A 72,089-nucleotide genomic window follows, 5' to 3' on the forward strand; every position below is an offset into this window, starting at 1 on the left:
CTTTACCAAATGGATAGAGGCCACCCCTTCTAGAGTTGCCACTGATGCTGTCATTATTAAATTCCTTGAGACTAATATCCTCTCCAGATTTGGTTGTCCTAGAAAACTCATCACTGATAATGTTGCAGCCTTCAAATCTAAGAAGATGGTTGAATTCTGCCATAAATACCACATTACTTTGGGACATTCAACAACTTATTACCCTCAGGGTAATGGGTTGGCTGAATCCTCAAATAAAAGTTTGGTGAACATCATCAAAAAGATGTTAGAAGACAACAAAAAATCTTGGCATAACAAGTTGGTCAATGCACTTTGGGCTGATAGACTTACTACTAAAAATCAATTGGCATGTCACCATACCAATTGGTCTATGGAATGGATGCAGTTTTTCCATCATCTTTAGGAGTTCCAGTCATGAAGATCATTCAAGAAGTGCAAGTTGAACCCAATGATGTACAGAGAAGGATCAATCAAACTATCCAGCTACAACAATCCAGGGAGGAAGTATACAACAGGACCCAAGTTATTCAGGAAAATATTAAAAAGATCTTTGACAGAAGAACCAAAGTTGATGACTTTAACATTGGGGACAAAGTTTTGAGGTGGGATTCCAGGAGAAAGGATAAAGGCAAACATGGAAAGTTTGATAATCTTTGGAAAGTTCCATATATTGTTTATGATTTCAGGGGAAATAATGCATTCTTCCTTAAAGAACTAGATGGAGCAGAGATACCTGGAGGTCCTGTCAATGGCAAGATGCTGAAGCACTACTTTTCTTAGCCTACATATTTTTCTTACATCATTGTAAATATCATAGTATTTATGGTTTTGATTGGGTAACTTATTAATAAAGGTTGAAGCCTGCAGTGAATGCCCTAAGCCCGGATTGATGAGCTACCAAAAGTATCTTAAAACAACAAATAAATCAGATGAAGACATTACATAGTACTCAAGGCTACTGATCATATGTTCTTGACACTTCACTTGGAGAAGTGCCATCTCCAGATGGAGCCACTGTTAGGGTCATATATATTATAGGATCTCAAGGTGATTGAGTATTTTGTATTTGTAATTAAATATTGTACATAAATTTCAATTTTCAAATGATTTCCAAAAATATATGAAAAAAGAAAATGAAAAGAGGGTATGTTAAAAAAAAATAATAATAAGAAAAAAGGAAATAAGAACCCCACAAAGAAAAAATAGAAAATAATACGGAAAGTGCTGCAAGTCTAAATGCCACTACTGATAAGTTAGTTCTTTTAGTTCATTATCAAATAAGGTTGTGTGCAAATTGTTTTTGAATGCCACAATGAATAAAGTTGTTCAAATCATACAGTTTAATCATGATTGAACACATTTCAATTTCTGTTGAATAGGTTAGTGAATAAAGATTTACCAAACAGTTTAATCTTGGTAAATCAGTAGCTAGGTAGAAATAAAATTGATTCAACAGTTTAATTTGAATCAATGGTGAGATAAGTGATATGATAAGGTAGATTCTCATTAAAAAAAGAAAAAGAAGTGATCTGGGTCTGCTAGTTTAAATGCAACCTGCAAAGCAAGAAGAGGAAAAATGTTAGCTTAGAAAAAGAATTGGAATGAGAGGGTAGGTAGAAGCACAACGATGATTTCAGGAAAAGCATGAAAATTTTATCCTAAGTCAAATGTTAAAGACTATTTTCATGCGCAGAAGAAAGGAAAGGGATAAAAGTTTTACTCTAAGGTTCGATATATCAAATGATATTTGGTACATTATTCCACTATTCCTAAGTTTCATCACCCCAAATTCATTCCTCCGCTTATATATTTTGTTCATTTCCCTACCCCACCATACGTCCATCACATCACGATAAAATACCGCCAAATTTCGCCTAATCCAAACTCCTTTTTCATATTCGACGACCAATATTATGTCCCACCCCCCCCCCCTCACCATCCAAACTTTACCGTCGGGGGAGGGGGGAGGGGGTCTAAAATGGGCAGTATTGAAGCCCGAACCCACCATGACATGGCGACATTCTGTGTTTCTGCACCCCCCTTTGCCAAAACCATTAACCACCTCCGCCCCCCTTCGAAAACTATTTTCTCCACCACACGAAACCACTACCCTATCCGTTACACTCCCGCTAATCCCCTCTCACCACCTCATCTATCCATTGCTCCCGCCAATCACATCCACTCCCTCCAAAATCAATATGTTAAGTAATTTAATTACTTAACCGTTAATGTAACAGACCTGCGCCATCATCAACGGGAAGTCGGAAAACTATAAAGTCCCTCTTTTCGCCCATTCACAGGTTACTAATTTCACACTCTGCTAATACCATTTTTCTTTGTGATAGGTTTTCCAATTCAAATTGCAACTGTTTCACCCGACCGAGGATCACACAAGCTAACTGCTTTTCAAACTAGTGCCTTTGCTTTCCCTTCTTCTCAAATCCGAGTCCATTTCTGCACCCTGTAAACCTCCACAATCCAAATTTCACCAGTGTCTCAGCCTAATCCAATCATTCCTCCTAAAGGTAAGGCACAGGAAGAACCCGTGAGTCCTTTGATTCACCCTCCGATTGATTTTCATCATATTCCTTTGGCAAACAGAGATTACAAAATCCATGAAACCTGGTGTGAGTTGGATTTATTTGAAATGTACTGCTGCCTTTAAGACAAATTCATTGAGAAGTCTGGCGATATTGGATTGTGGGAATCCAATTTACCCCATTTCATCTTTCCCCATAACCACAGTACCACTGAATTCATAAGGAAATGTCATGCTTGTTATTTACCCAGTCAAAGAGCAGTTATTGCTTCTATAGGAGAAATTTTATTCACCATAACTGCCCAATCAATAGATCAAATGATGCAAGCTCCTATTACAGAGAATGCCACTCCTTTTTCTCATGAAGCACCCATTGAATTGTATTAGAAACTAGAATTTGAAAAAAGAGTCAAAACCCTTGAGCTTTTCTTGACTGAAGATTCCCCATTACCCAAGAAAAATCCTCCCTATCCATCCTCCATTTTCCCTGAGAGAGCCAAGTAGATTATTACATTCCTCTCTTGCCTCCTTGGTTATTACTTAGATCAGTGGGTAGATGAAGCCATTATAGGATTTGTTTCCATTTTCTCCACAGATTCCAAGCCTTCCATCTTATTCAACTTCAGTTAATTCCTTGCAGATTCCATCCATGAACAATTTGTCAAATTCCAAACCGAGGAAGTATTTAAATATGCTTCTGTGTTAGTATATATGTTTTTGTATTTTCAGGGAGACAACCTCAAGCTTGCATTACAAAAGTTAGATGACGAAGGAAATTAACAATCAATCATCTTCTGGACTACACTAGTAATGAAGGAGAAAAAGGAATATTCATACAAACAATTCATATAAATGTTTGTAAATCCAACACTCAGTGTCCTAAGCAACAAGTCAGAGACAAGAATCAGTGAAGAAATCAAGAAGATTTTGCAGTTATCAGACCAAGTCTAGACAGGAGATTGGTATCTTTACCAAAATTACATAGAGCTAAGGATATATGGGTGTGAACTTGCTCCTTACAAACTGCCAAAATTCCTCCCAATGAGGATTTTTACCTTGGAATACATCAGGAAAATGCTCAATGTCGATGAGATTCATTTTGTATTTGCCAAGAAGAAATCTGAATTCAAGATCAACAGGGAAGCAGGAGAAGAAGCATACAAATTGATGAATAAAATGCAATTCAACCTCAGTTTTACATGGTCATATGATCCATCAGGGGTTATCTCCAAGTTAAGGGTAGAGAATAAATCTAAAACTTATTTTCATACATCCAGACTAGATATTGAGAGATACAAGAACCAGTTAGAATGGATTGAAAACACTCTACAAGAGGTAGAGGAGCAATTGGTGTCAACTTCAACATTACAAACTCCTGTCACATAGGAGAAAGCAACAAAAAAGATCAGAGAAGAAGAGTCACCTCCAGTGACTGATACTCATAGTGAAGACTTCAAAATCATATATGGGAAGAAGATTAAGCTCAATCCCAAAGTTAACCAAAGTAAGGATTCAACTCAAGAAGATATTATTACCACAAGAGACACACCTCCTTCCTCACAAGAATGTGATCAAGATACACTTTCTCCTACCACCTCGACAGCTTCATAGGATCAACAACAAGTTATGAAAACCAGTACATCTACCACCGGGGAGAAAGAACAGAGCATATTTGATATATTCAAGGAGATTAAAGTGAGAAATGAAGCTTTGAAGATCAATACATATAATCAGTTCTGGAAGTAGACTTCCAGTTCTCAAAGTAGACTGTTGTCAGCCTTTGACTCTGAGAAAGGAAAAATGCAGATGGCTTTTCTCCAAGCACAGATCCCACAACCCAAGGCAACATCAGATTACAAAAGGACTTCATTTGAATTTGATATAAAAGACATACATATGATTGATAAAATGGAGATGCATAAACAAACTGGTCAAATGATTTCATCTACACTCACTAATACTGCTATGATTTTTTCCAAATTGCAGGTTACTTTAGCTAATGTTTAGTCACAATTAAAGATGGAGAAAGTATCTTCACTTGCTAAAGACATAAGAATAAAAAATTTGGAGGAATTGGTAATCAAGATAGGATATGATCCTTCAAACATCAATGCAACATAAGAGATCATAAGAAAGAAGAATACCGACATAGCAGCATTGAGAAAACAGTTGAAATTACCAGCCACAGAAGATCCTCTGGCCAAAGACATTGAAGAAACAAAGTCACAAAAGGTAGACATGATGAAGCTCATCATGGAGCAGAATGTATAGTTGAAACAAATGGAAATAGAGATGGAGAAAATAATCAAAGAAAACGAGCAAGCTGCCAGAATGGCTATTGTCCCTTTGGAAGTAGTACCTCCTACAACAATTCCTACTTCTACATCTTCTACAACGAACACGGGGAATACTGAAGACAAGTTGGCTAGTGTAGTGGAGAATATGTCTCTCCAAACTGAAGAATTAAAAGATTGCAGGATCAAGTTAATATTCTGCAAGACCAGAAGGCAAAGACTAAGACTTTCCATGCATCAGAGTTACAGAGAGCTTAGAAGCAGATAGAAAGATGACATAATTCTACAAGTGAATCCTCCATTGACCACACATTAGGTCAAGTTAAAGAAATTATATGGACCAATATTATTGAAGCCATGGATGAAATCTGGTCATGTATTCAGATTATATTTGAGCAGAAAGAGTTGATTGAGAAAGCTAATGAGGCCATTTCCACTATTAATAATGAGTTAGGGGATATGCCTGCCACAACCAACAACATCATCAAGTTTCTAAATTCCAAAATAGATATGAGTTATATGATTTGGGAGTATATGACAGGACAGAGACAATCTTGGAAGTGAAGAAAGTTCTTACAAAGAAAAATTTGATTGTGCAGCTCCAAGAAAAATGTCACAGTTTGGAAGTAACAGTCAACAAGTTTTTCGGCAAAATAGAGGCATTAACAAAGAGGGGCCTGCCTTCTTTATTTGTAATTAATGACAAAATGATGACCAGGGAAGATTATATGAAAAAGCTTAAATACATCGCAAAGGACACTACTTAATTTTCCCACATTAAAGGTGCTATGACAAGGAGAGCTTTTTTCGAAGTTATCAACAACGATACTTTCATTCAGCATGAGATAAAGCATATTTTCATGGTAAAACCCACATTTTCTCAATATACCTAGGTAGATGAGATCTACCACAAGGAAAAAAAATTCACCATCCCAGATGAAGAGCAGTGGGATAAACTGTGCGCATTTCAAGATTAAGGAAAAGATCAGCTACATCTAGCACAACACCCAAATCGTGGCAACTCAACAACTGTTCTCCGCTAAAATAGTGCCAGACATCCAGATCACTTCACCAAATTCACCTTTTGTGGTCACATTAGTCATTTTGTTATTTTGTAGTTAATAATAGATTGCCATGTCGATGTGGCATTCATTGTAATCCTTTTGGAAATTTAGTTTAAATACTCCATTCATTCGAAGTATTAAGGGTCAATTTCTGATCATTGTAATTCTTCTTATTGAGTACTATACTTTTCCCATGCTGCTGGAGCGTCATTAATACAAAGAATTTCACAATATTCTTCTGATGCAATTTACCGGTGATGTTTCTCTTATTGCAATTGTTTTTTTCACTGTTGTTCCCTGCATCATAATCATCTCAAAATCTAATTGTAAAACAGGAAGTGTGAAAAATAAGATTTGTTAATTGAACACCTTATTTGGATTGTTTTTACAATCTGTATGTTTTTCTTCTAAAGTCTGTTTGAAAAATTCTTAAATTCCTTTCAATCATTATTGAAAACACATCTTCCTCATTTCCTTACTCATTTTAAAGATCCAGTAAAGCAACTGTCTTTCCCTGCGATTACTCTTTTAAACATATTAATGCAATATTCAACTTTATTTGACTCCATAGCCCAATGGATAGAAAATAATTTAATGAGATCAACCAACCAAAACAACCAACCAAATTCAAACAAACCATCAAGCATAATTATAACTAGCCTAATATCATCTTAAAAACAAAGTTAAATCATAAAGAGAGATCCCTCTCTAGGGCTGGCAAGGCTAGATCCCAGCTTCAAAAGTGGTTTGATGTTGTCCACTATAGTTATTCTGCCAATCTTGAAATTATAGAATGATAACAGGGGGTATCCATGGGATTAAAGAACACCTAGCACATTGGAGAGGTGAAGTAAACTTTGAAGGAAATTTTTTGATAATATTAAAGTAGAGATGCTACGTTTGATTAAAGCCTTCCAAGCAAAAAAAGAAAAAAAATAATGACTTAAAAAATAAATAGGAAAAATTTGAAAATATGGCACTACTCTTAGTGACCATGATTTTGAAGAATGTATGCGAAATTTCCAAGATTCTTTTAGTTTTCTTGTTAGAGTTAGAGATGAACATACTTTTGGCCCTATTTTAACTAGTTTGAAGAAAGCACGTAAAGGGATTGACTCTTTTTTTGTACCTCACACCATCTCTATTTCTCAACCCATCATTAATGCTAAATGAAAGAAAATGGAGGTTAGATAATGTAATGCTAGATGGTGGTATGATGCAGACATACATTTTAATGCCACTAATTTTGCATATTATTAGCCTATGATTGATGCTATAATTTCTTGTGGAATAGGCTTAAAAGGCCCTAGATTTCGTGATATAAATGGGCCACTTCTACCAAATGAGGTCCAAAGAATAAATGAGTACCTCATAGAGTTCAAGTAATCACATGCCAAAACAGGGTGCACAATTATGTTTGGTGGATGGATTGATGGAAAATCCCACACCATTTTAAATTTCTTAATTGCTTTACCAAGAGGTATTGTGTTTCTTAAATTTATTGATTCATCTGATTAGGTGAAGGATGCACAATTATGCTATTTTGAATTTTGGATGAAGTGGTTATGAAAGTACGGATTGACAATATTGTACAAGTGATCAAATATAATGCCTCCAACTATGTTGTAGTTGGAAAAATGTTGGAAAAATACCCCACCATTTGGTGGACTCTAGCACCTCCCATTGTTTGGACCTCATGTTTGAGGATATTAGAAAAATCGAGTGGGTAAAAAAGTGTGTGGAAGAAGAAAAATATATAACTAAGTGCATCGTGGACCACTCATGGGTTTTGAACCTTATGAGAAAGCACACTGGGGTAAAGATCTTGTTCGATTAACCATTACATGATATGCAACAAGTTTTATTTCATTGCAATCCTTTGTTCAACAAAAATCTATCTTGAGGAAGATGTTTTCTTGTGATGAATGGAATGAACCTCAATGGATTAGGAAGGGTGTAGGGAAATATATGGTTTACCAAGTGTTTGACAAAACAAATTGGTCGAAATTAGAAGAGATTGTGCTATTTAGTGAGACTCTCGTGAACGTGTTGTAGATTGTGGATGGTGATAAAAGTTCCATGGGTTTTGTTTATGAGGCCATGGATCAGGCCAATGAATAAATAAAGTCAACATATGGGGATAGAAGGCATAAGTACATTCCTCTATGGAGAATCATTGATGAAAGATAGAACAAACAACTCCATAGGCCTTTACATGCAACCAACTACTACTTAAATCCAAGGTATGTAATTTTGGATTTCAATGCTTATAAGTTTTATCATTCACTAGAAAATATTTACTTACTAAACATTAGAAATCAATTGATGAATAGTTTTTTGTTTTTCAAATTTTGAAGGTATCATTACACTAAATATTTTGAGGAAAATGGGGAAGTAATAGAGGGATTGTATAGATGCAATGAGCGCACAATCCTAGATCCCAAGGTTCAAGATCAGATTCATACCAAGCTCTTGAATTTAAGTGAAAGTACCGGTACCTTTGGCATGTCTATGGCTATAAGAAATAGGGAAATGGATCCCCCATGTAAGAAATGTCAAAATTTGCAAATTATATTACTCATTGCAGTTGTTGAGTCCAAGTTTCAAAGTCATTTTCTAATACTTCTTTTCCTTCCACCCTTTTTGTAGCCTATTGGTGGCAACAATTTGGTAGCCAATGCTTCTAATTACAAAAAATTGCGATTCATATACTGAGGCTGACATGCAGTGCTTCATGGTGTGAGATGAATTGGAGAATTTTTGAGCATATACACACTAATAAGAGAAGCCATTTGGAGTGAAAATGGTTGAATGACATAGTTTATGTTCAGTACAACCTTAGCTTGAGGTGTAACCAATTGTTGAACAAAACCATTGAATAAAGCAACACAACCTTGGGTGTGTTATCACAAATTCTGACTCTGATAGGCTGCTGATCAAGTAGACTCTGAGTAACTCTTTCAAACCAATCTTTTGGTTGAGGCTTAGCCTCCTCAACCTGAGAGGGCTCTCTCAATAGGTTTATGATTTTTGATTAATGATTAGATGACTAACTCTAGGAATAAAAATGGGAAAAAATGTATAACTGGTTAACTGGTTGAATCAAAGATTAGCAAACATCTATTGGGCTATGGAGTCAAGATAGTATTCAACAAAACATCATGATCAACAAAACATGGAAGTCAAGGCACTTGGAGTTTAGGTCTATAAGTAAAACAGTAACACAGTGAATCAACACAGTTTACAAGCATGTGAAGGAAGTTAGAGCATTTTCAAATGAATTCTAAGTATCACAAGCTCATACCAGTGAAAATAAGTAATTTAAAAATGCCATAAGAACATAAAACACATAAACCCCTTATGAATCTTGAGAAGTAAAACTGATCTCTGTATTAAGTTTGAAAAACCACAGTTTCTTACAATAACACAACTTTCTTTTGCTAATAAAATTACCAACCCTGAGGAATTCGACCTCATGCTTCATATAGAGTCTTTACAACCTTGGATTATATGATATATCCTTAGGAGAATTCGAATTTCTAAAATTGACACCTATCTACTCATAAAACAAACTCTTAATTACAAGCTGACAACGAACTGTCTTTTAGGAGTCCTAATACAAATAGGAGTGAAACTCCTAAAACATGTTTCAACAACCTTATCTAAGACTTAAATACATTCTTTGACAGTTTCTAATCCATGTCTTCAACCTTTATGATGCCTCCAACATTGTTACCAACCTTGCTGATCTGTGACCTAACTGTCCAGAAATTGTCTTTGAACAACATGTGTAAAACTGGAAAATTCTGATTTATGAAAATATGGCTTCAAAAAAATCCTTGTTTCTCTTAACTGGTAATACTTTTACGGAAAGTGAGAGAGGTTATTGTAGCTAGAGATTTTATGAAGCGAAACCTCTTTCATAATTCTAAAATACTTTTTCATTTGGCCAAAAACTGATCATGAAGTGAACTACTAAAATCCGAAAACAAAGTTTTTCTCTCAATGACTTTCAGCAGTTTTGTAGCGCAAGTTGGGTCATCAATTTCTCCCACCTCATAATGAATTTAATGAAACTGAGAGAGGTTTTTGTATTTAAGTATGTTAGGAAGAAAAACCTCTTTCATTTTTCAAAAATGAGTTTTAGATTGCTCAGGAACCCCTTTGGAAGTTGAATTATAAAAAGAGAAAAAAGAGCATACACAATAGTTTCGTAGTGCAAATCACCTTTTTTGAACTAACTGCGCTACAAAATTGCGGATTCTTGTGTGATTGCAAAAATTTAACCCTAAACTTAATGGAATGACTTCTAAATGGAAAATGTGACCTATTTGACCATGAAGTGAACCTAAAGGACTTTATTTGGAAATGAAAGATGACATTTTAAGATTTCAAACCCTATCACTTACCCTTTTATCAAGACTAAAATGACCTTTAGACCTCCTTGAAATCATGACCAAAAGTAGAGTTGACACAATGATGTTTTGAGAATTTTTGGGAGATAACAAGTGACTTTGATCCAACATTATAATGGGTTATGATGAGTCTAGCACCAACATTTGACAATGAAGACCTTTTTTTATTGGACTTAGATGCACCTCTACAAGCTCCAAAGGAAGGGACATCATGAGTAACACCTTTAGGGTCAGGGGAATCAAGTTGGGATCCCACTACAGACTTAAAAGCTACTCATTTTGCACATGAGGATGAGGAGGATGATGATTATGATGATGGGAATTCACACTTGTAGTTTTCTTGTAATATCATGCTTATTTTATAATATAGATTCCACTTAGAGCCTGCTTCTTGATGTATTTTGGTTCAATGATGTTTTGCACTAAGTGCTCTTTTAGTTATATTCACTCTTGGTATATAAATGAGAACTTTTGCGTATATGTGTATAAGTAGTTTGGATTCATATGGATGCACATGAATAGATGTGTTTTTATTTAAAATTTTAATATTTTGTGTTTTTGGTTGACTAATTTTTTGGTTCAATTTTTTTACTGGTTCCAATGAGTTCCTAGTCCACAAGGTTTTCCAATTTGATAACCAATTTGGTTCCGATAACATTGGGAAAAACCACTTCCACCACATGGATGAAGTGGAAATGAGTGAAGTCTATGGCAATTTTAATAGATGTCCTAGAGCTCCATAATGCTGACAAAACCATTTCATTCCAATTGTATTTGCGCTTGTTCACTATCCATTGTAGCATGGTTTTGATAATTTTGGTAATAGCCTTAACCTAGCCATTAAACAATGCATACTAATAGGATGTGAATTCATGTATAAAGCCTAACAACAAAGGAAATTCTTGGAAGACCTCATTCTCAGAATGCTTGCCATGGTACAAGACCAAATGCTTGAGGACACCAAAGCTAGTGATGAAGTGGTTGAAGAAAAAGTGAGCGGAGGTGTTTTGGGTTGCTATAAGTTGGGATTACTTTGGTCCATTTGGTGATAGTCAACAACCATAATGATTGCTAGGCATTCTAGTCCTTAGCCTTGGAATATGTATTTTAGTCCTTAGCCTTAGAATATGCATTTCTCCTTACTATTTTGATAATATTTTATTAATTAGTTTCATGTGAAAAATCCTTTTGATTTCATATTCTCATGAAGTAGTTGACATATTATCTCTATTATTGTCCTTAGTTGTTAATTTTGAGGATCTAGATGAACATTTATGATGTAGGAGCATCCCTGGCCTCTGGCAATCCTCATCAACAAAAAAAAGTTTATGTTGAGCTTGTAATAAGCGTTGTTACTCCCATATATTCTAAAGTTGTTGAAACACCTATTATGTTAGTTGCTGACACACCCAACTGGTAGTGCTGCTACTCCTATAGCTACATTTTATCTAATCGGTAACTTCTCTTGAGTTGTTGATAGTCCCAGGATCACATACTGATACTCCTGCTGTGTGGAGTTGCTGACACATCCAAAATAGACAATTGTTTAGCTGTGTTACTACAGGACAAACCTTACTATCCGCACTACTAGAATGCGATGTAAGTTACAAATTTGGTTTGTTTACACACTGAAAAGAGGTGAATCAATTCATTTTTTGAAAATGAAGAGGTTGGCAACATGGAAACGATTTTCTTCAGTGTAATATGAAGAGATCAATAGCATGAGGATAAATGGCGGGAATAAGGAGTAAAGGGGACTTTTTTTTTGGCATTCAAGATTTTTCTTATGTATCTCAGCTCTTAAATATTTGGCCATTGGACTACTAGTGTTGGTTGGCTATCGCATGATTTTTAAAGAGCAGAACTGACCGCTGTACGAGATAGAAAGGTGTCTAGTTGTTGTCTATGGTGTTGCTATGTAACAATGTGGGAATTTCAAGCTCCCTGAGGACGTTGTTCTATTATATGAATTTCTTATCTGTAACAACACATTTTGAATGAAATAGAAACATATTTGAATCCCTTTCAATGTTCTCATAAGAAGACTCGAATTACTCTCTAGTTTGTGGTCTGTGATTTAGTCTTGAATTAATTAATTTGGTAGCCAAACTCCAATGACCTAGGATGTGCACTTTGTAATTTCAATTAAAATTTTGTAGGTTTTCTAAAAGCTAAAAAACCTGGATGACATCAAGTGGTATCAGATCTAGATTCCTTTTGGGATTTTCACCTTGAATTTCTTCATGTAACAATGTACTAGGAAAACTTGTTTGTGGTTACACAACAAGAGTGTTGAAGGTACAAGTTGGGTCACAAAACTTGGGTTGAGGTCTGTGGAATTTGGTGATACATTTACAACTTGTAAGGATTCCATCAAGGAGAAGAGTAGGAAGAGGAGGTGCAGGAAATTGAGAGCTAGAAGAGTTAATACGAAGAATATAAGAGTTGGAGCATAAAAGAGGTAGATTCAATGCCTGAAGAAGAAATAGATGAAGAATAGGAGGCTGAGGAGAGAGACCCAACAATGAGGTTGATTTCATACTTGAGCAATAGAAGCAGTGAAAAAGTTGAAGTTTCCTATTATGATGGAAATTTGAGAGCTGATGTGCTCATCGATTAAATTGGAGAACTCTAAAGACACTTTGAGTATGAAAATGTTCAGGATTAAAATCAGGTGAAATTTTCCATGATGAAGTTAAAGGGTCATGCTGCATTGTGGTGGGATATGTTGTACAAAGATAGAGTAAATAATTATTTAGAAAAGATCAAGACATGGAAGAAGTAGGTCATGGAAATCAAGGAGAAATTTCTGACTATTTATTACCAACAAAATTTGTCTAGACAAGTCTAGAATATAAGACAAAAGGAGACCTCTATTCATGAGTACCGCAAGGAGTTTTTCAGACTATCACTTCGATAAGGTATAAAGGAGCCATAATTTCAAAGAGTCACAAGGTATGTGAATGGACTGAAATACGTGATTTAAGATGAAATGAGTACACACTATTTCCAAATGGTTGATGGAGCCTATCACATTGCCTTGAAGGTGGAGGAAAAGTTCAATAGGAAAGCACAACAGAAAGACAAAGGAATAGGTTTTATAGGTAGAGGTAAGACAGGGACTACTAGAGGAAGTGAAAAGGAAGAAGAATCCACTAGTGGTCAAGGTGGTGGTAGAGGTGGAAATAATGTTGGAAGAGGTAGAGGAAGTATCGAAAGAGGAAGGAGAAAGTATGTAATTACTTGTTATCATTGTGGATTTGAAGGATATACAAAATCTGAGTGTCCGGAAGGACAAAATTATGGGGGAAGAGTTGAATCTAGAACACAAGTTACAAAATCTTATGGAGGTTCTGTTGCTAGAGAAAACGTGACCATGCTTCAACAAGAACAAGGAGAAAATTTAATGTTTCACAGAGTACTTCAAAACCATGAGAAGAAGATAGTTGAAGAACCAAAGCAAAGAAGGAATGTTTTCAAAACTAAATGTAAGGTCCAAGGAAAGGGCTGTAACTTGGTTATATATGGTGGAAGTAGAGAGAAGTTAGTGTCCACTGAAGTCATGGATAAGTTGAAACTTAAGAGTTTAGTTCGTCCAAAACCTTACAAAGTATCATGGTTACAAAAGGAACAACATGTGGCTATGATTGAGCAATGCTTGTTGAATTTTCAAATCGACAGTCTTAAGGAGCAATTACTGTGCAATGTGGTTGATATGGATGCATGACACATCTTCTGGGAAGGTTGTGGCTGTTTTAAAATCAAGTTCACCATGATGGCCTGAAGAATACATATGAATTCACGAAGGATGGACAATAGTACAAACTTAACGCAATGTTGGAAAAGACAATCGTAACAACAAAATTTGTGGAAATGCCAACACATTTAACATCAATATCATGTTGCGTTTACCCAAGGAGTTTTTTACCCAAGGAATTTGTACATGAGGAGCGAAAGGCAAAATTATATTTAATAGTGATTCCAAAGGTTGTGCAAGAGGAAGTGAAATTAGAAACCATCTCGATGAAAATCAAATATTTGTTAGATGAATTCAAGGATACTGTTGATAATGAATATCGAAAAGGACTACCTCTTGTGAGAAATATTTATCATCAGATTGAATTGATTCTAGTATCGAGCTTACGAAACAAGGCACCTTATAGGATGAATCCAATAGATAATGAGGAAGTAAATAAGAAGGTATAAGAGCTACTAGATAAAGCATTGATAAGAGAAAGTTTGATTCCATATGTTGTACTAGTCGTATTGAATTCAAAGACGATAGGGGAATAGATGATGTGCACAGATTCTAGATTCACTAATAGGATAACCATCAAGTATCAATTTCGCTTGCCAATGATGGAAGATATTATGGATTGTTCGTGTGGGGCTACATATTTCACTAAGATCGACCTGGAGACCGATTATCATCAAATCTGGATCAAGGAAGGTGATGAGTGGAAAATTGCTTTTAAGACAATGATGGATTGTTTGAATGGTTGGTTATTCCATTTGGGCTGACTAATGCCCCTAGCACATTCATGAGGTTCATGAATAAGGTCTTGAAACCATTCTTGGGAAAATTGTTAAAAATGTAGCAAGAAAGGCTTAATTTGACTTTAGCCTTAGTCAAATTGAGTAAATCAAATTTCCACATCAGCAGGACAACTTGGAGGAATTTAACTAGTGTGACATGGCTCTTGTCAATTAGTTAGCTTAGTAAATTCGAGTTAGAGGGCTTGGATTTCATTTATGCATGCATGATTGCTGAATTTTAGCAATCCAGTTCAGTTATTTTTAGTTTTATTCAGTTAACTGATCTCTAACTATTGTTGGAGTCGGTTGAAGGTCTATGGTGCAGTGGGACAATAGTCTAACACATAGACCTGCTAGTTAACTAATCAATTAGCCCAAAATATCTAATGCATGCATGGAATTTGAATTTCCTTATTTGAAGTGGAGATGACAAGGAAATGAAACAAGAGTTGTACACTAGTTTTGAGTGTATAGGTGTTGCATTGGTCAAGAGATCAATCCTTGGGAATTGTGCAAGAAAATAGGAGGAAATTCCTATATTTTAGTGGCTATTTTCCCTAGGAATTGCATAAGGAAATACAAGGCTTAAAGAGAAAATAATTGGCTAAGTGATGGTCAAGTTTTCTCATTGAGAAGAGAGAAAAATTATTCTTTGGTAGGTTGTTCTCAGAGTTGGAGCAAGCAGTTATAATTATTTCTCTATTCAGTTGATTAATGAAAATTTGCTTGAGGGGTTTTTCCCAATTGGGTTCCCCTAGAAATCATTGTGTATTTGTGGTTTTGCTTATTGCATGTCTATGCATGTTGTTCTAAATTGTGATTTCCATTCCACAGATTAATAGAGTAGAATTGTGTCTCTTGCTTTCCAGTTTAAAATCTTGAGCAACTGCAATTTCTCTCAAATTTCTACATGGTATTAGAGCCCAAAAATCACATTAGAAACAACATTTCAAACTTTTCTCTCAGGAATTTCGAAGTAGCAACTTCAATGTAGTAGTTTTTCTTAAGGATCAGGAGAATGTCTCTCAATGGACTGAGATTGGAGTATGTCCTAGAGGGTAGCTCGAATTTCATAGCCTGGAAGGATCGAATGGATGCTATGCTTGATGAAAATGGTGTGTTAGAATATGTGAAAACTAATATTGAAAAACCTCCACAATTAGATGCACAACAATTAGCCCAATGGAAGAAGGATGTTGCAAAGGTGAGGATAATTATTCTGGAAGGTGTGAGATACCATGTGGTCTCAAATCTCCATGGAAAAGAGACACAATTTTCTATGTGGAAGACATTGACTGAGCTATTAAAAAATAGCAGTGACCATAGATAATTGGCCCTGCAAGACAAACTTTGAAACATTCGAATGCATAAGAATGACACTATTCCAAAATATCTCTCTAGGTTTACACAAGTTCGAGATGAGCTTGGAGGGGTTGGGATGAATGTAGCGGAAGATGACCTAGTGGCCTAGCTCTACTAGGCCTTCCAAAATCCCAACAAAACTACCAGGAATATGTGAATGCAAGGGAAAAATTACTAAATTGGGAAATTTTGTGGTCTGAATTGGTTCAATAAAAGTTCAAGAGAAATAATAGAGATGGAACTTCATCCAAAACATATGATGAAGAGAATTTTGCCTTGGTTGGAAAGGGGAAGAAGGGAAAAGGAAAGAGGACCCAAAGAAAACTTGAACCTAACCAAAATAATGGCAAGAAGAAATATTTGAGAAAAAAAATTATTTTCATTGCTATGAATACGAGCACTATGCAACAAATGGTTTGCAAAAAAAGTCTAACAAGAAACCTTTAGGAGGAGAAACAGGTGAAGCAATGGCTTCACAATTCGAATTAGACTTCACACTAATATATTGCATGGACAACACTATTATGGGGAGTGTGTGGTACCTTGATTCCGGTGCCTCGTTCCATATGACAGGGTTCAAGGAGTTTTTTCAGTAGCTTGGAGGAGAAGGATCTCCAGATGCATATCGAAATGGGCGATGATGGGAGGTATAGTGCTACAAGAATTGGTACTGTCACCTTTGAGAGGGATAAATCCTGTCCTCTTCACCTCAAAGATGTTATCTTTGTACCTAGGTTGAAGAAGAACCTGATCTCTATATCAGTATTGGAGGATAGAGGCTATGATGTAATTTTTAGCAAAGGGGAAGCCTGTCTGAGACACATAGCTACTGGGCAAGTGAAGAAGATGGGGGGTTTGAGTGAAGAACCTATACAAAATTGAGGTGGGATATTGTACTGCATTAAGCAGTAAGGTTGAAAAAGTGAAAAGTCAAGATGTTGGAGAAATTTGGCACAAGAGATTGGGTCATCCACACCATGGTGCCTTAAAAATCACGCAACAAATTATCACTGGTCTCCCTCAAGGATCCCTTGACCAACATGATGTCTACAAGGGTTTCAAATTGAGGAAATATGTCAAATCCACTTTCCATGGATGAGATAGCATAGTTGATGTAACCTTGGAGCGAGTCCACTATGTTGGCAGGAAAAGTTCCCTAAGGCAAGGGTTGAAAACCTCAACAGGGAAAGATAAGAAAATCAACAAAGAACACTCAATCAAACATGCCAAACATTCAAATTATCAAATTTAGACTTAGAGACATACCCAAGGGTCCTACATTTGAAGATGTTCCCATGGGTTCCAAACCCTTTTCTTCCTCCAAGATGTGTAAACCTGCAAATCAATCACATAAGCATATACATAATATATAATTCAACATGCATGCATAAGAATAGGTTATATCATCATATATAACAATTCATACTATCATTCATAAGATGACAACATATATCAGGAACAAGACATAATCTTATTTGTTGATTAACAACATTGAGTACATGATAGATACAACTTGATCCAGGCCAAAGGCACTAACAGATCCTTCCTCTGGATCTGTCCAGTCTGATCCACAAGGAAAACCTATATAATATGTGCAAAAAGATGCTAGATAAGGAGGTTGAGCATCTCTGTAAAGGAAACTAGGGTTTCTTAGAGACTGGAGCATGGGAAAAAAAACTTGATCTTGGGGAAATTGAGTATAATGTCGATATATCTCTTCTATTATGAATTAGGCCTACCTAAGGGTTGTATATATATTACCTCAAATTGGTTATTTCAGTTAGGCCATGGACTCCTGTAGGTGGGCTCTCGGTAAAACCCATAAACCTCGCTTGGAAAATAGAAATTTATTTTACTTTTTTCATATTTAAAAATGTATACGTAGCTATAGTGTTATGGGACCCACGTATGTACATGTTTTGTGTGTGGGAAGTGTCGCGTATGTAATTTGGAATATAGTTTTTTAGTATAAAGTCATGTTTGCATGGGTAAATGGGTTGCCTAGGGCCATAAAAGAGCATCAGGTCTACAGGAGTGTTGAATGATGCTATAACAGATGCCCCCTAATATATGAGGTTAGAGGGAAATGTGATGGCCAAAATATATTAAGTATAAAGAGAGGACTCATTCGAAAAATTGAGAGGAGATCAATAGATTCCATCCCATCAAATACCCGTGGAAGGAGTCAAAAAGAAAACTCATGTCTGAGGCTAGCATACCCATGCTCAAAAGTAGTAAAGCGTATCTGTTGATCAAGTATAATGCGGATCTAAAATGCATACATAAGTGTACAAAATGAGCTAAACAATACATAGTGGATCATATAATCATACCCATGAAAGAACACAATGGAGCTATGTCTCAATATCACATAAAAGAATGTCTGAACAATGATGTTGAATAACTGATCCTCATAAAAGTACCAAGTCATATAGGTGGAATAGTGGTACTGCATAAACTCGGGTTCCAACATATAAGATGTTGTTGAGAAAGTGTGAAACATATAGAGCTGAGAGGTGTGATTCGCAGAAAACTGAAGGAGCTACTAAGTGAACCAAGATGCTGACACAACTCGAGGTTAAGTGAACCAAGATGCTGGCATTTCTACATCATGGGAATAAATGAGCTGAAGTCAACCATGTGAGAAATCATTTGATTACTGGTCATTGATGTATATCATTAAAAAACACGAGACAACTCACCAATAATGATAATGAGTGTCAAGGTACCCTAGTAAAATCTAACAAGTGTGAATAGATTTGTTGAAGTTGAACACTTGAAAGAATCTATCAATTAGGAGACATTGATGTTTTCTCACTTTCGATAGTGAAGGAATCTCCCACTGATGATTGAAAACCCTAAGGTAGTGAAAAAAGGACTCTATACCTTGTTCCCAGAGCAATGAGTTGGAGTCGATGGGAAAATATCTGTTGGAAGGAAGGCATTAGGGAATCCCACATCAACAAGTGCGAGCATAACTTGCAGGCCAATAATAAGTAAGTCATACGTTTGAATGACTTACTTAACGCAGTTGAATCCCAAAAATGATATCTAATATAATGCACTGCGTAAATCCCCCATACTTAAAATTCAAAAAGAGTCAAGGGATCTCTACTTGAATGGTTCATGAGGCACAATACTTGCTAAGGTTTTGCAAATGGGGTAGCAAGCTAAGTGGGCTTGATTGTGGGGAAAAACTCCACAGTTAAGCGCGCTTGAGCCAGAGGAGTTCTGGGATGGGTGACCTCCTGGGAAGTCCTGGTTACCGGGTGCAAGCCCCGGAAGTGATGATTGATGCTATGTGATCCACATTTCACTAGTTTCAATCCCACTTCTTCACCCCTGTGAGCATCACCCGATGCAATGAGTGCTAAGTGAACTATTCAAAAATCATGAGAAATTAGTCAGTTACGACTACCTCTCATGGAAATGGTCATACGTTTGAATGACTTACTTAACGCAGTTGAATCCCAAAAATGATATCTAATATAATGCACTGCGTAAATCCCCCATACTTAAAATTCAAAAAGAGTCAAGGGATCTCTACTTGAATGGTTCATGAGGCACAATACTTGCTAAGGTTTTGCAAATGGGGTAGCAAGCTAAGTGGGCTTGATTGTGGGGAAAAACTCCACAGTTAAGCGCGCTTGAGCCAGAGGAGTTCTGGGATGGGTGACCTCCTGGGAAGTCCTGGTTACCGGGTGCAAGCCCCGAAAGTGATGATTGATGCTATGTGATCCACATTTCACTAGTTTCAATCCCACTTCTTCACCCCTGTGAGCATCACCCGATGCAATGAGTGCTAAGTGAACTATTCAAAAATCATGAGAAATTAGTCAGTTACGACTACCTCTCATGGAAATGGTCATACGTTTGAATGACTTACTTAACGCAGTTGAATCCCAAAAATGATATCTAATTTGGAAAAACTCGGACGAATAAAGATGAAGTAACCATTCCGAAGTACATTTCCGGCGTGCACAAAATGTGGCTACATAGGAAAGAAATCCTTTGAACCAACCAATAATGAAAGCTGGAACATAGGTGAGGAATCTACCAATAGGGTCAAATGGAAACCAAGGTACTGCATGAATCCCAATGTGTGATAATGTAAGATGACATCAAACACAAGGGAAACCACTCAGTCAAAGACCCATAATACTGATTGATGTTGAGCACAAGGTCACCTATCAATGATGTAAATAGGGCCAGGGTGTGACTCTAGGTCTACTCTCAGAGAAATTTGTTGGAGACAATAAGAGCAAAGCTGCCAACAAGAAGTCAATGAGGACCTTCTTAACTAGCATGAGTAAAGGACCAAGTCACTGATGTGATACTAAGAATAACTTGACAGATTGGGCATGGCTAAAAAAATGAGTTAAGGGAAAACACTGAATGGCCAACAATGGGTTGAATTCCCTTGAACAAAAGCATGACTTGATGTGACTTTATGGTAGCATAAAATAGCTTTATATAAGTTTGTGATGTAGGAGGCATCAACAAACTGTCCATATGATTGGAAGAGTTAACCAACTGGTGGAGGACTGACTCAAGAAGGTTTTGGATTTCGTAAATTCAAACTTAGTCCCATCTCGATGGAGGAAAGACTCATTTTAAGTGCTTTGTTCAAGGGCGACATGGCTAACACTTGTTGCCATCAAACGATGAAGAAACTATCCCATTCCCGCTCTTTTTTCTGGAATATTTTTTTTTTGTCTTTCTCATATTATAAATCCTGAAAAATAATAAAAGAATACCTATAGTACAGTGGAGAGAATGAGTATCAAGGGAAAGTGAAATAGTTCCTGGGTCTAGAACATTCCTATGATTAATTCAAGGTGGCAGATGTTGGTCATCAGAACTCGGGGGATGTTTCCTCCATGGAAAAAAGGGTGTCAATTCATAAAGGCTAATGAATGCATGGTTTGATATTGTAGAAAAGTCATGGTCAAAAGTGGCTTATACATGAGTCCAATGAAAATGAATTAAGGCCAAAAGGGGTGGACGCAGTCAATATGCAATACAATAGTACAACTTAACACATGGGAGCCTCTAGGGTATAGAGATAGAATAAAAGCGGAGAAGAAGAAGAATGAGGCTTCATCGCAAAGTCATGACAGTACTAAAGAGGACTCCCGAGCCTACACAATATTTTCAACATGGGAAACATATGTTAGTGAGGTTCTAACTAGGAATCCCATGGAAGGAAAGGCTCTAGCACTATGTTACGATTTTACGAAACAACGAGTGAGAGAGGTTAAAATATCGCAACATATTGGGGTCGAACCCATGGCTAAGTATCACAGTATGAGGTCTAGATTCAAAATGCAATAGAAAAAAAGAATATATCTTAACCTATATTCTAATTTAGAGTACGATATCTTCCATGATAGGTCAACGATTGTGGAATCAAAGCAACAGGAAAACATCACTAAGTGATAAGAGAGTCTTCATCACCCTGAAAAAGGCTCTTCCCAACACTTCAAGCAAAGGTCAAAAGTTCATAAAATTAAAATAATAAAGTTAAAAATGAAATTTAGAAAAGTGGGTTTAAGTTTTAATTATAAAATGAAGTTTTGAACTCACCCAATTTCATTCTTACCATCCAAGTGTTGAGGAGAGAGCTTTTGGAGCAAATTTGAGCAAGAAAATCCAACCAATTCCACCAATGAATCCAAAAACTGCGAACTCTAGGTAATTCATAACCCTAATCTCTTCCATTTAAGTCAAAAATTTCATTGGTTGAATCGATTTTTGAGTGAATATTTTAAAATTTAAAACTGGGTCTACGTATACGCGGGCCTGGAATTATCGGGCTGCGTATAGAAAGCCCTATACGTGAGTTATCAAAGGGAAAGTTGCATATATATGTGATTGTCTCTTACAAAAGCGGCATACGTGCATGACCTAATTCATAATTTAGTTTCTAATAGTGAAATCCCTCAATTTTTTCTGGTTGTCGATCGTTTGGAGAGAGAGAGAACATAGTGATGTGTATAATGAAGTCTTGGAAGACCAAGAATATTTGGATGGATTAAAAAATTGTGGTTTACTAAAATTCTTCATGATGCCAAATATGAGAGCTCAAACTCGATTATTAGAAATGTTGATTAATTATTGGGACCCAGAGTAGGAGAAATTTTTCATAGACTCAATGCCTTTGCAAATTGAAGTGGAAGACATCTACTTCATTATAGGTCTCTCTAGAAGGGGAGAAGCAGTCAATTTGAAAGGCAAGGCCAACGGGGGCCTAAAAAATGATGATTATATTGCTGTGTACTATGCACCAAACACCAACAAAGTTGGGTCATAAGTCCTGGTCAAAGAAATCACGAGCCTTCCTATCAAGATCATACTTTTCACTATTGCTAGGATAGCAGGTTCAACCTCTTTACATCAGACCTCACGACTAGCTATGTTTCTAGCAGTGGAATGCTTGAAACCAATAGCATGTGATTGGTGTATAACACTCCTAGTCAATTTTAATAAGCAACTCACATCAGTCAGATAGGGGAAGACAAAGAACTTCGGTTATGGTGTCATTCTCTGCTCGTTTTTCTTTGAGCGAATTCCTACGCTATGACCCATAGTGGCATCTGCCATCAACAACCCTAGAGATCTAAGGATGGCTAGATGGTCAGACTTGATAAGGAGACTTGGTGGAGGTGAAGTCACCCAAGCAACCTTTGATGACGATTTCTTCCAATGGTGGATGCAACAAGTCGTGGCCATAGAGGATTACCCTTATGCAAGACTAGACTTCCGAGAGGACTCGAAGTTAGTACTTCCCGAGGGGGATGCATGGGGAAACATTGGTAAGTTTTAATTTTTTAACATATTTGATCTTTTTTTTTGTTTTTAAAGATAATCTCAAGAAATTTAAAGTATTTTTTCATGAAACAAAAATCCTAACAATATTAAATGATCATGATGCAGATGTGGGACCAGTGAGACCTGAGGGTCTACCAAGGCATATGCATCATGACAGAGACATGAAAGAGAAAAACTGAGTCCCAGAGGGTCCTACAAGAAGTATAAAGGAAATTGGAGAGTTTGACTCGCTAGGTTCCAATGGCAACAATAGAGGATATTCCCGAGGCTATACAGAGACGGGTGATTGGAGTACCAAGAAAGTGGGTGTGAATCTTCCAACAAGTGGCGAATACCATCATCTTCTTCCAAGATTCTCATCCAGGGCAGGGCCCTCAGAATTAGATTTTAGATAGATTGATATTTTTTTATATAGACATGATCAGGCCTAAGCCCAAATTTTGTAAGACATTTGTCCATATTTTGTAATATTTAAACACTTATCTATCTATATATACAAATGTTTTGGGATGACTTGATCATATATACAAATTATTATTTAATGTTTTTGATTTAATGTGATGAATGATTGATATGCCAATCCAATGCCTGATTAGCTATAGAATCATTAAATGCATTATCTGATAATTGAATGTGAATAAAAGTAATAAAATTATATGATCTTTGTAATAATATCACTCTCATAAATTAACGATGTAATGAAGGATCCCTCACATGATAAATATTATTTAATTGATACAAAACCAATTGTAAGTCGAAGTACACCACTAATTATTCAATACCATAGGATATTGCTTCAGAAAGTAAATTAATAATGGCAATGTATTCAAAAATATTATTAGAAGTAGGACCAATACATATGCCTCTTGTGACCAACAATTGACTAGATGGATAATGTATTACCCAAGAAACATAAGTTAAATTCCCGGCGTATCTATTGGCACTGACTATGAATCCTAAGTACACCGAATCACCCATCGAAACTTGCCAAAGCATATCGAAAACACCATCTTCACCATGCCATTCATAGACAAAAACTAAAACTATGTACAATATTTACAAAAATAAAGGAAATGCTCAGGCAAGAGCCTAATAATAATACTTCTTGAGATAAAGCCCATTTCCGGGCTTTGACAACACATTCCCTTCAAAATCAACCAGTATTCAGCCATATTATTAGAAGTGGGACCAATACGTATGCCTCTTGCAACCAAAAATTGACTAGATGGATAATGTATTACCCAAGAAACAAAAATTAAATCGCTAGTGTGTTCACTGGCATTGACTACGAATCCTAAGTACATCAAATCACCCATCGAAACTTGCCAAAGCATATCGAAAACACCATCGTCACCATGACATTCATAGACAAAAACTAAAACTATGTACAATATTTAAAAATAAAGCAAATGCTCAGGAAAGAGCCTAAGAATAATACTTCTTGAGATAAAGCCCATTTCTGGGCTTTGACAACACATTCCCTTCAAAATCAACCAACTCATAAGCACCCTTCTTCAAGACCCTTTTAACAATGAAAGGACCGTACCACATAGGTTTGAATTTTCATGCCCTCAAGGTGTCCTTATCTTGGTCATAAACCAAGACAAGATCACCTTCAGAGAAAACCCTAGATCACACGGACTTATCATGTTGAACTTTGACTCTTTTCTTATTTTACTTGTTCATTGTGGCATCATCTCGACGCTACTCATCAAGATGTTCCAAATGAACAAGGCTCTCTTCTAGACTTGAGGTGTCTGAAAAGGTTGGACTACCAACTTAAGAGATGGAATCTCACATTCTATAGAAAAGATTGATTCCAAACCATAAACTAATTGAAAATGAGTGAACAATGTGGTTGTCTTAACAGACATTCAGTATGCCCATAACGCATGATAAAGAATGATTTTCCAGTTGGACTTAGCTTGATTAATCATCCTTTATAGGATATTGTCAAGGGATTTATTAACGACTTCAACTTGTCCATTAGCTTGAAGATAATAAGGATATGAATGCTCCTGCCAAAATCCCAGTTTCAAAGGCAACTTAGACATCATCTTATTCTGAAAGTGACTGCCATGGTCAATGAAAATATCTTTAGGGATATCAAAACGAATATGACTTGATTAAAAAGGAAAAGAGTTGTTGTCTCACCATTGTTATTAAAAGTGGGCATAACTTCGACCCACTTCATAAAGTAATCTATTGCTATGATAATGTACTTGTTTCCCTTAGCCGAAGTTGAGCTACAAGTTGTAAAATTAATTCCCCACTTAGTAAATGGACCGATAGTGATGACATGAAAAAGCGGAGCTAGATGAGCATGCATTTTTCGAGTATAGGTTTGAAAAGGATTGCATTTTTTGGTACAATATTTGAAAATAGAAGGCCAAAAATACCTTGCACGCAAGATATTTTGAGATGTTGTAAGCCCAGACAAATGAACTCCACAAGCCCCACTGTGGCAGTCACTTAAAAACAACTCAGCTTCTTCTAAGGTCAAACAAAGTGTAAGGATTGAATCAACCCCGCGATGATATAAAGTATCACCAATGATCAGATAAATCTTAGCAAGGTAACGTAATTTTTGGCGCCCGTCCTTAGAAAAAATTAGGGGAGCTTCGAAGTCTGGAAATATACAATGATGTATCCGTACTAAGGATCTTGTGAGGAGATAAGAAAAATATGTTCATCTGGAAATGATTCTTCATAAGTATCATCTCCTTCACAAGGCAATTTCAAAATTAATTCTGCGAAAACCAAAGACTTCTTTGATTTGGATGACATGAACTCTAGATCAATCTCTTGTAAAATAACAATCCATTTGATTTATTTTCCCCCAATCCCTCGCCTACTTAGGACAAATTGAATTGGATTGACGTTAGCTAATACAAAGGTTTTTCTTAGCAAAATGTGTTGACGGAGTCGCTCAACAACATGAACTGCTTCTAAATCCAATTTCTCGATTTGGGAATACCAGAGTCCAGGACCAATTAATCCACGACTTAGATAATAAATCACATGTTCTCTAAGGGCATCATCTTCTTGAAAAAAATCCATACCGATGGTTGATTCTATCGTCGTGAGGTACAAAAGGAAATCTATGCTATAATTAGGTGCAATCAAAAGGGGAGCAGAGGTAAATACCTTTTTCAAAGCTTCGAAGGAGCATTGAGAGAATTCGTCCCAAACAAATGGAACTCATTTCTTAATTAAACACATAACTTTTTTTTTTTGATCTCAACGTAGTTCACGATAAAGATTTTTTTTGGATACTTTGAAGTTGACAAATAATAGACGGGGGAGGCAACTGAAGAATTACCTCAACCTTGAAAAGATCAACCCGAATACATTCATTAGAAACGATGAATCCAAACAACTAACCAGATGTAACAGTGAAAAGACACTTATTAGGGTTGAACCAGATTTTATAATAATGACATCTTTAAAAAATTATGTGAAGATGCTTTGGATGTTCCATTCTCTTACGAGAGCAAGCAACTAAATCATCCAAATAATTTTTGATTATGTATTTGATGTCATGGAAAGCATATGACATAGCCCGCTAAAAGGTAACTCCAACATTTTAAGGCCAAAAGGAATTTTCCTATATGAAAATGTACCCCAAGGGAAAATAAATGCTGTATTATGTTGATCTTTAGGATGAATTGTTATTTGATTATACCTAGAAAACCATCCATGAAGGGAAAAAATCATTTCCATCACACATCAATAATTTGATCTATAAATGGAGTGGGGAAATTGTCTTTTGGAAAGGATTGATTTAAATCCTTGAAATCAATGCATACAAATATTGTTCCTTATTTTTTGTCCATAGGGACTATATTTGAAACCCATTCAGTAAGAGGAACAAGGTAGGTCAAACCCAATTTAAGGAGTTTCTCTACTTCTGTCTTGGTAGCCGTAGCTTTCCTAGGGTTGATCGGTCGAATATTTTGATGCACATGCTTTGTGTTTTCCTAAGTATTGATCTTATGTTGAACTGTAGTAGGATCAATACCAATAATTTCCTCATAATACCAAGTGAATACATCTCTAAACTCTTTAAAGAGATCGATGTAAATTTTAATCTCTTCAGGGGAACAATAAAATCCAATGAAGGCATTTTCAATAATGTTTGGATTCTTGGAAATGTTCACCATAATAGTTTCCAAAATGTTAGCCATATTATCTTCGGCAAAGATATGTGTTGGAGTCAAAGGGTTTAAATTTTTGTGAACACTTCCATGAGAAAGAGGACTAGATAAACTTGATTCGACTTTATGCAAATCAAGGAGAAAATAGGACCAATGATGCAAATAGTGCCCCGGTTCTCTACACTAGTCATTGCTTCTAGAATCACCTCCTCAGATGGTAAAATGATATCAAGGAAATCCATATCCAACGTGGAATCAATTGTCCAGACCGACGCCACATAATCATCTATATTCTCTAATGAAATAGGGATGGGATCATAATCTGCAGAATTAATAATGGATTGATATGCAATTTTTACTGCAGAAATATGATAAGCCATTCCACCCACCTACCCTTCTTCTAATGTGGCTGTAGGAGGGGGAAAAGGCCAAGGATATGAAAAATAATGAGTTCTAAAAGAACATTGTCGAGGGATAACCCCAGAGGATGAGATGGAATTGATGTAAGCAATAGGAGGTGGAAGATCAAAAGTACACATCAATGAGGAGTACATTCCAAATCCTAAATTATTAATAGGCTGCTTCGTGTTCTTCACCAAGGGGAAAATGGAGTCAAAAAATGCATTTGTTTCATTGGGAGAATATGCTAACTGATCTATCATAAAAATTCTCCCTTCATAAGGAAAACATAGGATGTGAAACAAATATGAGACTATGGCATTCATCGCATAAACCCAGTTCCGACGCAACAAAAGATTATAATCAAGATTAACATCGACTATCTCTATTTCCACTTTAAAAACCTTTCCCCCTACACAAATAAGGAAGGCATGAGGAATACCATGAGGTCCATAAGAATGACCTTCGAATGTTGTTAAAAGAGTAGGAGAGGGAGCAACTTTAGGGGAGCCAATAGCTTTCCAACATGACATAGACATGACACACGTGGAAGCCCCTTCATCAACTACGATTCAAAATATGGTCTTCTTATGATATATAGATTTGATTTGAAAATACATATGATGGGGGAGTCTCTTTTTAACATTTGACATATCAAATGTAATCAACAAAGAGTTTTTCAGGTCAATTACTCCAATTGCAGTGAGCAAAGCATTCCTTTGTGGAGGAAACGACTGGAGTACCTCTAATGCCGACATAACACATGGAATATGAGATAAATCTTCAACAATGGAATAGTTCTGAGCAACCCTAATGTTTGGATTATAAGTTAACCGTTTTGAGGAGCCTTTCGGCATCCGAGGTATATGTTCAACTGTGGGCCTCTCTATATGAAGAGGTTCTTGAGTATCAGAAGCAATTTTAGCCTTAGAATATTCTAGCTCTCCATAATCATGAGCTCTAGTTGAAATATCAACATGAGTCTTAACCATATACACATTCAATGTGGATTCCCCTTCCTGGTTCCCCCCAGTAGGGGGGATAGTATTAGCGTTCACGCCAAAAAGTAATTGATACCTTTGGGAAAAGGGTTAGTAAGGACAACCTGAGAACTAGAAGAACCTTGTTGGGCTAACAAGCGTTATTCATCTTGAATCTTGGGGAAAATATGAGTAAGATGATCCCCATTGCATAACTTGCATGGGGATTTAACCTTCTTTTTAGACCCCTTCTTGTCCTCACTAGTGTCTTCACTAGGTTTATTTTCATTCCCCTTCCATCCCGTATATTTCTTTTTCCCATGTATTTTCTTCTTCCCATCATATTGTTGATTTCCTTTGGGATTCAAGGACTGAAGAAAATTAACCACTAAAGGTTGAGAAGGAGGAGACATTGATGGTGTAGTCTACATCGCAGAAGAATATTGTAATGACAAGTGTAATTTATTTAAAAAACTAGCCATATTAGTATCGATTGATCCTACAACTCCGTCGGCATGGGGGCCTAGTTTTAGTTTAGTGAGATCGATTTTTGATCTAGGAGAATCAGGAAAGATCAACTGACGACGTAGTCTGTGTCACAAAAGAATATTGTAATGACAAGTGCTGTAATTTATTTCAAAAACTAGACATATTAGTATTGATTGATCCTACAACTCCATCGGCATGGGGGCTTGGTTTCAGTTTAGTGAGATTGATTTTTGATCTGGCAGAATCAGGCAAGATCTTATAGAGGACTCTAGACTGGGAATAAATAATCTCTAATTACTGGGCTCTAAAGATAGCCTTTTCTTCTGTGAACACTCCTGAAAGTGACACATCCTTCGATATCTTCGGCTGTAATGATTTAAAAAACCACTCGAGAAGAAATTCATTAGGGATATAAGACTTGATCAATCTATTCCTTCTATACCACTCTTGGATGTGGTCAGAAATATGGATGGCATTGTCTTGTTCAAAATTGGCTAGAATTTCAGTTCCAACACCATAATGGAAAAACCACTGAAAATGGCCGAGAAACATTATATACAACTCACCAAATGTAGAAAATGACCCACCCTTTAATTCGATATACCATTTTACCACATTTCTAGTTAAGGTACATTGAAAGAGTCTCAACCTAATTGAATCATTAATCAAGGAGTTTGATGAGCACCATAAGTGGAAAGTGGTTACAGGGTCAACTGAATCCTCACCAGACTTACCTTCAAATTTTGGTATATTAGATGGAATTTTGGTAGGGACTGGGGACCAAGCCATATTGTAACAGATTAGATCATTAGTCAATTTTGAAAGAATTAGAAAATTGAGAGTTGCCAGGAATGATAAGCGTTAAGAAACTGCAGAATTCCAAGCTCCAAAAGTGGAATTCTCAACATTTGAAAAAACGTACCCTGAATTTTGAGAGGCACTACGCTGCCAAGGATTACTCGTAGAAGCAATTGAACTATAAGGAAAAAACTATAGTTGAGGGGTATATAAAGGGTATCTACCTCCTATTGAAACATTACTAGTCATAGGAAAATTTCCTCCATGCAGAACATTATATGAAGGGGAGAGCCCTTGTTAAGGGTTCCAAGCACTAGCCAAAGGAGGAAAAACCCACGAAGTACTAATAGTAGGGAAGGGCATAATCATCCTGCTGACCAAATAAATGAGAGAAATTACGAGACCCAAAAACACTAACAGAAGGATATACAAAGCCCTTTCTCCCCTTAAAAGGATTAATATTTTGAGCATAGCCATAGAAAGGAATTGATCCTACATTCAACAATGGATTGGATGATCCGGATCTTGGGGGGAGGCCCCAAAGATCTAAAAAAAAATAAATTGAAATGGATCTTGGGAGGAGAGAACCCCAAGATCTGAAAACTTGAATTTCCAGAAGAAAAATAGGAGAATTCCCAATAAACAAAACCACAAAGAAACTTTTATTTAAAATAATAATGGAAATAAATCAGCTAGGGTGATGGTAGCTTATCTCTGAGAAGAGATGTGGTGGCTACATGCCTCTGAACTGTGAAGGCTACATTGTGGCGGACAATCTGTCATTTTACAAAATGTGACCTTTTTTTTTTTTTTTTCAGTTACAATACCATGGGTCAATTCCATGGGTGAATGAATACCATGGGTGGATTTTACAATACCACGGGCAGATTCCATTTACAATACCATGGGTAAATTCCATGGGTCAATGAATAATATGGGTGGATGAGTACCATGGGTTGATGCCATTTTCCATTTGGATCATTCCTCCCTCCTTAAGAAGCAATGGTCCCCATTGCGTAAAGTTCCCTCCTGCAAAGCCTTTGTTGAATATGAAGAGCCACTAAAGATAAGGGTTTTATGTGGTTAACCAAAAACCCTGATAAACGAAGATCCGAGGATAGAGATACCCTGTAATGCTTGTGACCAACTGTGATTCTAACAATGTGCGGCCTAGCAAATGGACTTCGATGACAAGGATTTTATGCGGTTGACCCATAACCATGATGTTGGTTGCTGATGAAGTAGCAGGTGCCTACATAGCCTGGGGTGGGAGGGCACATCACCAAATAACCCAAGCCGAATGCTGCTATGTTGAAACTGATGAATGTGAAGTAGGTGCCTACTAAAGTGGGGTGGGAGGGCACATCTCCAATGGAAACCCACTCCGAATGCTGCTCCAAAGTTAAAATGGGCATAACTCAGTCAATATAACTCACAATATTTATTATAACCTATTTTTGGAAGCAAAAGGATCATTTTGCATCTTCACATGAGTTGGAAATCCTTATCTGGACACTCTGAGATCTTAGATTCGCGCTGCAACAGTTCCGCCGTCACAAAATTTTTGATAAAATAGTCGATTTTAAATCAGCGATATCTCCCACATCCGAACTCCGATTCGACCCATTTTTTTTTGAAATTGGGTGATTTTTCAAGAGGAATCCAGATCTGGTATTTGTTTTTGTAAATTTTGTACCAAATGTTTCAGATCTGATCTGCAAAGTCGCCGCCCAAAAAAATTCCTGCGAAAAAATGAAAAAAGAAAAATTCTTCCTGCTTGACCCAAGAAAGTGCTCTGTGGAGGTTGTAGCACATGCCTGAAGTTTGTTGAATATTGCTGCGAAATTTGAAATTGAAATATGCCTCAAACCCTCATTCCCATGGAATGATAACCTGCTCTGATACCACTGATCCGGATCTTGGGAGGAGGCCCCCAAGATCTAAAAGATTGAAATGGATCTTGGGGTAGAGAGACCCCAAGATCTGAAAACTTGAATTTCTAGAAGAAAAATAGGAGAATGCCCAATAAACAAAACCACAAAGAAACTTTTATTCAAAATAATAATGGAAATAAACCAACTAGGGTGATGGTAGCTTATCTCTGAGAAGAGATGTGGTGGCTACATGCCTCTGAACTGTAAAGGCTACATTGTGGCAGACAATCTGTCCTTTTACAAAATGACAATCTGTCCTTTTTTGTTTTTTGTTTTGTTTTTTTTGTTTTTTGTTTTTTGTTTTTGTTTTTTTTTTGTTGTTGTTGTTGTTTGTTTGTTTGTTTGTTTTTTTTTTTTTTTTTTTTTCCGTTACAATACCACGGGTCAATTCCATGGGTGAATGAATACCATGGGTGGATTTTACAATACCACGGGCAGATGCCATTTACAATACCATGGGTAAATTCCATGGGTCAATGAATAATATGGGTGGATGAGTACCATGGGTTGATGCCATTTTCCATTTGGATCATTGGAAGGAGGAACATTTCCACTTCCAAATGAAAAACTTTGTAAAGATGTTGAACCACTAACCATCGAAGTCATAAATACAAAATCAGTAGAGGGTAAAGTTCATGAAACTGTAGGAATCCCACTAGATGACATTCCAAAAGGTTAAGCACCAGTGAAAGGAGAAGAAGGTTGGGTACCCCACTCGAACCTGACATGGAGGTAGAAGAAAAATCTACCGTGATAGGTGTAATAATAGAGATTATTGGGCATGGAATCCCCCCAAGGCATTTTTTGGGGCTCAAAGCCCAAGTTTTGAGCAAATCTTGTTGTAAAAGCTCTGCGAATTGCGGGTGTGGGGCGTGAAAGTATGATAGAGTCACACGGTTGTCCGCCCTAGTTTTGTAATGTAATGTCAGCTTATAGCGAGGTGATAAGTGTAAAATAAAATGAACTAATAATGAAGGAATAAGGAAGTCTAAGTGATTGAGCCAAAGTATGAAGGGTTTCTGTGGGTCGTAGAGTAGGAGAAGGCTCTGCAGTTGAGTGTGCAGAGGCCTAGTAGTCCGCAACTGAGTGCGCGGATCCCTGTAGCTAAGTACGCAGGACAAGTTGAGTCTGTAACCATTGGACGAATCAATAAAGAGAAGTTTTGCTATAATACTATGTATCTTTTCTTGGTTTAATGCATGATTGATATAGTTTGTAAATATACTATTTATTTACTGTGCACACCTATATGAATGTTTTGTATTGTTAAGTATAAATTAAATCACTTAAGTAGGTGAAGGTGTTTAAATAATACTGGAAAATAAATAAGATCTCGGGTAATATCGCAGAGCATGGTACAACCCCTAGTTAGGGTTGCACGAAGGCAGTGTACCAGGCCGTGAGGAACGTGAAAGTGTGCGAAGCCACCTGCGCACAGGGACAAACGAAGGACCAGTCGAACTCATCAGACATCTCTAGGGTGCGGAAACCTAGTTCTAGCACCCTCCCATATACTTTGGGCGAGACCTCATTTCGCGCTCCACGGACTGTTGCCGAAAGGGCCAGTAGTACCAGGATTTGTTTGGCTAATTAACTCTGAACATGGGTTAGGCCCCAACAAGCCAACAAATGGTTCTGTTGCCGGGACTGGGATCTACATAGAGATATCTGATGTCATATCATTAGAATCTAACCAAGAAAGGAATTGAAGAGTGGTTGGACAGAAAGATTCACGAGTTTGCGGTGCAGGAAAACAAGAATCCACGACTATGAAAGGAAGAGTGGTTAGGTTGCTACTTATATATGGAGATCCATGAAATTTACTTTGCATCCTTCCCTACTGAGTTGTACGAGTGGATCGCGAAGCTAGAAGATAACCAAGGAAGGTGAAAACTCGACAACCCTATTGTGTGGACTCCAAAATTGGTGCGCAGACTGGAAGCATCAGAAGATAAGATCGCGCGCACTGTCGATCATTGGCTGGATTGAATCATAGGAGGATTCATCACTGAATTCATGGTAGATACTTCAGTTAGCTATAGCGAGGCAGAACGATGCTTCCTCAAGGGACTGCGAGGTAAGTACGTTAAATCTTTGAACACTTGGATTAAAATGCTACCATGTGAAAAGCGGGTTATGCGAATAAATTGATGTTTGGGGCTATGTGGAGTGGGAGAATATATAGAAACAAAGGTAGCACAGAACTAGAAACTAGCCCCTTGATATCACCTCCGCGAGGGGGCAAAGAAGAGCTCGTGAATATTTTGCCAAGAAGTGCGATCAACTTGATAAGGTAGAGAATTCTGTGCATACCACCCCCACCCACACCGCCACCACCGCGAAGCAGTATGGCCAGCCCGATAAAGCTACCAGTGTTCAAGGGAGTAGGGAATGAAGATCCAAACCAGTTTTGGTTCATGATAAAAGCTGTATGGGAAGCACAGGGTGTCACGGATGACAATATAAGGAAGGCAAAGTTGGTCAGCGCTCTGCAGGATCACACGCTAACCTGGTATATTAAGCATTCCAATGATAATCTGAATGTGAGGATAGCAGATATCTAGACTGAGCTAAATAAAAAATTTAGCAGGCCAAAGTTGGAGGCACAGTCGATCATTTGATTCAAGGAAATATCAATGCTACCAGGAGAAACCCCGTGGGAGTTGGATCAAAGATTGAAGTGCATAATTTGCAAAGAAAACATGACCTTAACAGATGGGTAACACTGTGAATGGTTTGTGGCCTCGTTAACACCGCATCTACTGAATGCGCTGTCGCAACAAAGGCTAACCACTTAGGTTGAGGCTTTGGAGGTCGCGATGAGATTGCACGAGACTCCGATACAAGATCCTAACTTGGGAGTCTAGTAGATTCATGCGTAGTTGAAAAAATTGTTCATTGAGATGCAGAGTTTCAAACAAGACAGGACAAATCGGCCAGAAGTGCGCAATGAGGTATGGTGCATAAAGTGCAAGGGCTAGGGGCACGATAAGGACCACTGCCCGATGTTCGCGAATTACCTCGTGGGAGGAGGACCAATGCCATTGAGACCGAGGCACAAGTAAGACCAAGCACAACACCTGCATTGTGGTGCACGATTTATCAGACAGGAGGGAATAATGCTATAGATAACTGCCATATATTACATAAGTATACATAGAATTCCCAGTAGTTGTTCTGTAATTTCTGCAGGTCAGTAGGACATGATGAGCGCACCTGTAGAAGTTATGAACTGATGATGGATCAAACTCCTACCTACAGAGTTCAGGCCAAAACACAGGCCCTCGATCAAAATGCAGGAATGGCGTGCACTGGATTTCAGGGGTACGGACGAGGCTGAGGTGGAATGGGGCCAGGAAGAGGTCGCAGACAACTGATATGTTACAATTGCGGAGGACCATGGCATTATGCCTGCGATTGTACAAATCCAACGAGACCATCATGCTTATATTGTACGCAGTTTGATCATGAGACAGAGGACTGTCCAACACTGATAGCGAGGTTGCATGATAAAGGAGCACTCCAACCTCCCCCGACTCAGAGCCTACAAATGATGAGGTCTAAGCCACACGAGGAAGACCCTAATGTAAATATCGTGCTCCAAAGTGGTATTATGACAAGGGATGAAAAAGGTAAGCAACCTGAAGAAAGTACCTGGGTTGGCAAGGCTCCAACGAAGGAACCAGAATTTGATTTGGAGTGCGCTAATGAGACCTTCATGGAAGCTAAGAGGAGCTTCCCTGATGCCTCCACTTCAGGAAGTAAAGACAGATTAGAGTCAGAAATGGACCCATTGATGCTCACTACGTTCTTGGAGACATGCATGAAGTTGCTGCACGACAGCAAGGCCGTAAAGGGGTTGCCAGGAGAACTGCGCATAGTCTGTAAGCTCGGGAAGCACACGACGCGAATAGGAAGGGAAATGAGTTTGACTGCGTAGATTAGGGAATATGAGATGGACCAAGTGATTTTGGACCTAGGATCAGATGCAAACGTCCTACCAAAGCAGACATGGGAGCACCTGGGCAGGCTTGCATTGCAATATTCTCTTATCCAAATGCGAATGGTGAACCAACAAAAGATCCTACCTATAGGGAGATTGCAGGGAATCACAGTAGACATCGAAGGAGCGAGTGCGCTAGCAGATTTCAATGTTTCATGTGATCTTCGCTGAAAAATCTTTTGTAAACTTGATATGGATCATAGAAGCCTAAACTCTACTAACAATCCCTATCTCGCATTGTTGGGAATAGATTGGGCCACTGACATGAATGGAGTAATAAATTTAAAGAAGCAAAAGATGATCCTTGAGAAAAAGTCACTGCGCGTAGTGGTACCTTTAGACCCTACAGAAGGATCGCGCTACACAGAACCAGTGCGTGACAACGACAACGACGAAGATCTGGACTGCATCTACAAGATAACCGCGCGGGAGAAAGATTGGGTAAATCCAACTGCAGATGGCTGAATCTCTTGGGAGCACGAAATATCCTGCACATCAAATTCCAATGAAGAGATAGAACAATGGCAGAACTGGTTACACGAGGTAACCACTCTCAACTGTAACATGATGACAAGGTTGCTGTGGTGCATAGCAACGGAGGTAAGAGACTTACCTATGTTTGACGGGTTAAGTGAGGTGAATGAATTCCTGAACAAATTTGAAAGATAAGTACTGGAACAACAACATTTCAATGCTATGAAAGGGTACTGTGTGCTACGCTCGCAAGATGGTGGGGTATGCACCAAAGAAGTTTTAAGGACCGACACGAATGCAAGAGGAAGATGCTCATGCGGTTTGGGAAGCCTCAGGTGCAATTGAAAGATAAGTATGAGAGACGAACCGGCCCACGCACCCACCTATCCAGGTGGATACAGGCATATGGTGCAAAACCCACACAAAGGCCTATCGTCCTCATGGTAGGAGACACGATCAGTAAGCAGGAATGGGTAAGGAAATGGTGCAAATGGTTGCGATCAAGAAATATGGAAGGACCAAGTGCGCAGAAGAATATCTACACAGAAGCATTTAGCAAAATACGCTATGCGCTGAACAAGGTCCACCATGTGAAGCGAATTGACTGGGACCTGCGCGTACCAGCAGTTCTCTGAGCTTATAGGACCACGTGCAAAAGCTTGGCCATGTAGGCACCGCCAAGGTTCGAGTATGAAGCAACCATAGTAAGCCCGATAGTACTTGAGGAACTTAGACCACACCCGACAACACTGATAGATACGATGGTTCGCGGAACCTTGGAAGCAGAAATCCAACAAGGAAATCTTAGACTCCAAGAACTTGAAGAAGAAAGGGTATGGTTAAGGAAGAAAAGCGCTCTAGTGGACATGGAAGTCAAGAAGATAGAGGACGAGATAAAGGAAGATTTTCTTAGCAAAAATACCAGGGTGGAAAGGTCGGATGTGTACGATCATGATGACAGGTTTAAGGCCTATTTCCATGAATTGATCAGTCTAATGCCTTGGCTTGGACCGCACATTGCTAAGCATAGTGACTAGGGTACGACGTTGCAAATGGTAAAGTGCATGATGATGACCGTAACAATAAAAGATGGGGATTCTCCAGGAGACATGATGGATGATAGGATGGAACTTTTCATGGGTGGTGCAACCACCTGACTAGCTGAAGGAAGGACAGTCTTAGCGCTCCAGGCATTTGAAAGGGAGTGCGGGACTATAAACTATTCTTCTCGGGAGTTGCGTGATGTTGGAGCTGCGCGCACAAGCAAAGAGTCACAAGGTCCACGACCACACACAGGGTGCTGTGCTGTCGCGTGGGTTGACCAAAAAGTGACAGTTAAAGTCACTTTTTCGCAATGGGATGCTCAACTTGAGGACACATGGGGCATGCAGAAGGAATTTAAGACACGATTTATGGGCAAGATTTAGGAAAATATGCCACCAAGGGAGCATTAATGAATTGGATTTAGGGGGAATGATCGAATTCAAATTCAAAAAGCGCTATAATTACAAAGGGCTTTCCAACAAACAAAACTTGGTCATTTGTGAATTGAGCTATTGAGCAGAGCCCTGATTGTTGAGTGCCGAGCGTTGATTGAGCCCCTGAGATCGCGAGTGATAGATTTCTGCACAGATACAATGGAAACAACTAAGGATGTTATGGAGATAATAGAAATAATCGCTGAGGAGGCTGCATAGGCCTTGAATGTGGGGGATGCTCCGAAAGGTGTCGGGATTGGCAGAAATCTTGAAATCGTTGTGCATGCCAAGACCTAAGAAGGAAAAAAAAGCAATGGTTCCCATACGTGTGTCCCCGCGGAACCCGCTGCGCACCAAGTTACCTATGGAGGAGAAGGGGAAAGCTGTCACCATAGAAATCGATGAAGAAGAAGATTTGGAGGATATTATCATCGCCAAGGACGAGGATGAAGGCATGGAGGAGGACACTTAGCCTGTGCACCCCACGACAAAATTTCCCGCCTATGCCCCCTCGCGAAAAGGGAAGGGTAAAGTGCCCAAGGACCTGGATGAGACGAAGAGGTCACTCCAGACCCACTTTTCCTTGACAACCTTATGTTTGAGGGCACGCACCTGGGACACGTGCCGAGCCTGAAATTCGAAGATTGGGACCTCGCTGACTATGATAAGTTCACTCACCTTGAGACCAGGAACCTTATGAAGGCCAAGCAAAACACAATGGTGGGGGTTATAGAGCTAGAGCCACGAAAGTGGTTGCGCGGAGTGGAAAAAGCTGGGCTATTGAACCTGCTCTGGGTGCCACACTTCCACCGCACCCCAATAACCATTTTCATCATCAAACAACTGCTCTGCCTGGTGCATGATGGGTGTTTGTGGCTGGAGGAGCCCATCCCCATCACAGCATACCTCATTCATCACATCTCCCGGCTTCCATGCAAAGGAGAGGACCCCGCAGACATCTCGGAATGGAATGGCAGTGACTTGGCCATCGTGGAGGCCATGAAGAAAAGTACAAGCTAGAAAAGAAGAAGAGGGGCTATGCCATCTCTAGCATCAAGGAGAAAGCATTATGTGTGCCAACCAAAATCTTAGCAGGAAAGGTTATGCACAAGTGCCGCGCGGATGAAGTACCTACGCCGGTGGTAGCACTGGCTAAGCAGTGTGCAGAGGGGGTCCAGTTTAACTGGTCTGAGTTCCTCTGCAAGGAGTTTTTAGAAAATTTCCACGATGCTCAGGAACAGGGTAAAATGTTCCACTATATATGGTTTCTATTGTCCATAGTGCTCGTGGCTAGGGAATTGTCGGAGGATAGTCAATTCCCCATAATTGACAGGGATTTACCAGAGGCTGCGAAGTACGCTTCACTTTGGGCCACAAAGGATGCTAAGAGGATCCGCGACAGCAAAATATTCTGGGTGTTCATGGAGATGAACCTTAGAATGGGGATCAATCATAAGCCGCAGTTGTCACCCACTGTTTACAACAGTCTGCAGAGTTTTAAAGAATTCAGGGTGGACATGCATAACATTTATATAAGAGCATGCAAGGACCTTACTAAACAGTGGACAAAGCTACCCTTTGTAGCCATAGATGACTTCATTTTTAATGTACTAGAGGCATGGCCGCCAAAGTGGCCCACCCCAGACATCGAGAAGTTGGTGGCACAAAGAAAGAAAGATGAGGCTAAGCTGCACATCGCATATTTTGCCGAAAAACGAAGGAAGGAAGCAGCGACAGCAGAAGTGCAGGCAGCACAGGATGTGAAACAGAAAGAAACTGAGTAGGAAAAGGCCGCAACAGCAACAACAGCACACGAAGCAGCCACAAAGCTAGGCGAGGGCCACATGACACAGGGGCAGGAAGCAGAGGAAGTAGAGACAGAAGGAGGCACGGACCCACAAACTGTGTCAACACAGCTGAACCGCCATCACCCAACAGAGTGGGCAGGGTCGCGTAGGAAGGTCAAGTCATTGAAATTGTCTATTGACCCAATCACCCTAACCGAGGGTGATCTGCATGACATCAACGAGACGGTGCGCGATGTCACCAATGAGGCTCTCCAAGATTTCATGTAGGAGAACCAGATTGTGTTGGGGGCCCTCAAAGCATAGCTGCAGGAATTACAGGCGCGTCCTCCTCAGGTTAGTACCCTTTTGACCAACCTCGCAGTCGGCTCCACAACTGCAGAACAGATGTTGCATGCGCAGATGACAAGTACCATAGTGCTGTCGGAAGGGGCACTAGTGACAACAAATGAAGCCGACAGGCATTCGATTAACACACTGAAAGGTCTTGGTATCAATATAGTTGCACTCCCATGTGATACCTTATATGTGTTGCAGGATGGGATAACTGTAGCGCTGTGAGCTAGGGAGAGACGCATGCTCCAAGTCCTCAGTGAGCAGAAAATAAATATGGAACAACTAAGCTTGCAACGCGACGAGGTGGTGTCGCAGAATTAACAACTGGTATAGGTGATAGACGATGCTTGCCAAAGTGTCCTGGAGCTGGCCATCCTAGCAGACATGCCAGTAGAGGCGCGGATCCACAGGTTAGCAACAGGGGTCCATGAGGCGAGGGGAGAAATGACAAAGGTTCAACTGGAGCTGAACCTTCAGATCGCCGAGATGCGGTTAAAGGCGTAGCCGTCCACCCCATTAGAAGTCAGAGAACAGCGTGCTAGCGCTATCATAGCAGGACTAGAGGAGATTGGCGGTGCAATGCGAGACTGCACTAGTATATTGGAAGTATCACTTGAGGTCCTCACAAATTTGCAGGAGGACCCCAACATCCAGCGTTTAGAGACAGAGGCGTGAGAACTCCAATAGCAGCATGACAACGTCCGAGGAACTGCGCAGACGGTGGTCCTTACTCAGAGGCTTGTGTGGATGTAGCAGGCTAAAGCGCTAAAGGAGCAGGTGGACGTGGCACGACATAAGGAAGAAGTCGTGAAGGCACGCGTTCAACCTTGGATTGACGAGGCATTCACCATCACAGAAAAAATCGAAGGCAAGCTCATACACATGTAGGGGATGCACGTACTGATGCAGAGAAGCACTCCCGACACAAAGGTCTCGGAATAGTGTATGTAATAAATCTAGCAAGTAGCAGCTCAGTGCGCTGCTGACCTTAACACAGTTCGAGAACAGTTGGAGGGACTCCGCGCCGACAGAGTGACTCGAGGGCGAGTCAAGATGTTTATGTTGGGGGGCCTCTTGGGCATGGAATCCCCCCAAGGCATGTTTTGGGGCTCAAACCCCAATTTTTGACCAAATCTTGTTGTAAAAGCTCCACGAATTACGGGGGCGGGGTGAGAAAGTATGATAGAGTCATAGGGTTGTCCACCCTAGTTTTGTAATGTAATGTCGGCTAGATGGACCTACCCATGGTCCGCGGACCATGGGATTGTATAGATAGAGTGAGGCTCTAAGTGTAAAAGAAAGTGAACTAATAATGAAGGAATAAGGAAGTCTAAGTGATTGAGCCAAAGTATAAAGGGTGTCTGTGGGTCGTAGAGTAGGAGAAGGCTCTGCAGCTCAGTGCGCAGAGGCCTAGTAGTCCGCAACTGAGTGCACGGACCCCTGCAGCTCAGTGCGCAGGGCAGGTCGAGTCTATAACCGTTGGACGAATCAATAAAGAGAAGTTTTGCTATAATTTTATGTATCTTTTCCTGGTTTAATGCATGATTGATATAGTTTGTAAATATACTGTTTATTTACTATGCGCACCTGTATGAATGTTTTGTATTGTTAAGTATAACTTAAAACACTTAAGTAGGTGAAGGTTTTTAAACAAGATTGGAGGATAAATAAGATCTCGGGTAATAGCATAGAGTGCGATAAAACCCCTGGTTAGGGCTGCGCGAAGGCAGTGTACCAGGCCGTGAGGTACGGGAAAGTGCATGAAGCCACCTACGCGCAGGGAAAAATGAAGGACCAATCGAACTCATCAGACATATCTAGGGTGTGGAAACCTGGTTCTAGCACCCTCCCATACTACTTCGGGTGAGACCTCAGTTCGCACTCTGCGGACTGTTGCCGAAAGGGCCAGTAGTACCAGGATTTGTTTGGATAATTAATTTCGAACCTGGATCAGGCCCCAACAAGCCAACAAAGATAGAAATAATACCTCCTCCTATAGATCAATAAGGAGTATGCACACCAGCCATATCGGTAGCCACACTTGTGCCACTAATATTGTCCATTAAGAAAAAAATAGGGAGAGTGAACAGGGCTACCCAAACTATGAATCAAAGTACCCACGTATGATATAACATATGGAATATGAGAAGGAAGAGGTTCTATAGGAGTCGCAGGGCTGTTTAGTCAATTTAATGTTCTTAAATTGTTAGCATAAATTATCGACCAGGGTAGGTAAACTGATGAAGCACAAGTGCACTATATGTTCTAGAAGTTATTTCATGTTGTTAAGATTTTTATGTTATTGTTAAAGTCTAAATTGAGGATCAATAAGGAGATGGTGTTATTGTCTATATTAGATTATTGTTCTTAAAATCTGTTAGTTGGTTATAATAAAATTAATCTTAATTGAATCAAGTTTTGTGGATGGTTGAAGAGTGATCCTAAACTCTACTCTATTAGACTATTTTTGATTTTATTTTGAATTTTATGCTGCAGCCAAACTAGACTAACTATGAAAGCATGTGCAAAAGAGATCTACTTTATCGAATTGGGAATGAATGATGCTTGAATTCAATTGCCAAGAAAAATACTGTCACTCTTTAACTATTGCAGCTTCACTCAAACAAGAACTAAATTGATAAGCTATAAAACAACCAAACTGTGAAATGAGATAACTGAATTATACTAGGTAGAAAGCAAATGAGATGATCAAACTATGCTAGGTAGAAAGAAAATGAAATAACTGAATTATGCTAGGTAGAAAGCAAATGAAATTGTTGATGCAGATATCAATTCAATCATGGACTTCATTGGGCTGCATCCTAAAACATAAAACAAAGCATCCATAATTTAATTCTAAGAAATCAAAGGAAATCTAATTGCAATGGATCAAAGACCTAAACTAGACGCAGGGGCCCTCCACGAGACAGTCAGCCACTTCAATCAACGCAACATGGGAAGCATGAACTGAAATCTATTAATCGAAAATAGTTTTAACAAAACATTTTCAAAATTACATACAACAACACACACCCAAAACACAGAGCGACCATTGTTCTTATAACATTTCTTCAAATAACAACATGAGAATTTTAAGCCTATGTATCTTCATTACGATCCCTATTAAATCAAACTATATCACTTAATCATCGACTTTCTATTTTGGAAAAGCAAATCGATAATATTTCGTGAAATTTGGACTCTGCTCCGGCATATGATCTTGCAGTTGACTTTGAGGTTGACCGTATTGCAGTGTGATTATCTTGAAGGACTGGCTCGAGAGAATAGGAAAGAATCCACAAGGGAATCATTCCTCATCTATCCATATCTTCTTTTGCTGAGTTGGTGCACTCAAACCCTTTCAACAATGTAGGTAGTTGTGGATCTGTGGATTAGCTGCAAAATCAGTTCAATTCCGTAGTTGAATGCAAACTTTAATAAAATAATAATGTATATGGAAAAAATATGAAAAATAGGACATGTAAGTGCTTACCTTCGCAAAACCTTATGTTTATTTCATTTGTTATAGGTGAGATGAGTAGGAAAAAGGAAGAAGTATGGGCAAAAATGGTGTCAAGGTAAAGTAATCCTTGGACTCTACATTCCCCCACACTGGAGGTTTTGTATGTCCAAATACAACTCATCATTGTCATTCTATTGTACCTTTTGACTATCACACTCAGGATTCACTTTCTTCTTCTTTATGGCAACCACTGGCATTCTTGGTTTCTTCATGAGAATTTTATATTTTACGTTGATGATTTCTCTTTGCATTGCCCTATTTTCTTTCTTCAACTTCTTGTTATTTTTGTACCATAAACTCAAGTGAAGAATAAGGTTGTCACTCTTGGCAATTTGAATCCCATTCTGTTCTTTTAGTGTTTGATTTTCATTTTGAGGTATCTGTTCAATGTCTCCAGCTCAAAGCTTTCTTGCTTTAAAGCATTAGATGCTGAAGGTTCTTGTGGCTCATTGAACTGATTACTTCCTTCTCCTGGACTTTGGATTGACTCTTGAGTTGCTACTTCCTTTTTTTCTAATGACTCTATGTAGTCATAAATTTCTTGTTTAACAGGATCAACACCCGGACTGTGTACAGGACTTCTTGGAGGTGAAATAAAGGGGGATGGTGACACCCTTGGTGACAGTTTTGGTGATTCTCTTGGAGAGTTTGCAAGGTCTTCAATCTTCTCTTTCGCCTTAAGATCGATATATTATGCAACTCCTGAGACTGCTTGTTGTACCATGTTCAATCTTGTACTTCTTCTTAGACCCGTGGTCGATAATCCCTGAGTTTTCTTCTTTTTAGCTTTTGGATTCTATTTTTGAGGAAGGATCTTAGTTTGGGATAAATCCTCTGTTCCTTTGCCAACTTTCTTTCTTCTAAGATTCCCCTTTTTCATTTTCTGCAAAATATCTACTATGGGTAGTTCATCCTCTGATAATTCCTGTTGAGACTGGGGTTCTTGTTCTTTTACTGTTTCCATTTTTCTCTTCCTTCCCTTGAGGGTTCTACTACCACTGAGTTGTTCAGGGGTTTTCTCTTCAAAATGATTTCTTACTAGAAAATTTTCCCAGTTGTCACCTATACTCTGAAGGTGAAACTCAATCAAGATTTTTATCAATCCATGATGGTACATGGTATTGTCTATGAATTGAATTTTCTTTTGAACATTCATGGACATTTTCTTAAGACTATGCAAGAGGAAATATGGAAGATTCATTTGATGTTCCTCAAGAAAATTCATCATTATCCTAATGTGGTATAAAAACATGCATCCAAATCAACCTTCACAAGTAATAAATTTATGAAGTATAGGAGAAAATTCCTCCATTTACTCTTAAGGGCTGTACTAGGAATACCTTTTCTGAAGATGGTTGTGTCCAGGTTTGGATTTTTCAAGAAGACTTTCCAATCTTCCCCATCGATACCTCTATTTTTAAACCATTTTTATGAATAGTGAGTGACCCCTCTCCTTGACAGTCGAGCCCCTTCGGTCCTCACCTCCACTTCTGGGTAATTCGGTAGCTTCTGCAATCAGGGAATCCGTTATGGTGAACTTGGTGTCTCCTAATTCAACCTCTGTTCCATCAAAAGAACGTGCAAAAGTCTTTGTTACCTACCTGTGGAAACCATCAAATTTCTCTCTGAATTATAACCATTGTACTTTCTACAACAACTCCCTGGTCTGAGAATATCCTTCCAAGAACTTCTTTCCTACTGGTTCTGTTCAGACAATAACACCCATTATGGAAGATGCTTCATCTCAAGGACTGTTTACTTGACAGGGAAAAATGGTGTTGGTAGGGTTTTGTTCAGTGGTAGAGAGATGGAGAGGCTATGTGAATTTGGAGAAATGAGAGAACAAGTGAATTATAATGAAGGCTGCAGGAATGAGTTAACCGTTAGAGCGCATTCAAATTAATGATTCGGCGATTACTTCGATAGATTTAGAATGGGGACAAGGTAGGAGTTAAAATGGTGGATTATGATGATTTTGACAAGCAACCATCACCCATGATTTGCAATGATTTTGTTTTATTTCGGTAGTGCTATGTCCTCATAGTTCATATATGAAATATATTAACCCTTATTGTAAGATTAAAGTATCACATACCTTTGATTAATTTGCTAACCTTATTTGTCCTTTGATATCTTCTACATGTACTTTACAATGTCAATTATTCTTCAATTCGAGTCACTAAGTGTTCCTGTTAAATTGGATATTATAACCTTATTAGTGCTGTAGAAACTTGTCTAAGCTGTAGAAAGTTACTAATTCTGTAGTTGAGAATTTTTTTTTAGGAAATGGGAACTTATTTTTGGATAAGAGAAAATTTAAGGAGCCAACATGAGTTGGTTTTCACTTCAAATTTTCTGTTTAGGCATGCTAACCATTAGAAAATTATATATTACAGACCAATGGAACACATAAAACACATAAAACAAGAGAGACACAGATATACGTGGTTCACCCAATTTTGGCTACGTCCATGGGAAACAACCAGTCCTTCCTTTTATATTATCCAACAAAGTGAAGAGATACAACCTATAGTAGATCCACTATAATTCCCTATTCACTCTCACACAATCTCCTCTCTCTTTCTCACTTAAAATACAGATCTACATAGATGCAATACAATTCCCTCATATATAACGAAGGGTTTCGACGCAATACAATTCCCTCATATATAGTGAGGGGTTTCGACGCAATACAATTCCCTCATATATAGTGAGGGGTTTCCTTCTAGGGAAAAAAACCCTAAATTAAACATAACTTCTACCATTAGATCTTCCCCTAATGAAAGACCCAGATTCACTACTAAATTACAACATTTTACAAGACAATTTTACATCTATTTTTAGCTTTGGGGGTGCTGCCCCTGATCCCCCCCAAGAGGGGAGGCTCCCAAAGATCGTAGCCACCCCCCCTAGACCCCCCTTGTAGCATATATTTTACGGGCGGTGTTGCCGCCACATCACAAATTGGGGTCTAATTGATCTGAAAATCACTCGTGAGCGATCTCAGTTAATTAATTAATGAATGAAGGTATTACATATTCATGTGCCGATGTGTGTCTATGTTATCTTAGGCAACGGGTCGATAAGATTGCAAAATACACAGACACTGGAAAATGGAAAACAATAAGAGAAACACAATAAACAAATACAAGAACACAACAAATTAATAAGGAGTTCACCCAATCCTCCTGGGCTACATCCCCAGTCCAGCTTTCAATGGTGGCATTCTTTTATTGTGTCTTAAAGCAGAGTTTTTACAACGAGGAGCTCAAATTGAGTCTCTTGAAACAAATGATGCTTAATAGGGTGGTTCTTGGATCCCCCAAGCCACTAGAGTGCATAGAATCTTCCTTACCAAGTCTCGACCTCAACTGGTCTTGATGGGATGAGTCCAATTTGGTACTCAGTTCCCGATAGATATCCTCACAGGGATTGTTTGAACCTCTCAAGCCTTCTATCTACTCAATGCTGCCTCAGCTCTGCAGGTCAGCTCGGCTCTCTACGTCTGCTTCTGTCTCTTCTGTCTCCTTCTTCACTGTTCTCTTCTTTCTAATAGTGCTTCCCTCTCCTCTCCTGTCTCCTTCTTCGTTCTCTATATGTTCATAGCTTAAAGCCAATACGTCTCATGACTGTTCGTTTCCTCTTCCACCCCTTCGGGTTGCCTGCTGCTGTTTGCTTGGAGTTCCCTACCTCTGCGTCATCGCCACTATGTAACGTCTCAAAGGAAGTGACCACTTGTCCTCTCACAAACTACACCAGCTCTTCCTCAGACGGTTCGGTATTTCAGTTACTGTGTGTAATGATTCATCCACCAACTTAGTGGTCAAATTGGACTTCAAAATTTATATGCTGTCACTTAATTCTCCCTCCAGATCCGGTTTCCCATTGGCTGCAATCTCCACCGTTAGATCTGGGGCCTCTAGATCCTATGGTTATCGCTCATAACGCGCGGTTGACTTGCTCGGACGTTAGCCCGTGATGAGAGGTAGTTTTCTCTCTCATCCGCCAGACACGCGTCATTCATTGTATGGCATCGCTGGGTCTCCTGACAATTTCGCTTACCGCCCAAAATGCCTCTGATATTCCGCCGGTTTTGGAGCACGGGACCTGCCTTTCACTTTAGCGCTTTTCCCACGGTTTTTGGCTTTCCTTGTGACCAAGCGCTTGGGGCCTTTCCATTTCGAGGGGTTTTTCCCAGTGATGTGCGATTAGCACTAATCGCACATCAGAAATGGCCCGTGTTTTCCGATCCAGACTTCCTAACTGTTAGTTTGCGCCCTGCGTGGTCTCCATGGGCCTCAGTCAACGTGCTTTGACCGAGGTCCTCATCGTTCCTTGCTGGCTACAAATTGCCACTGTCCAGAGGTCCTTCCTGATAGCTCATTGTCCACAATTTTTTTGAAGTCTGTCCTGGTTCTTGGATCCCCCAAGCCACTAGAGTGCACAAACTCTTCCTTACCAAGTCTCGACCTCAACTAGTCTTGATGGGATGAGTCCAATTTGGTACTCAGTTCCCGATAGATATCCTCACAGGGATTGCTTGAACCTCTCAAGCCTTCTGTCTGCTCGATGCTGCCTCAGCTCTGCAGGTCAGCTTAGCTTGCTGCGTCTGCTTCTGTCTCTTCTGTTTCCTTCTTCACTGTTCTCTTCTTTCTGACAGTGCTTCCCTCTCCTCTTCTGTCTCCTTCTTCGTTCTCTATTTGTTCATGGCTTAAAGCCAATATGTCTCATGGCTGTTCATTTCCTCTTCTGCCCCTTTAGATCGCCTGCTACTTTTCACTTGGAGTTCCCTGCCTCTACGTCATCGCCACTGTGTAACGTCTCACAAGGAAGTGACCACTTGTCCTCTCACAAACTGTGCCAGCTCTTCCTCAAACGGTTCGGTATTTCAGTTACTCTGTGTAATGATTCATCTGCCAACTCAATGGTCAAATCGGACTTCAGACTTTTATATGTTGTCACTTAATTCTCCTTCTAGATTCGGTTTCCCATCGGGCGCAATCTCTGCCGTTAGATTTAGGGCCAAAAGATCCTACTGTTATCGCTCATATCGCGTGGTTGACTTGCTCGGACGTTAGCCCGCGATGAAAGGCGGTTTTCTCTCTCATCCACCAGACACGCGTTGTTCACTGTATGGCATTGCTGGGTCTCCTGACAATTCTGCTTATAGCCCAAAACACCTCCGATATTCCATCAGTTTTGGAGCGCGGGACCCTTCTTTCACTTTAGCATTTTTCCCATAGTTTTCGGCTTTCCTTGTGACTGAGCGCTCGGGGCCTTTCCATTTCGAGGGGTTTAGTGCTAATCGCGCATCAGAAACGGCCTCTGTTTTCCGATCTGGACTTCCTAATTGCTAGTTTGCGCCTTGCGCGGTCTCCATGGGTCTCGGTCAGCACGCTTTGATCGAGGTCCTTGTCATTCCTTGTTGGCTACAAACTGCCACTGTCCAGAGGTCCTTCCTGATAGCTCATTGTCCAAAAGTTTTTGAAGTCTGTCCTGATTTTATACAGTCATAGCACTTTGATAATTTTCATGGATCCAATTTGGATCACTAATGTGGTGATACCTTTAAATAAAGAAGATAATCAGGCTCCACACCCAACAATCTCCCACTTGGAGACTGATTATAGCAAATCCAACGCTGCTTCATTTGTTGGACAATGACTCCACTTTGGACTTGGCTGTTTCTCATCTTCTTCATCATACTTGAAGACCAACTGAAACTGAGCATAATCTTAGTTTCTCCCTAGTTACAATTTTTGTTAACATATCTGCAAGATTCTGGCTAGTGTGTATCTTTTCCAACTTCAACTGTCCATCTTCCAATGCTGACCAAATGAAATGGTAATTGAGATGTATATGTTTAGTCTTAGAATGAAATGCAGAGTTCTTTGCAAGATGTATGGAACTCTGGCTGTCATTGTATAACCTGCCCAACTCTTGCTTCTTACCCAATTCATCCAGAAACCTTTGTAAGCAAATCATTTCTTTACTAGTCTCTGTAGCAGCAACATACTCTACTTCCATTGAGTGCAACAACACTTTGCAGTTTTGAGACCCAATTGACAGCTGTTCCACCTACAGTAAAAACATACCTTGTGGTGCTCCTCCTGTTATCTCTATCACCCGCCATATCTGCATCAACATATCCCTGTAGAGAAATGTTTGAACCACCAAAGCATAATGCTTGATTTGTGGTACCTTTCAAATACCTGAGAATCCACTTCACTGCCATCCAATGTTATTTTCCTGGATTGTTCATGTGCCTGCTTACAACTCCCACTGCATGTGCAATATTAGGCCTTGTGCAGACCATTGCATACATTAAGCTTCCAACTTTTGATGCATATGGAACTTTAGAAATATAATCCATTTCTTCCTGAGCCTTGGGACACATTTCCTTAGTTTAAAATTTCTAGCCAAATGTATACTAACTGGTTTTTCATTCTGCATATTAAATCTTTTCAACACCTTTTCTCTGTACTCACTCTGAGACAATGTTAATTTTCGATTCTTCCTGTCTCTAGTTATTCTAATACCAAGGATTTGTTTTGTAGCACCCAAATCCTTCATTGCAAATGAGTTCGCCAATTTTCTTTTGAACACATTTATTTCCTGCATGTTATAACCTGCAACAAGCATATCATCTACGTACAATAACAATATAATATAGCTGCTATCATTTTCATTTTTAGATAAGCACAATGATCAGAGTGACATCTAGTATAACCTTATTCAGACATAAACCTGTCAAATTTTAGATACCACTACCTTGGAGCCTATTTTAAGCCATACAACCTCTTCTTCAACCTGCACACTAGTTTCTCCTTCCCTTTTACCTCATATCCTTGTGGCTGCTGCATATATATCTCTTCCTCCAAATCCTTATGGAGAAAGGCTGTCTTTACATCTAACTACTCAAGATACAAATCTTCAACTGCTATTAGACTTAAAATAGTTCTGATTGAATTCATTTTAACAACAGGAGAAAATATCTCATCAAAGTCTATACCCTTTTTCTGTGAAAACCCCTTCACCACAAGTCTAGCTTTTTACCTTTTTCTACCTCCATATTCTTCCTTCAACCCGTAAACCCATTTATTTTTAAATGTTGTTTTACTTGCAGGAAACCTGACTAAGTCCCCCAAGTCTGGTTATGTGCTAAGGAGTCCATCTCTTCTTTAATGGCTTGCTCCCACTTCTTCCTGGTTTCTACCTTCACTGCTTCTTCATAACATTATGGTTCACCAGAATCGGTCAACAATACATAATATAACTAAGGAGAGTATCGTTGAGGGGGCCTACTTATCCTGGTAGTTCTTCTAACACCACTTTCAGGTGTTTGAGGTGCTTCTTTTTATTATGGTTGCTATTGTTGTTCTGGTTGTTGATAATTATGATTTTCAGGCACCATCACTTTTTTTGTGATCTCATCAAGCACTGTGTATTCTCTGTTTTCTTTTTCCCATTTCTTTTCCTATAACTAATCCTTATACAAAACCTTTTCATTGAATATGACATCTCTGCTTCTAATAATTTTGTGTGTTTCATAATCATAAAAGTGATAACCAAAATCATTAACACCATATCCAATAAAGGTACATTTCTTTGATTTTTCCTCAAGCTTTGTTCTATTTTTCTTATTAATGCGCACAAAGGCTTCACAACCAAAAGTCTTTAAAAATGAGTAGTTTATCTTTTTACCTATCCATGCTTCCTATGGAATACCACCATCCAAGGAACTTGAAGGCCCTCTGTTTATTAGATAAACAATAGTATCTACAACATCTACCGAAAATTGTAAAGGCAATCCTGCATGCAATCTCATGCACCTTGCACGCTCCATGATTGTCCTATTCATCCTTTCTGACACACCATTTTCTTGTGGTGTTCCTGGAACTGTCTTCTGTCTGTGAATTCCATTCTCTGAACAATGCCTATCAAACTCTTTGCTGCAATATTCACCTCCATTGTCTGATATGAGACACTTCAACCTTCTCCCTGTCTCATTTTCAACCAAAGCTTTCCATTTCTTGAAAGTATCAAATACATCAGATTTATTTCGAATACAATAAATCCAGGTTTTTCTGGTTACATCATCAATAAAAGTAACATAATAACGAGAGCCACCGAGAGATGATACCTAAGCAGGTCCCCATACATCTATATGCACAAGCTCTAATTTTTCACTCTTCTTTTCTTTCCCAACTTTGAGGAATCTGGCTCTCTTTTGTTTTCCATAAACACAATTCTCACAGAATTTTAAATCAACATACTTCAAAGCTGGCAACAAATTTCTTGAGTGAAGAATCTGCATGCCCTTCTCACGCATGTGCCTAAGCCTGTGATGCCACAATTCCGTATCTTCTCCTGTAGAGGTTACAACATTAACAAAATTAGAAATACCATTGCATAAATACAATGTACCAACCTTTTCTCCCTTTTTCTATTACCAGGGATCCTTTAGTGACCTTCCAGGTTTTATTTGTAAAAGTAGTCACATAGCGTTCACCTCCAAACTGCCCTTTTGAAATTAGATTTTTCTTCAGATCTGGAACATGCCTTACCTCATTCAATAGCCATTGATTTCCATTCCATTGTATTATGAAAACTATAGCCATTCAAATGATTTTACAGGGTTTATCATCACCCAATCGAACCTCTCCAAAATCTCCTTGAACATAATCATGAAAATGTTTCCTATCAGGTGTGGCATGGAATGAGGCCCCTGAATCTACCACCCAGGCATCAATAATATTTTCTAATGAAAGAATCAAAGCTTCTTGCAACACATCACCTGTGACATTCGCTTCATGATTGTTTTCTTGTTGCGCATCTCCTTCTTTTCCCTTCTGAGACTTGTAATCTTTCTTCAGGTGTCCTTTCTTCTCGCACTTCTAACACACTATCCCTGATATGGACTTGGATCTGCCTTTCCTTGACTTACTGCGATATCCTGGGCTCTTTCCTCTTTCCATTTTTCTTCCCCTAGTCTCTACAGTCAAAGCATTACCTGATGTCTCACCGGAGCTTTTCTGTCGCATTTCCTTGGTAAGGATTGCACCAAAAACATCATCAAACTTTAAAGTACTAGATCCAGAGACATAGTTACTAATGGCCATAACTAAACCATTCCAACTTTCTGGCAATGAGCACAGAAATAACAGAGCCCTAACTTCATCATCAAAAGTTACCCCTACAGAACTTAACTGACTGGTAACTATATTAAATTCATTTAAATGATCAGCAACAGATCCACCTTCTGACATCTTCATATTAAATAAACGTTTCATAAGAAATACCTTCTTTGAGGCCAAGGGTTTTTCATATATTTTGGCCAATGCCGACATTAAACCCTCTATTGTCGTTTCCTTTGAAATATTAAAGGCTACCAACGCTGCTAGGCACAACCGTATTATTCCAAGTGCCTTTCTATCGAGAATATCCCATTCTGTGTCTGTCATACTCGTCAGCTTCTTTGCCTTTCCGCTCAATGGTTGGTATAGATCTTTCTGGTACAAATAATCTTCCATCTGCATCTTCCATAGCTGGTAGTTTTGACCGTTAAATTTTTTGACCCTAAACCTACCATCTTCCACCATTGCTCCCACTTGAACCAGGAACCCTTCTCTCCTGCGAGTTTACCAACGAAATATGCCTTTGGCTCTGATACCAGTTGTTAGAAAATTATATATTACAGAGCAATGGAACACATAAAATATATTGCAAAAATATAAACATAGAAAACACATAAAACAAGAAAGACATAGATATAAGTTGTTAACCCAATTTCGGCTACGTCCATGGAAAACAACTAGTGCTTCCTTTTATATTATCCAGCAAACTGAAGAGATACCAAACTGAAGAGATACTACCTACAACAGATCCGTTGTAATTCCCTCTTCAATCTCACACAATCTCCTCTCTCTTTCTCACTCAGAATACAGATCTACATAGACGCAATACAATTCCCTCAATATAGCAAGGGTTGCCTTCTAGGGCAAAAAACCCTAAATTAAGCATAACTTATAGTGTTAGATCTTCACTTAATGAATGACCCAGATTGACTACGAAATGACAACATTTTATAAGGCCCTAGACCCCCCTTGCAGCATATATTTTACGGGTGGTGTTGCCACCACATTACGAACTTGGGTCCAATGTGGCGATACCTCTAAATAAAGAAGATAATCAAGCTCCACACCCAACACCAACAACATGTTGGTTTTCATGTTTATACATTTTTTTAAAAATAATCTCTCTCTCTCTCTCTCTCTCTCTATATATATATATATATTCATGTTTATACATTATTATTTTTTTAATAATATATATATATATATATATGTAGAAAAATAAATTTTCTAAGGTGGAAAAGAAGAAGAATTCTTCTCAACCATCTTCAATTTTGAATTATCTTGGAAAATTTTGACAAATTCTTCTTTTGTCAATGGCTTCTGATAAAGTCTAATTCGATGTCCATTCACTAAAAGAGGAATTTTCTCTTCATCAATAGTCTTGATTCTAACTGCACCATTGTCAAAGACATTTTCAACTTCATAAGGTCCAAGCCAGTGGGTTTGGAATTTTCCTTGGAAATTCTTGAACTTTGAATCAAAGAGTAATGCCCAATCTCCTAGATGAAATTTCCTTTCTTTAATGTACTTATCATGCCATTTGGATCTCTGTTGTTGAACTAGGCTGGTCTTCTAGAGGGCTTCTTGTCTTATTTCATCAAGCTCATTGAGTTGTCTCATCCTTTGCTTTTTTGCTTTTGATAAGTCAAGATCCAACTAGACTGTTGTTTTATAGGTATGGATCTGGAACTCTATTGGAAGTAAGACCTACTTCCCATAAACAAGTTCATAGGGAGTATCTCCTATAGTACTTCTCCATGTAGTTGTATAAGCCCGTAAATCTTCTGGAAGCTTTTCTGCCCAGTCCTTCCTATGTAAGTGTACAATCTTGGTAAGAATTGCTTCAATCACCTTATTTGTAGACTCAACTTGTCCATTGGCTTGTGGATGGTATGGAGTGGACTTCCGATGCTTGATTTTGTACTGCTCCATAAGCTTCTGCACTAATCTGGATGTAAACTGTGTTCCTTGATCTGTTACAATTTCTCTTGGAACACCAAAATGAGTGAAAATATCCTAAAAAAGAAATGAAACTACAACATTTTCAGTAGGAAAAGGAAGTGCTTTAGCTTCTACCCATTTAGTGACATAACTAGTACATACCAAATATACCTTTTTTTTATTCGGATTTAAACAGGAACTCAACAAATTACAGAGATAACCATAACACAGATATGCAGCGGAAATAATGCTTCATTTCATTAATGTAAAATACTAAAAAATGTGTACAAATAGTAATGGAAATAAACCAGCTAGGGTGATGGTAGCTTATCTCTGAGAAGAGATGTGGTGGCTACATGCCTCTGAACTGTTCTGAATTGTGTTACAATGAGGCTCGAAGGCCTATTTATTGTTGAGAAACAATGGAAAACCCTTAACATTCCAAAACCTAACCCTAGAAGATGAAACGCCAAACTATGGGCCCTGTTTGGGTAAATTGGTACATCAATTTCCCGGGGTCGTAACTTTGGCATACGATCTCCATTTGACGCGTACGATAGCTCGTTAGAAAGATCTATCCGAGAACTACCACTTTGGGAGGAAACATGTGTCATTGCCCCATATTTCCCCAAAAAACGTCGTTTAGGACCTCAAAACAGCTCCGCAAGTTCAGGACCCAAAAACTACTAAAAATAGTAAGTTGTGCTACAATTAAGGAAACTGAAAACACTGAAAGAGATAGATGTGGGGGTCCAAATGATCTAGGTGGGTGGCCACCAACATCCACCTGGATCATTCCTCCCCCCTTAGGAAGCAATGGTCCCCATTGCATTCAATTCCTCCCTGAGATGAGGAAGTTTCTGCTGCGTTGGGTCTCTGGTGAGTTGTTCTGCAATCTCTGATGTGTCCAGAAATGGTGGGAAGCATGGTCGACAATGGTCCGCATTGAACACTCGGTGAAAGCAAAGGAATGGGGGAATGCTGTGCTTCAAAGCATTGTTTCCCATAGCCTTGGTATTGGTGTAAGGACCATGTCGGAGTGGTCTGAGTTTCTGATGGGTTCTGGTAAGGTGTTCTCTCTGCAGATGTAACCAAACTTTGTTTCCCACCTAAAACTTATGTGGTACCCCTGTGGGTGAGGAGAAGTTGTTCCTGTGTTCTATCATGACCGTATCCCTTTGCTGCTGCTGCTGCATGGAGGAACCCTTTGCAGGGGTCATGGGCGTAGCAACGATCTTCCCCTTATTTCGGGAGTGAACTAGACAGATGAATTTCTTGGTCTGGGAGATGAGCTTGCTGCCTTTCTTAGTAGTGATCTAAGAGTTGGCGGTAAGTGGAGCTACCTCCGGTATCCTGTATAATGAATTATTCAAAGAAATAATGACAGCACGAGGCCTTGACTCATACACAACATGTCGCCTCCACAAGTATGGTTGGCCTAGTAATACATCACAAACATCCAGAGGTGTAACATCACACAATACCTCGTCTGTGAAGGGCTTGATGCTGTAGGGAAGGCGGCATTGCTGGCGAACTTTGAGATCTCGTCCTTCATGAAGCCACCCGATACTGTACGGCTATGGTTGTGGTGTAGTCGGTAGGCCCAACCGCTTCACGACCTATGCTGAAATAAGGTTCTTTTGGCTGCCACTGTCGACAATGAATTGCAGCGGCGAACCCTTCACCCACATCTGTGAGTGGAAAAGACGTTCCCCCTCCTCTGGGTCTTCAGGTTCATTCTTCTGGATCTTGACAGTGGCAACAGTGGCATTGGGATCCACATCAATGATCTGTTTCCCTTTGCCATTCCCCTTGTTAGGTTCTGGCTCAGGGTCGGAACATGCATCTGATTGGAAGCCTTCAACTTGGCCACCAACGACTGCTTGGTCCGACACTCACTTGTGTTGTAAAGTGGGACTCTTGTGGAACTCACACCACTTTCCTGTGTCCTTCTTTGGCTTCTTGGTGTTGTTCTTTTCTTGCGGCTTCGACGGGTTGTCTTGGGTCACCCCGCCTTGGCTTTGTCCTTTGGGCTTCGGATTTGCAGATCCAAAGTCTCGCTTCTTCTGTTTGAACTTTTGCTCGATTTTGACAGTGTATCGGTATGCTGTTTCGAGTGAGGAGATGTTCAAGAACTCCATATCTTCTTGGATGTATCTGTGTAGGCAGCCGCGGTATTTGAGTAACAAATGTAGCTCAGAATCTTTGATATCCAACTGTGTGCGAAGGGTATGAAAAATGTTTGTGAACTCTGGCACATCTTGGTCTTGTCCCTGCCTCAGTGTGGTCCATTTGATGTATTTGTCCTCATAGCTTTTGACAGGGTAGTACTGCTCCTTGACGACATCTTGGAATGAATCCCAAGTGGGTGCAGCTGAAAATAGTGAGCTCGTGCTTTCATCCTTCTGCTCGCAGTAGGTTTCCCACCAGTCCTTGATGTGGGGGGATGCTTTGAGAAGAGCGAAAACAATCTTTTCCCGACTCGAAAATTCATGAACAGAAAAATACCCTTCTAGCAAATTTAACCATTTATATACTACATCCGTGTCTATTTGACCCTCGAATATGGGGATTTCAAAATTAACTTGTACCTTAAAGGGCGTGGCGTTTCCAGAGTAGCTGATGGAAGCCGATGTGTCGCCTCTGGGTAGCCGCTGAAGAATCTGGGAAAAGTTGTCCATCATTGCGTTTCGTTGTCGCTCAAGGGATTCTTCGAGCAAGATTTTGATAGGATCTCCTGCCCCCTCGTCTTTCTTCTCATCCGCCATGGGAGGCCTTCGGGATTTGCGAGGCTGGTCTTGCAACGGTTCGACCAGTTCAAGCCCTAACTCCTTATATCCTGACCTCGTTGGGGAAATGCAAAGAAAAACAGAGAAAAAGCAGACCACTCTGATACCATTGATCCAGATTTAAACAGGAATGCAACAAATTACAAAGATAACCATAACATAGATATGCAGCGGAAATAATGCTTCATTTCATTAATGTAAAATACTGAAAAATGTTTACAAATAGTAATGGAAATAAACCAGCTAGGGCGATGGTAGCTTATCTCTGAGAAGAGATGTGGTGGCTACATGCCTCTGAACTGTTCTGAATTGTGTTACAATGAGGCTCGAAGGCCTATTTATTGTTGAGAAACAATGGAAAACCCTTAACATTCCAAAACCTAACCCTAGAAGATGAAACGCCAAACTATGGGCCCCGTTTGGGTAAATTGGTACATCAATTTCCCGGGGTCGTAACTTTGGCATACGATCTCCGTTTGACGCGTACGATAGCTCGTTAGAAAGATCTATCCGAGAACTACCACTTTGGGAGGCAACATGGGTCTACCACTTTGGGAGGCAACATGGGTCCATGGACCCATGTTGCCCCAGATTTCCCAAAAAATGTCGTTTAGGGCCTCAAAACAGCTCCAGAAGTTCAGGACCCAAAAACTACTAAAAATAGTAAGTTGTGCTATAATTAAGGAAACTGAAAACACTGAAAGAGATAGATGTGGGGGTCCAAATGGGCTAGGTGGGTGGCCACCAACATCCACCTCGATCATTTTTACTTTGAAGGTGGATTGATTGGACCAGCAAAATTTAGTGTCGATTTTTCAAATCGTTCAAAGAGTACCTGTGGTTGTAATGACATTTCATTTGAAAGAGTAGGTTTACCCATTCTCTGACAACTGTCACCTATTTTAACATATTCCTTTGTATCCTTGAAAATGGAAGGCCAATAATATCCTAAAAGTAGGACTTTATAAGCAGTTATTTTGTCAGAAAATGTCCTCCACATGGTTCATCATGGCAGCTTTAAGTATTTATGCTATTTCATGCTCTCGAACACATATTTTGATGATGAGATCTGGTCCTGTTTTTTATAATTCTTCGTTTATCCATGAATAAGATGTGCTATTGTGAACTATCCTCCTATTTTCTCTAGGAGACAAATGAAATGACATTTCCCTGTAGCTAAATAGTTAGCAATATCTGCATACCAAGGAGATTTAGTAGATACTGGAAAAAGCTATTCATCAGGAAATTTATCCTCTACAGGTTGATCATTATTTTCATTATGAATTCTAGATAAAAATTCAACAATTGTATTCTGTTTTCCGGGTCTATCTAGAATGGTGGTGTTGAATTCTTGTAACACTAAGAGCCATCTGGTTATTCTTCCATTAGTGATTGGTTTATTCATTAGGTATCTAATGGTAGAATGGTATGTGTGAATGAAAGTTTCATAGCTAGTTATATAATGTCTGAACTTGTTAATGGCATGAACTACGATTAAAAACTCCTTCTTGGTTACAATATAATTTATCTTTGTAGGAGTTAAATTTTTACTGGTATAATAGATTGCATAAGGAGTAAGGTAGATTTTCCCTAACACAACTCCTAAGGCTATATTTGAAGCATCAATTGATATATGGAAAGGCAATTTCCAATTAGGTCCTTTTAAAGTAGGTGCTTAAGAAATTCTCTTTTCCAAAGTTTCAAAGGTGGCTTGACAATCAAAATTCCAACTGAATTCACAGTGCTTGGTAAGTAGTTTAAAGAGTGGAGATCCAATTTTTGTGAAGTTTTCCATAAATCTTCTATAATATCTAGTAAAACCAAGAAAAAATCCTAAGGTCTCGCTGACAGTTTGGCACTGATAATTTAGAAATGACCTCGACTTTAGATGAGTCTACCTTAATTCCATCTCCTGAAATATGGTGACCTAAAACAATTCCTTCATTAAACGTCATGAAACATTTATCATGACTTAATGAAAATTTTGTTTCTTTACATCTTATTAAAACCTTTTCTAAATTTTCAAGTGCCTCATTAAAAGAATCTCCATAAACTGTAAAATCATCCATATACACTTCGACACAGTTATGAATAAGATCAGAGAAAATTCTGAGGACTTCTCTTTGGAATGTTTCCGGAGAATTGCATAATCCAAAGGGAAGTACTCGGTAAGCGTAAGGTCCCCATGGGAATGTAAATTTGGTTTTATCTTGATCTCCAGGTGCTACCTAAATCTAATTATATCCATTAAACTGTCGAAAAATGAAAAATACTTTTTCCCTGCTAATGTGTCAAGACTTGGTCTATGGAAGGAAGTGGAAAGTGGCCTTTTAATGTTTTTTAATTGAATTCCCTAAATCGATGCATACTCTCCATTTTCCATTTTTCTTTGGAACGATTACTAGGAGTGAGACCCACAGACTGTCTAATATTGGATAGCTAAAATTTACATTTAGCAGTTTTTGCAATTCCTCCTTAACAATTTCTTTTAGATTTGGGTTCATTCTTCGTTGTGGCTGTCTAACTGGTCTTTCACTTTGTTCAATGTAGATATGATGTATGCAAGTCTTAGGATCAATTCCTCTCACATCAGTGTATTCCCATGAATAAGCAGAAGAATGTTTTTGTAAAACTTCTACTAGTTGATTCTTTTGTAATTCTTCCAAGTTTTCATTAACATTCAAAGTTTTATCTGGAAGAAATTCTACTAAAGAATTTTCATATTTCCCCATGGAGAGAAATGATACTTGTCTAGATGAGAGATATTCATTTCGACTACGGTCATAATGTGAGGAAGGTTCATTATTTTCCAGTAGATTTAAGATTTGGTCCTCCTCTCTTACTTGTTTAGTAGTGAAAATAGGTTGTATATCATCATCATCTTCTATCCATTCCCCATTCTTTGTTTCTATTTTTGTTCTTCCAGGTGGGCATAATGTAAATTTCTTTGTAGAATTTCCATCTAAGATAAACATGTCTCTTGATCTACAATCGATGAAAGCATCAACTGTAGCTAACCAAGGTCTTCCTAGGATTAATGGATGTCCTCCTAGAATATTCTTGGGTGTTAAGACAATAAAATCAATAGGAAATTCCCAAGAATCTAAGGATACACAAACATCTTCCAACACACCATCAAGTTTAATCACATACCTATCTGCTAATTGTTATAGTGTTGGTGTGTATTAAAGGTTAGGAAGCCTAAGTGAGTCCATAACTTGTTTACTCATTATGTTTATGGCTGCTCCTAGATCAATCAGTGTGTCTGGTATTTCAATTCCATTGATGTGAATTTTTACAGTGGGGTTACCTGGATCTAGATATTTTTGGATTTTCATTTTCCCCATCATGATGTCTACAATTTCCCCGACTAATTGAATTCTTTTTACGTCCTTTCTTTTTCTTCCTGATATTTGAGTACTTAATTCCTTAAAATTTTTGCAAAGATTGGTATTTATTTTATGGTTTGTAATAAAGGATTTTTGATATAGACATTTCTTAATTCATCCATCATATTATAATCAGGCAATGTGATTTTTTTCTACTCCTTCATTAATTTTCAACCGCTCAGGAAAAGGTGGTCTAATTGATACCGAGGGTTGTTCTATAACAAGAGTATTTATTGGAACATTTTCTGTTTGATTATTTTCTTTTTGAGGGAGAGAGGTCTCTCCTTCTTCAGATTGATTTTTATGTTTTTGAAGATTTGTTCTTGCTCCCTGAATAGCAACTGGGGGTTTTCTTTACAATAATATTCCATACCTTAATTGGACATTATTTAGATCTAGTGGAGTTATTACATAAGTTTGAGGATTTTTACCTTCCATGTTGTACACAGGTTGTTGTGACATTTTATTATTAGGATTCAGAAGTGGTTGAGCGGGTAGTTGATTTGGTTTTTGTGCAAATGGTAGGGAGAGATGTGGATTTTGACTCTGAACTTAGACTTGATGTAATTTATTGGCTTGAGGAATCTGATCATATTTGGGTAGGAATTGTGGTGGAAGATAGGATGGTGAATATTGTTGATATTTAGCATAAGCCCCATAAGGGTTTTGCCATCCTTGATTCCAACATTGTGATTGTGGCTGAGCTCAAGGCTACCAGGATAGATTCCAAATATTTTGTGAATACTGAGTAAATTGTTGTGGTCTGAAACCTTGTGGTTGATTTGGTTGGGAGTTTTGCCATGGTCTCTTGGCTATAAAGTAAAGAGGGTCTACTTGTTTCGATATTCCTTCATCATTAAATACAACCTTGGAACCTGGTAAAGAAGGAAAATCCTTAGTATCATGGTTATCTACACATATGGCACAAGTTTCTATAGCTTTTGAATCTAAGGGACACTCTCTTAGGGCATGCTTCTTTCAACATCTAGGACAGAAAATGGATAATGCAACATTTTTATATTTTTTCTTATTTTGTATTTTAGGGGTGTATATTTGTTCAATTAGACTCCCTAAAACATCTCTCTTGAAAGTATAACCAAGCTTCCTAATTATACCCTATTGACTGTCCTAGTTGCAAATTTATCAATTCTTGATAAGGGAGGGTCTCTAGGACTCTTTCCAACTCGTGCTTTACCCCTTGAGATATGTACACATAAATCACAGATATCTACATATGGTAATTGAGAAATATCTCCTTTTCCTATTAAGTTAAGGATATCGATCCATTCATCTTTGATAACTTTGAGCAGGAGGGCTTTTAAAGTTTCCTCATCCAAATTATCCATGTTTTCTCTTTTAACATTATAGACAAATCTCTCTACTAAGTCTTCAAGATTTTCATCTTATTTTTGTGTCATTTTGAAGACTTCATCTTTAATGTTACTAGGCATATAGTAATCTCTATATTTGCCTAGGAAAGCCTCTTTCATTTGTGCCCATGTTCTTATAGAATTCATTCCTTAACTCATGAACCATTTTAATGTTGAATCCTTTAGGGTAGAAGGGAACAATTTCGGTTTTTTAGCGTCATGCAGATAATCATATGATCAACATAATAATTCAAATTTGAAGAGAAATGTCTCTGGGTCTTCACTTATTTTTCCGTGGAAATTAGGAAGAATAGAAGGTGAAATATTTTTCATTGTGAGGGTTGTATCTTCATCGAAAATAGGAAATCCAAAAGGATCTTTATTTCATCTACCTCTACCCCCTCCTTTATTCCTATCTTGTCCTCCAATCCTATTTTCCTCACCATTGACATTGTGTACCTCTCTTTCCCCTTCTTCAGCCATGACAGATTCATTAGAATTAATGTAAGGTTCCTCTGATTCTTTTGGTTCCTTTATCAATGGGTGGCCAAAATAAGTTTCTTGTTCTCCTTCTTCACTGGGAATTTCTAATGCTTCTCCTAGAATTTCTTCACCAGTGGAGGATAGAAAAACTACTCCTGTAGTTGGGGATGTAGGATTTTCTTCAATTACGACTTCAGTAGATGAAGTAGGTGAAGTTTTGGATTAGATTTCTGATATTGAGACTTTAGGAAGTCTTTGTCGACCTGCAAATGAAATTGGAGTTTTACTAGGTGGTGTGGAATTTTGAAGTCATGGTGAGGTGAGTGGATTTATGGGGATTAAGATTCTTCCTCATCCTACAAATCTACGTCTAGAGTCTCTATCCCTACGCATATCATGTTTTGTTATATACCTAGGGGGGATAATATGGGGTACCAAGGGAGGTACCCAAGGTAATAATGTAATAATGGGATGGGCCATAGTAATAAATAAGGTGGTTAACCCATGTCATGTAAGGGACCACAAGTAGTTAATAATAATGTAATGGGCCCATGGTATTAGTTTGATGGTATGAGGGAACCATGGTAATGACCCATGGTATTGTATGTATGAGGCCTATATAGAGGCTAGAGACTCCACTTGGAGGAGAGTGAAGAATTATTGTATGAATAGGCATATGGCTTGTGGAGTGTTCTCCTTCCTTAAGGAGTGAATGTATGGTGTTGCCCTACCTTAAGGGTTTGATCAATAAAGAATCATTTCATATTATTTCTGGGTTTATTTGCATTGTCTTCTATTTTCATATCAGATCTATAATATTCTTGGGTTAGATCTACAACAAGTGGTATCAGAGCACTTTCTTGGGCACAAAAGTGGAGATTTTTTTATTTTTATTTTTTGCATGGTTTCGGGGGCGGAGACTTTGCAGGTCATATCTGTACATTTTGGTGCAAGATCTGTAAAATATAATTACATATCTGGATTCTTTGTGCAAAAATAGTCGAATTCAAAAAAAAAAATCAGTTGAATCAGAGTCCGGATGAAGGAGATATCACTGATCTAAAAATCAGTGGGGTTGTAGACAATTTTCAGGACAACGATTTTGCGGTGCAGATCTAGACGTCTTGGTACAAGATCTGCAAAAGATAATTGTAGATCTGGATTCTTCGGGAAAAAATACCCAATTTAAAAAAAAAATCAGTCGAATCGGAGTCCGGATGAGGGAGATATCGCTGATTTAAAATCAGCTCTTTTTTGCAAAAATTTTGGTGACGGCGGGAGAGTTGCAGCACAGATCTGAAATTTCAAGTGCCGGGATCAAGATTTCTACCACATGGGCAGATGCAGAATGATTGTTCCATTTCTAAAAATAGGTTATAATAGGGATTCTGAGCAATATTGATGGAATTGTGACCAATTCAATTTTTCGCCAATATTTTTTGTGATGGCGGGCCTAGATCGGAGTTTGAGGGACTTGTATAAATTTGATGGCTCTCATCCAGCTAGATGGATAGCGCAAATGGAGTAGTGTTTCAATCGGAATCGCATCTATGATAATGAGACTTAACTTATGGTGGGAAGCATGTACTTGGACTATGAAAGACGACAATGGTGGCAAGAGCATCAATGTTCCAATAGAAAGTTTTGGACTTGGGACATGTTTACAAAAGCTATTATGGACCTCTTTGGCCGAAAAACTATTCTTGTTGATAAGCTCACACAGACAGACACTTTGCCTAGCAAAGAGCTTATTTTTACAGAAAAGAAGGAAACCATGGAACCTAAAGGGTTATTTTCTACTGGTGCTTTCTTATTGCAGGTTCATGGATTGATTCAGAAGGAGAAAATCATTGTGACTATAAATCCTAGTTGCAAGCAAAATCTTATAAGTGTTAATTTGGCAAAAAAAATGCAAGTTCCAGCAAAACACATTGAAACTGCACAAGTTGATAATGAGGATGTTCAAGTGTACAAGGATTTGAAGATTTCTATGGATAAATGTGTTGCATGGTGATTTTTATGCTTCAGAGATGGATAATATGGATGTTGTTTTGGGATATCCTTGGATGGAATACATGGGTACTATCAATATTAATGTGCAAAAGAAATTCCTGAAGCTCTGGTATAAAAATAAGAAAATTACATTACAGGATATTTCCATCAATAAGCAGGTAGAGTACATGGAGGCTGAAGCGGAAGATGTTCCAGGGACTGACATATCAGATGATGAGCCTTTGATGATCAACAATCAAACACAAACAGAGGCTGAAGGAGAAAAGGTTATAGGTGATGATACATCAGAGGAGGGCTCAGTGGTTGAAGTCATATTGAAAAAGAAGACACCACAACAGGCACCACAGCAGGGTGAAGTAAAGAAAAAGCCATCGTGGGTTAAAACTTCAACATATCATCACCCACATCACCCCACAAGACAACCATCAAGATGGAAACCAAGTAGTCACATGACGAATAGCGAGGAGAGAAGATCCACCTACTACACATCAACACAGAAGAGCTGCCACCGTCAACTTCCATCTCAAGCGAGCGAGGCACCAGCGAGATCGAGGGTTCACCTTTCTCTTGGATGGCTAGATGCACGTGCATGGTATCAGTGGACTACTCTTTTGAGTAGATCTTATTATTCGTGTTCTTCCCATGTTTCGGGGACGAAACATGCTTAGGGGGGTGGAATGTTATATACCTAGGGGGGATAATATGGGGTACCAAGGGAGGTACCCAAGGTAATAATGTAATAATGGGATGGGCCATAGTAATAAATAAGGTGGTTAACCCATGTCATGTAAGGGACCACAAGTAGTTAATAATAATGTAATGGGCCCATGGTATTAGTTTGATGGTATGAGGGAACCATGGTAATGACCCATGGTATTGTATGTATGAGGCCTATATATAGGCTACAGACTCCACTTGGAGGAGAGTGAAGAATTATTGTATGAACATGCATATGGCTTGTGGAGTGTTCTCCTTCCTTAAGGAGTGAATGTATGGTGTTGCCCTACCTTAAGGGTTTTGATAATAAAGAAGCATTTCTATCTATTTCTATCTTGTTATTCTTGGGTATATTTATATTTTGGTATCAGATTTATAACAAATGTTATATACCTAGGGGGGATAATATGGGGTACCAAGGGAGGTACCCAAGGTAATAATGTAATAATGGGATGGGCCATAGTAATAAATAAGGTGGTTAACCCATGTCATGTAAGGGACCACAAGTAGTTAATAATAATGTAATGGGCCCATGGTATTAGTTGATGGTATGAGGGAACCATGGTAATGACCCATGGTATTGTATGTATGAGGTCTATATAGAGGCCAGAGACTCCACATGGGAGATAGTGAAGGAATATTATATGAACAGGCATATGGCTGTTCATACAATATTCCTTCACTATCTCCCATGTGGAGTCTCTAGCCTCTATATAGGCCTCATACATAAAATACCATGGGTCATTACCATGGTTCCCTCATACCATCAACTAATACCACGGGCCCATTACATTATTATTAACTACTTGTGGTCCCTTACATGACATGGGTTAACCACCTTATTTATTACTATGGCCCATCCCATTATTACACTATTACCTTGGGTACCTCCCTTGGTACCCCATATTATCCCCCCTAGGTATATAACATGTTTTGAATTGATGATTTATTTTTTATTTTTTATTTTTAACTTCTATTTGTACTCCCCTGGAAACGATGCAAATGTTTAGTCAATTTAATGTTCTTAAATTGTCAGCATGTTGTGGCCACAACCACCACCCTATTAAAACTTGCCCTGATATCAATTTTTCATGGGTCCCCCTAGAAGTTTGATCATCCGCCTCTCTGAATGATCCATTTTATCCCAGAGACTTTAACTCGTTGTCAAGTCAAATCTTTAATTCGTAATGGTCAAGACCCACCTTTTGATAAATCTCCATTGCATAGTTCATTTTTGGCCCAATTCAATCCTTCATTCATTCCCTCCATCAAACTTTCAATTTTCATATGCATTCATGGCACTTCTATGCTCACTCGCATAATCACCTTCACCCTCACTTCTACCGCACCTTATTTCATTCTCACTATTTATAACGAAAATCCCTCACAAAACATACATAAATCCCTTTTTGGGGCTTATCGCAATTAACATAATGCATGCCATAAGGCTCTGGACACGATGACATTATAAACCACAATATATACATTTTCAGGTCCGAAAACCCCGTCGCATATGACAATCGGCCCAAGTCCAAGGCATATGCATACATGGTGTGCCGCTACCCTCCAGACCCGATGGCCTTATCAACCGAAATACATATATCTTCGGGTCCAGAGCATTTCACATATCGTAATCGGAGAGGTCCCAAGGCTTGACTATAAGGTGCGTAGCGATGTAGCAGACCCACCGATCTTATTAAGCAAATCATATGATATATTGAGTCTGGAGTTAATCACTTATCGCTATCGGGAGGAACAAGGCTTATATATATGGCACGCTACCATCTACTGGACCCGATGGTTTTATCAACCACGATATATATATATATATATCGGGTCTGGACCATTTCGCATGTCACAATTGGCGTGGTCCAAAGTTTTATATAAGGCGTGACGTCGTTTACCGGACCCAGCGATATTTATAGGCTACAACATATAATATTTGAGGTCTGGCTTGGGCGATTGACTCAAGTTTTCCTATGTATTTCTTTGTTTTCCAAATTTTTTGAATTATAATGGAATCGGGTTTTAGTATAAAGGGCAAGCCTGTGGACTCCCGATAGTGAAATTGCGCATTGGAGTGGTGGAAGGCATGGGTCCTATGACCTGAGAGGGGGCTGATACCCGATTGCGATGAGAGGAGGCCCTCAAAAACTATACCAAGCCTATGCTTTGAGCGGGAAATTGTATGTTGACTATGTTTTATGCATAGATCCTTTTCACACTTGTTCCCATAGTTATAAAAGTTAATGGCAGAAACGTTTGTGTTTCATGTGAATATCTCTATTATATCTCTCACAATTATGAAGCTAATGATAGCTATCTCTGCAGGTGAGAGGTAAAGGATGCAAGATGGGATACGAAGAGCCATGGATGTAGAAACAATGCGTTTAAGGGTCTGGCTGCAAGCGTTCTGGGTCGGGAGCCCATGCGTTGCCTTTGCATTCCATAAGTAGAGATATCCTAGCCTTCATTATGGGGAGGCAACAGACAGTCACCCTTTTTGCCAACATCTGTTCTCCTCCTCCGAAAGGAATTAACCCAGCCATTATGCCTTCTACGTGCCACCAGTCACACTAATGATCCCATCTCTGTGTACTCGATTGGCATATCTGAAACAGTGGGAGGATGAAGAGGCAGGGTGACCTCAACTTGTCGGCTGTTTCACCAACCTATTGCATCTATACATACCGATATGTGTAATGACAAGAAGCAGGGAAAGGTTAGGGAAGGCCGAGGGTCGTTCAGGGCCACATAAGTATTACCTCTGAAGAGGAGAAGGGGCTTTTCATTTTCGAGAAGAACAATGTCGCTTTATTGTGAATGAGGAGGCTTGTTTTGGGGAAGAAGGAGCCATTAGTTTCAGACTCATAGTATTGTTTTGGATCAAGATGTTGTTACTGGCATGAATATAAATGTGATTTATGTTTAAGCATATTGATGACTTACAGTTCACTATTAGTCTTGTTAAATTGAATGTGATTCAGTTTCGTGGTTAACTTGTGAATGGCTTCTGATTTGAAACTACATTAAACATCAGTTGAAGTTTTAATTCCATAGAAGAAATGAGTGATTGGATTGCAATTTAGCTTTAATACAGTCTTGTCCAACTATGAATTCAGTGATTGATTCATTTGGACTTGAATCTATACATGATGTATAACCCTCTTTATCACGCTTTCGCTGAAAATATATATGATGTTTAAACTTTTGTATCATGCTCTTGCAGGATAGAGTAGAGTAGCTAGGACTAGATTAGAGTAGTTAGAAGTAGTATAGATAGGATTTAATACATAGAGGTTAGTTGTTTCATGTTATTGATTTAATTGAAGTTTTCCTCCTGGAAGCAAACTTTTGACATGTCCAAGCGGTTTACGGGGTCCCTTAAAACCCGTCGGAGCTAGCCAACCCAAACGAAAGGAGGTCTAATTGGGGCTTGTGATCGGGTTAGTTCCCCTTATTGGCATAGTGCACATTAGCCATGTCAACAAATTGGCGCTAGAAGGAGGGCTGAACCGCCCTCTCCAACTTTTCAATATTTCATCTATAAGTGCCACCCATGCATTCAAAAGGATTAATGTATGGATCATAGAGGTCGGAGAGATCCTGCCACACATTTGAAAGAGCCTCATTTTGAAGAAACAAAGACCCCTCTAAGTATTGTTTCCGGGTCACCCAAGGAATAGAGACTGTGGGAGTATCCTATCACTCAGGAATAACCAGTCAGAGCACTTACTCAGGCTTACACTCATTCCCTCTCTCAGCTTCCCTTATTTCACTCTTTACCTTCAATAACTAAGAGAAAGCCAAGGATCTTTACCTTGAGTGAAGATACATCAACAACTACTTCTCTCGAAGAAATTGTGCTAGAATCCTTGCATAGTATCGACACCCATTGGGAAGAAATTCCTGAGGATTCCCCTTCTAAAGGTAACTCCTAGCTTAATTTTGAGAATCCTAGTGGAGAAGCGTCTGACCAAAAATTCCCTACCCATAATATGGCCAACTTTCCCCCTCCAGGTGGGAACCAACCTCCACCTCCTCCTCCAGGTGGGAATCAACCCCAACCTCCTCCGGGAACACTCCCTCCCTGGCTTGCAGAGGATGCTGTAGCGATACCTGGGAAACAACATCCCTTACCCAAAAATACAGAAAGAGTGTTACCCAATTTTGACCCTGAGCGGGGAGATACCGCTGATAACCATATTCACTCTTTCTTCCTAGCCTTGCACAGGTTGGGGGTCGCCGATGAAGATGTGGTGTGTCGCCTGTTCTCTTTTACTTTGACTGGTGCTGCCTCCACATGGTATTTCAGCTTGAGAATAGGGTCAATCACCTCTTGGGATGCTTTTCAGTAGGCCTTTTTAGACAAGTTTGGTGATGACAAAACACCTGCGGCCTTAGTTTTAGAATTATCCTGTCTGAAAATGGAAACCAAGGAGAAGGTTAAGGATTTTAATATCCGATTCAACACCTTATTCAATAGAATCCTAGCCACCGCTAGACCTACTGAGGAAGTGCTCATGGAATTCTATGTATCTGCTCTCCCTGTCCCTACAACGATGTGGGTTAAAAGGAGTAATGTGCAGACCTTGCAAGGTGCTATTGATGAAGTGGTGAAAGTTGAAAATGAAATGATTAGCCTCACAACATGCCATCCCACAACTGGAGAAAAGAAAGTCTCTCAGACATCCACGAAGAATAATGGAAATGATAACAAAGGGGCTGAAACTAAAGACAAGGATGCCACGAATGTGGAAGGGTTGCATCAGATCATTAAAAAACTTATGAACACAATCATTGATATGAGAAGGAATCATGGAGAGAGTACTATTGGTAAGGGAGGAGATTATAATAACAGAAATTCCTTCAAACCTTTCTACTGGAAGAAAATAGAAGGTGGTCATGGTCAGCTTGCATTACCTGCTCCACCTAATGAAGGGGCTTTAAACACAGAAGAATTGGCTCTGATTGGATTGCTCCTCAACAAAGAAGAACCTATACTGGAGCTCGAACTAGAACAAGGAGACGAAGAGGAATACCAAGTAGAAGAACCCTCAAATGAGGAAACCCAAATTAATGTGCTGTGGGATTTCCATAGTGATGAGAATGACGATGAGGGAGATAACATCGCATAAATCAACACTAATGAAATCCACACGCGCAGTAAAGGGCCGCTTCCAGGTGCGACAAAGCCCTTAGACCGAAAAAAGCAAGATTTTCACCCTGTGAAAGCATCCACTCCCAACGTTCCTGTTGAGAATAGTAGGCCTAGCGGTCAATCCAAGAATACCCCTGTTGCAAGTCACCCAGAGAAAGAAAATGCATCTCCCACTGCAACGAGGGCTACTCAACACGGTAAACTCCCACTTAAAAATGGCAAGACAGGTATGCTTACTCTACCCTATCCTGTTTATAACATTTATTATAATATTGTTGATGATCTCAAGAAGTCTAGGGCCAATATCACATACTTTGACTTGTTAAAATTAACGCAACAAAGAGATTTTTTGCTGAAGGCTATGAATGAGCAGACTACAAAACCCACACCACCTCAAGCACCCAAACTAAGAAGCCAATGTCCAAACCTGTTAGTACTGCTAGTGCAGCCCAAATACCTCAACTATGGAGGCCACGTTGTCTAAAATGAATCGAAAACCCCAAGATGTTAGCGCAACCATGATAAGGAGGAAATCGAAATCTATGATCCCACTGTTCCTCCTTACGTTTGAAATTTTCAACATGAACATCCAAAATTGCTTGTTAGATTCTGGCACCTCATCCACTGTCATGCCTTATGCTGTCACTAAAAGACTTCAGGACATACCTGAAAAAACTGGAACTCGAATCATGAAATTATATAGGACAAATGTGACAGTAATTGGAGAATTGAAGGATGTGTTGATTCGGATGGCTGCTAAACCATAGTACACACAGGTCATTGATATAGTGGTAGTCGATATACCTGGGGCCTATGGAATGCTGCTTAGTAGGGACTGGTCAGCAAAATTGAACGGATACTTCTCGACTTATTGGTCCCATCTCTTGTTGCCTCAGAAGGGAAAGGATGATATGCTATGAGTTGATAGGGAGTGACACATGAAGTACATGGCAATTGAACTAAATGGTCCCAATGAACCTGTAATGTTTACCAACTCCATCCTTGGGAACTATAGATTCAATGTTTATAATGCAGAAACTTGTTTTAGAGAGTTTCATGCAGAAACCATGGAAGAAACTTTGATGCACACACAGTTGGAAACTCCCTCCTATAAACCAACTGATTATCCCGTATTATAGTAGATAATATGACCAATTTCTTAGATAGTAGTTCAATTGATGTAACATTAGATGTAATATTCTGGACACTCTATTTTGATGGCTCTAATTGCCTTGAAGGTGCAGGTGCTGGAAGTATTATCATTGACCCGCAAGAGAACCGACATCTAATGGCCAGCCAGTTGGAGTTCACATGCACCAACAACACAGAAGAATATGAGGGCCTACTGCAAGGCCTGAAGAAAGCCATTGGTATGAATGTGAAAAATCTTAAAGTTCTTGGCAACTCTCAGATAATCATAGATCAGGTAAGGAAAATGATACATTGCAATTCTCCACACCTGATGAGGTACCAGCATGAGGTATGGGATTTAATTGATAGTTTTGATTCCTTTAATATTACATACATACCTCGAGGCCAAAACCAAGATGCTGATCTGAGGGCTAATATGGCTGCTAAACTTTTTCCTGACTTTAGATTGAAGAAAAATAAATGTTCTGTTGAATTGATTTTTCAGATCGTCCGTGCCTGATAACGTCTCGAATTGGCAGGT

The sequence above is a fragment of the Pinus tabuliformis genome, chromosome X (assembly GCF_031772625.1).
Source record: "Pinus tabuliformis cultivar Carrire ecotype Pingquan chromosome X, CPIR1, whole genome shotgun sequence".
Taxonomy (NCBI): Eukaryota; Viridiplantae; Streptophyta; class Pinopsida; order Pinales; family Pinaceae; genus Pinus; species Pinus tabuliformis.